This window comes from Nicotiana attenuata, unplaced genomic scaffold (genome assembly GCF_001879085.1).
Source record: "Nicotiana attenuata strain UT unplaced genomic scaffold, NIATTr2, whole genome shotgun sequence".
In the NCBI taxonomy this organism is placed as follows: Eukaryota; Viridiplantae; Streptophyta; class Magnoliopsida; order Solanales; family Solanaceae; genus Nicotiana; species Nicotiana attenuata.
Window position 1 is genome coordinate 1 of NW_017675531.1, and position 53,871 is coordinate 53,871.

Sequence of the window (53,871 nt, forward strand, 5' to 3'; positions counted from 1 at the left end):
ACCAAACGTCCCTCGGGCCCACGTCTCGGAATTGAGTGAAATTTATATTTTCCGAATCCTCACACTCTCACGAGTTCATACATACCAAGAACACTGAAATCGAATCCAAAATGCCCCCTCAAATTCTCATTTCAAAGTCTCTTAATCCCAAGCCCTAAATCCCACAATTACCACTGATTTTACTTAATTTTTCATGCTTAAATTGATAAAAATCATTCCAATAACGAGTTTAGGGACCAAAGACCTTACCCCAACGAACTCCTCTGAAAATCCCTCTTGAAAAGTGCTTCCCAAGCTTCATCCCATTTGAAAAAGATGAAAAATGGCTAAATTTCGCGAAGGCAAGGATTTATATGATCTGCCCAGCGATTACCGCATCTGCGTCCCTGGGACCTCTTCAGCGGTCCCGCATCTGCAAAACCCGGTCGCACCTGCGACATTTCATTAAAGGGGGACTTTCCGCACCTGCGACTACATCACCGCAGATGCGGTGCCGCTTCTGCGGTTACCTGACCGCATCTGCGCTCGATTCCCTTTTGCCTCAAAACCGCTTCTGCGACCACTGAACCGCTTCTGCGGCGCCTCACCTACGGAACCCAAACTGCAGGTGCGGTTATGACAGAACCAGCAGCTGAAGCTGCAACTTAAACTCCAAAATTTTCTCCGTCAACCACCCGAAATCATCCCGAGGCCCCCGGGACCTCAACCAAAGATACCAACAAGTCTAATACCACTGTCAAAACTTGTACCAATCCTTAAAACACCTAAAACAACATCGAAACCTCAAATTAACCATGAATTCAAGCCTATGAACTCCAAATTTTCCCAAAATACGCTTTCGATCAAAAAGTCTATCAAAACTCGTCCGAATGACCTAAAATTTTGCACACACGTCACATTCAACACTACGGAGCTACTCCAACTTCCGAAATTCCATTCCGACCCTCGGATCAAAATCTCACTATTGAACCAGAAACTTCAAAAATCCATCTTTCGGCATTTCAAGCATAAATTAGCTACGGGCCTCCAAAACACAATCCGACCACGCCCCTAAGCCCGAAATCACCCAACGGAGCTAACGGAACCATCGAATTTCCATTCCGAGGCCGTCTTCACACTTTTCCAACTACGGTCAACTTTCCAACACTTAAGCTCTCATTTAGGGACAATGTGTCCCAAAACTCTCCGAAATTCAAAACCGACCATCCCGACAATTCAAAATAGCAGAAATAAACACGGGGAAAGCAGTAAATAGGGGATCGGGGCATAAATTCTAAAGACGATCGGCCGGATCGTTACATCCTCCCACACTTAAACATTCATTCGTCCTCGAACGAGCACAAAGACATACCTGAAGTAGTGAAAAGATGAGGGTACTGGCTGCGCATATCCTGCTCGACCGGCTGACCCCGCCACTGAACTTTCACCGATGCAATGTTCTTTGACCTCAGCTTCCTAACCTGCCTGTCCAATATTGCCACTGGCTCCTCAACGTAAGATAGATCCTTGTCCAGCTGGACTGAACTGAAATCCAACACGTGCGACAGATCATCGTGATACCTCCGGAGCATCGAGACATGAAATACCGGATGAACCCCTGCCAAGCTGGGAGGTAAGGCAAGCTCGTAAGCAACCTCCCCTACACGTCTTAAAATCTCAAAAGGGCCAATAAACCTCAAACTCAGCTTCCCTTTCTTCCCAAATCTCATAATGCCCTTCATAGGCGAAACCCGAAGCAGAACCCGCTCTCTAACCATGTAGGAAACATCACGAACCTTCCGGTCCGCGTAGCTTTTTTGTTTGGACTGTGCTGTACAGAGTCTATCCTGAATCACTTTAGCCTTCTCCAAGGCATCCTGTACTAAGTCTCTGCTCAATAATCTGGCCTCACCCGGCTCGAACCAACCCACCGGAGATCTACATCGCCTACCATATAAAGCCTCGTACGCTGCCATCTGAATGCTGGACTGATAGCTGTTGTTGTAGGCAAACTCCGCCAATGGCAAGAACTGATCCCAAGAACCTCCAAACTCAATCACACACGCACGAAGCATATCCTCAAGAATTTGAATAGTGCGCTCGGACTGTCCGTCCGTCTGAGGGTGAAATGCTGTGCTCAACTCTACCCGAGTACCTAACTCTTACTGTACGGCTCTCCAGAATCGTGATGTAAACTGAGTACCTCTGTCTGAAATGATGGAAACCGGAATACCATGCAGACGGACAATCTCCCGGATATAAATCTCTGCCAACCGCTCCGAAGAATAGGTAGTACATACAGGGATGAAATGCGAGGACTTGGTCAGCCGATCCACTATAACCCAAATGGCATCGAACTTCGTCAAAGTCCGTGAGAGCCCAGATACGAAGTCCATGGTGATCCGCTCCCACTTCCACTCCGGAATCTCTATCTGCTGAAGCAATCCACTCGGTCTCTGGTGCTCATACTTCACCTGCTGACAATTAAGGCACCAAGCTGCAAACCCAACTATATCCTTCTTCATCCGCCTCCACCAGTAGTGCTGCCTCAAGTCCTGATACATCTTCGCGGCACCCGGGTGAATGGAATACCGCGAACTGTAGGCCTCCTCTAGAATCAACTCCCGAAGCCCATCAACATTGGGTACACAAACTCGACCCTGCATCCTCAATACTCAGTCATCACCTAAAGTCACATCTCGAGCATCGCCATGCATCACTTTGTCCTTGAGGACAAGCAAATGAGGGTCATCAAACTGAGCTCCTAGATACGATCAAACAAGGAAGACCGAGAGACCACACAAGCTAGAACCCGACTGGGCTCCGAAAGATCCAATCTCACAAACTGGATGGCTAAGGCCTGAACATCCATCGCCATAGGCCTCTCTGCTGCTGGTAAATAAGCCAAATTCCCCAAACTCTCTGCCCGGCGGCTCAAAGCATCGGCCACCACATTGGCCTTGCCCGGGTGATACAAGATAGTGATGTCATAATCCTTCAGCAGCTCTAGCCATCTCCTCTGACGCAAATTAAGGTCCTTCTGCTTGAACAGATGCTGCAAACTTCGGTGACCAGTATATATCTCACAAGGCATGTCGTACAAGTAATGACGCCAGATCTTCAAGGCATGAACAATGGTGGCTAACTCAAGATCATGGACAGGATAATTCTTCTCATGTATCTTCAACTGTCTAGACACGTAGGAAATCACCCTACCGTCCTGCATCAATACCGCTCCAAGGCCAACTCTCGAGGCATCACAATAGACAGTATAAGACCCCGAACCGGTAGGCAATATCAAAACTGGGGCTGTAGTCAAAGCTGTCTTGAGCTTCTGCAAGCTCTCCTCGCACTCTTCCGTCCACTGGAACGGAGCACCCTTCTGGGTCAGTCTGGTCATAGGTGCTGCAATAGATGAAAACCCTGAACAAATCGACGGTAATAACCTACCAAGCCAAGAAAACTGCGGATCTCTGTAGCTGAGGATGGTCTAGGCCAACTCTGCACGGCCTCTACTTTCTTCGGATCCACCTGAATACCCTCTCTCGAGACCACGTGACCCAAGAACGCCACAGAATCCAACCAAAAGTCACATTTCAAGAACTTAGCATACAGTTTCTTTTCTCTCAAGGTCTGGAGCACTGTCCTCAGGTGCTGCTCATGATCCTCCCCACTACGGGAGTATACCAGGATGTCATCAATAAAAACAATCACGAATGAATCAAGATATGGCCGGAAAACACTGTGCATCAGATGCATGAAGGCTGCTGGGGCATTGGTCAGCCCAAATGACATAACAAGGAACTCGTAATGACCATACCGAGTCCTGAAGGCAGTCTTCGGGATGTCTGGCTCCCGAATCTTCAACTGATGATAGCCCGAACGCAAGTCAATCTTAGAAAACACACAAGCACCCTGCAACTGATCAAACAGGTCATCAATACGAGGCAAAGGATAACGGTTCTTCACTGTTACCTTGTTCAACTGGCTATAATCAATACACATACGCATAGAACCATCCTTCTTCTTCACAAATAAGACAGGAGCACCCCAAGGTGATACACTGGGCCGAATGAAACCCTTATTAAATAATTCCTGCAACTGCTTCTTCAACTCCTTCAACTCAGGAGGAGCCATACGATACGGAGGGATAGAAATGGGTTGAGTTCCTGGCAACAGATCAATGCCAAAATCAATGTCTCTATCGGGCTGCATGCCCGAAAGTTCAGCTGGAAACACATCAGGGAAATGCCATACTAGTGGGACTGAATCAACAGAAGGAGTATCCATACTGACATCTCTCACATATGCTAGATACGCATCACAACCTTTCTCAACCATACGCTGAGCCTTAAGGAGAGAAATAACTCTACTGGGAGTGTGACCTAAAGCACCCCTCCACTCAATACGCGGTATACCTGGCATGGCCAGTGTCTCACGTTTTTGGCGTGACAATCAAGAATAGCATAATGGGGCGACAACCAGTCCATGCCCAAGATAATATTAAAATCAACCATGCTGAGCAATAATAAATCAGCTCTGGTCTCAAAACCACCAAGAACAACCAAACATGACCGATAAACGCGGTCCACAACAAGAGAATCTCCCACATGAGTAGAAACATAAACTGGGGAACTCAAAGAATCCCGTGATACACCCAAATGCGGAGCAAAATAAGAAGACACATAGGAATAAGTGGAGCTTGGATCGAATATAACCGATGCATCTCTGTGACATACCAAGATAGTACCTGTGATGACAGAATCGGAGGCGACAACCTCAGTACGGGCGGGAAGAGCATAGTATCTGGCCTGGCCTCCCCCTCGAGGGCGACCTCTACCTCCCCGACCTCCAGCTCTAGCTGGCTGGGCTGGTGGGGTAGCAACTGGGGTTGGGACCATAGCCTGAAAACTCTGCGGGGCATGCTGTGGCTAAGAAGTCTGTGGAGGTGCACCCCTCCTATGTCTGGGGCAATCCCTCACCATATGGCGTGTGTCACCACACTCAAAACAAGCTCTGGGAGGACGTGGCGGCCGTGACTGGCTCGGGCCAGGTCTGCTGGACTGACCACTAGAAGCACCCCGTGCAGGAGGTGCACTAGATACTAGAGGTGCATAATAAGGCTCTTGAGGCCTAGGTAGGGCTGGAATACCACTGGCTGCTGGAAGAGCTAAATGAACGGGGCGACTCATATGACCCCTACCATGACGACCTGCAGCTGGGGCACGGGCACCAGAATAATAGCCCGACTCTCGAGACCTCTTGGCCTCCCTCTCCTCTCTGTCCCTAGCATGCATACTCAATCCTCCTAACAATGCTCACCACCTGCTGGTAAGATATATCCATCTCTAACTCACGAGCCATACTAGATCTGATGTTGGGAATAAGCCCCTCAATAAACCGGCAGACCTTCTCGCGAACCGTAGAGACTAAAGCTGGTGCATGTCTAGCCAAATCGGTGTAACGGATAGCATACTCTGAGACAGTCATAGTACCCTGGCGCAAATGCTCAAACTCCGCACGCCAGGAATCCCTAAGACTCTGGGGGACATACTCCCTCATGAACATATCTGAAAACTGGGCCCAAGTCAGGGAAGCTGCCTCATCCGGACTATCTAACTCATAAGCACGCCACCACTGATAGGCGGCTCCTCGAAGCTGGAAGGTAGTGAAAGAAACCCCGCTCGATCCTGATATGCCCATAGTACGGAGGATACGGTAGAACTCCTCAAGAAATCCAAGGGCATCCTCTGAGGCTAGTCCGCTAAAAGTCGGAGGCTGATACTTCTTGAACCTCTCAATCCTCTTCTGCTCCTCCTCTAAAGCTACTGCCCTCTCCTCGGGCTGAGCTGGGGCTACCTGCTATACAGGAATAGCCTCTGGAATCTGATCAATATGCACTCGCTGCTCAGGAGTGCGGGCAGCGGGAGTCTGTGCTCCTCCCCCGGCCTGGGATGTAGCTGCAGCAAGGGGAAGCAGCCCTGCCTGAGCTAGAGTGGTGTACATAGTCATAAAATGTGCCAAAGTCTCCTGGAGTGTTGGGGTAGTAGTAGAAGATGCATCAGGTGTCTGGACTCTGGCTGGTACTGCTGGTGGTACCTCGGTGGTAGCTCGCGCAGGTGCTCTGGCCGCACCACGAGCGCGTCCTCGGCCTCTACCCCGACCCCGGCCTCTGACGGCTCAAGTTGGGGGCGCGGGTGCCTGGTCATCTCGAGTAGCACGTGTCCTCACCATCTGTGAGAGAATAGAAGACAGAAGTTTAGAATTGTGATATCAAAAATCTCGCACGACAAGGAAATCAAACGAAACAAAATTTTTCCTAACAGTTATAGCCTCTCATAGATAAGTACAGACGTCTCCGTACCGATCAGCGAGACTTTAGTAAACCGACTTGTGATTCATGACTCCTATGAACCTAGAGCTCTGATACCAACTTGTCACGACCCCGGTTCGCCCTCCGTGAACCATCGTTACGACACCTAGTCTCTACGACTAGGTAAGCCTAAATTGCGGAAAAAAACCAAAATTTTGCGGAAGTAAAGCAATTTAAAACAGAAATAAAGGAAATAAACAGCTTTTAAAGGTGCCGCTCGGCATACACAATATTTAACTCTCAAAACTAACACATAAATCCAAGACCCGGAAACCCATGAATCACAAGCTAAGAAATACTAAATAGCTCTAACTCCGGAATATCTAACAAAAACTGAAATACAGAAGGGCTAATACTAAACAGCAAGAATAGAAAGAGACTCCTCGGTCTACGGACGCGGCAGATGTACCTCGAAGTCGCTATAGCAGTCGCCTCGCCTCAGGGGTGGTAGGAATGAGTCGAAGTACCTGGATCTGCACATGAAAAACATGTGCAGGAAGAGCATGAGTACACCACAGCGGTACTCAGTAAGTGCCAAGCCTAACCTCGGTTGGGTAGTGACGAGGAAGGTCAGGGCCCTACTGAGGTTAAATAAGATATAAGGTTTAACAGTGTGAAATAAACAGTGTAAATAAGTAACACTGGACGTGAAGGACAGCAAACTATTACAATGGCAAGTAAAACACAGAAAGAGAGTACAGCTCAGCTCCGAGATAATAACCGGGGATCTCCCAGGATACCGTCCTATAGTCCCCAAATATAAATACCATATCCATTGGATCTCCCGGGTGCAGTCCCGTAGTCCAACTCATAAATGCGCGGGGATCTACCGGAATACCACATCCGTAGTCCCAAATATAAATACTCAGTACTAGGGAATCTACCGGGTGCAATCCGTAGTTCCAATGTAAAAGTGCAGGGGGATCTCCCGGAATGCAATTCCGTAGTCCCAAAGTAAACATACAGGGGAGCTCCCGGGATACCGTCCCGTAGTCCCAAAGTAAATACACAGCAGCAACAAGAACTCAATTCAATCAATTTCATATCAAAGTCAGACAGATAATTCTAACCTAGCATGCTTCATGTAATACAAATAAGGCATTTAAGTCAAATAGAACAATTTAATCAAGTAGACATGCTTCTCTAGACTAACAACAGGCTAAATTTCCAAGTAGTGTAAGCAAGAAAAGAAGAACACAATTCAAGGCTATTTTTAATGAAATAAAAACCGGATTTCCAACAATTAGCACAAGTACGCGCTCGTCACCTCACGTACAAGGCATTTCAATTATCACAATATCAATCCTAAGGGGAGAGGTCCCCTACACAATGTTAGACAAGCCACTTACCTCGAACCGGCTCAAATGTCAACCCGAAACCACGTTCTTGCCACGAGTATCCGACTCCAAATGGCCCAAGTCTATTCAATTATATTTCATAATGTAATAACACTTCAAGTAACTGATTCTACAATTAAATTTTAAGCTAATACGCAAAATTAGGTAAAATAACCAAAACGCCCCTCAGGCCCACATCTCGGAATTGAGTGAAATTTATATTTTCCGAATCCTCACACTCTCACGAGTTCATACATACCAAAAACACTGAAATCGAATCCAAAATGCCCCCTCAAATTCTCATTTCAAAGTCTCTTAATCCCAAGCCCTAAATCCCATAATTACCACTGATTTTGCTTAATTTTTCATGCTTAAATTGATAAAAATCATTCCAATAACGAGTTTAGGGACCAAAGACCTTACTCCAACGAACTCCTCCGAAAATCTCTCTTGAAAAGTGCTTTCCAAGCTTCTTCCCGTTTGAAAAAGATGAAAAATGGCTAAATTTCGCGAAGGCAAGGATTTATATGATCTGCCCAGCGATTACCGCATCTGCGTCATTGGGACCGCTTCTGCGGTCCCGCATCTGCGAAACCCGGTCGCACCCGCGACATTTCATTAAAGGGGGACTTTTCGCACCTACGACTACATCACCACAGATGTGGTGCCGCTTCTGCGGTTACCTGACCGCATTTGCGGCCGATTCCCTTTTGCCTCAAAACCTCTTCTGCGACCACTGAGCCGCTTCTGCGGCGCTGCACCTGCGGAACCCAAACCGCAGGTGCGGTTATGACAGAACCAGCAGCTGAAGCTGCAACTTGAACTCCAAAATTTCCTCCGTCAACCACCCGAAATCATCCCGAGGCCCCCGGGACCTCAACCAAAGGCACCAACAAGTCTAATACCACTGTCCAAACTTGTACCAATCCTTAAAACACCTAAAACAACATCGAACCTCAAACTCCAAATTTTCCCAAAATACGCTTTCGATCAAAAAGTCTATCAAACCTCGTCCGAATGACCTGAAATTTTGCACACACGTCACATTCAACACTACGGAGCTACTCCAACTTTCGAAATTCCATTCCGACCCTCGGATCAAAATCTCACTATCGAACCAGAAACTTCAAAAATCCATCTTTCGGCATTTCAAGCCTAAATTAGCTACGGGCCTCTAAAACACAATCCAATTACGCCCCTAAGCCCGAAATTACCCAACGGAGCTAACGGAACCATCGGATTTCCATTCCAATTCCGTCTTCACACTGTTCCGACTACGGTCAACTTTCCAACACATAAGCTCTCATTTAGGGACTAAGTGTCCCAAAACTCTCCGAAATTCTAAACCAACCATCCCGGCAATTCAAAATAGCAGAAATAAACACGGGGAAAGCAATAAATAGGGGATCGGGGCGTACATTCTAAAAACGACCGGCCGAGTCGTTACACTAATGAATCCCTATTCTCACACATTTAGGGCTGCCATTAATTCCATCATTCCCGCTTCACTCAGCTCTTCGAGACCTTTCACCACTTTTCCTCCAATTAGCGGGCCCATACCACTACATCTTTTCGGTCATCTAGTCCCACATACGAGAAAAGGTCACAAATAGAGTTGAACCAAGTAACATTGCAAAGGCATAATGATAGTAGGGTCGGGATATCCCCACCCTCCGAACCGGTGTCATCCTCTAACTTTTGGCACCTATATTCCTTTCTCTACAACCGAAACACAAACACCTAGTGTAACCCATATACCCTCATTTCACATTTCAATCCACCAGCCCTCTTATATGAGCATATTTCCCTCTCACATACCAGCTACCTCCCAAATTCCCATCTATACTTCACAAGCCCATGATTCGTATTCCCAGGTTGCCCTGCTACACTAACCACACCGTTCCTACTTTATTTTCCCAACAAGACCTCATTCTTCACATTTTTCGCTTCCTTAAGGCCAAGAAGGATTTTCCCCAATTTGATGAAAAAAATGTTAGGGGATGGATTCGCCGCTGTGAATACTATTTCGATTATTACTAGGTGCCTGAGGCTGCTAAAATAACATGCGTGGCAATCAGTGTAAAAGATAAGTTTGATAGTTGGTTTGAATCCTATGTAATTGACCATGGTGGAATGATTTATTGTAAACAATTTTGTTTGGATATCTGTTAAAGGTATGACGGAACGTGACCTCTTGATGTTGTTATAATTTTTTATCGGCTTCAACGATGGGCGGTTGTAAGAGCTATCAAAAGAGGTTTGATGAATTGTATTTTGTGACCTGTTTCGTTGGGGGTCTCAAGGATGAGATTAGACCATTGGCTTAAGTGGCAAATCCCATGTCGTTAGTTGCAACATAAAATATGGCAAAATTGTATGAACAATCCTTGTACGCTCGGGTGAAAAATCACACGCCCAAGTTTTCTAAGTCCAATCACTACACCACCGCCTTTAAAGCCTATCCCACACCTAATTTCACGCCAAATAAAATGCCAAACGCCCTTACTAAAACTCTTGGCTCAACATCGACCATTGATCAATTGCGAGAGATGAACCTTTGTTATAAGTGCCATGATAAGTACCATCCAGGTCATCAATGTAAGCCAAAAACGTTGAATGCAATGGAAGGGTTAGAGGGGACCACTGGCAAAGAAATAAAAGCAACAGGTGAGGTGATTGAAGAGGTTGAAGAGCCGAAACAAGCCGAGGTGTCACTAAATGCTATCTTGGGCCTAATCCAACTACCATCCAAATTGTTGTCTCATTAAGAAACAATCAATCGTGGTCCTAATTGATATTTGGTCTTCCCACAGCTTTGTAGACCCAAATTTAGTGAAACAATTGATGGTGAAGACTGAGCGCATGTCCGGCCCATGCAAGTAAAAGTGGCAAATGGACAACTAATGAGTTGTAGCCATGTGTGTCCTATTTTCAAATGGACAATTAAAATGAAACATTTTCATTCAATTTAAGAGTGTTAAAAGCTGGTGGTGCTGACATTATACTTGGAATAGATTGGATTGATACCATGGCTCCTATTGTTTTGCACACACGGCCTCACAACAACTCTTTTTTCATAGGAGACAAGCTCATCACCTTAGTAGGATGCGATGTTATAGGCCCATATGAATTATGTAATATTAAGCAAATACAAAAGTTGCTCAAAATGGGCCAATGCAATGATTCAGCCCAGCTAACAAGATTAGAGGCCACTTCAAACAATAATGGTCCACCCTGCCAAGTCCGAAAATTATTGACTGAATACTCAGACATTTTCCAAGATCCCAAAGGTCTACCCCCTGATAGACCTAGTGATCATGATATTGAGCTCGCCCCGGGGTCAAAACCAGTCAACCAAAGACCCTACAGATATTCTTTTGAGCAGGAAAATACCATTGAAAAGATGGTCAAGGAAATGATGGAATCCCAGATCATTGTTGCTAGTACATCCCCTTTTGCGTCTCCAGTTAACTTGGTTAAAAGAAGGATTCAACTTGGCATTTTTGTGCGGATTATAGGAGATTAAATGATATAACCATAAAAAATAAATACCCAATTCCAGTCGTGGAATACCTTTTAGATGAATTAAATGGAGCCCAAGTTTTCTCAAAAATTAGATTTAAGGTCCGGATATCATCAAATTTGCATGAGGCCGGGAGATGAATACAAGACTGCATTCCGCACTCACCATTCAAGGTAATGCCATTTGGACTTACGAATGCCCCAGCCATGTTCCAGGCCTCAATGCATGAAGTTTTTGGGCCTTGTTTAAGAGGTTTGTTCCTGTATTTTTCGATGATATCCTTGTTTACAGTGTCAGCTTGGCAGACCATTTACAGCATTTAGAATAAGTGTTTAAGGTCCTAAGAGCTAATCAGTTGTTTGTAAAGTTGTCAAAGTGTAATTTTGCAGAAGCCCAAGTAAAGTACTTGGGCCATATTATCTCTGGAAAGGGTGTGAGCACAGATCCAGCTAAGGTCGCGACGATGCTGAATTGGCCTTATCCCACAATAGTCAAGGAATTACGCGGGTTCCTTGGGCTTACGAGATATTATAGAAGGTTCATTGAAAGGTTTGAAATCATAAGCAAACCCTTAACTAACCTTCTTAAAAAGGGTGGATTTTACTGGAATGAGCAAGCAGCAGCTGCATTCGATGAGCTCAAGAATGCCGTGGTTCGAGCCTTAGTATTAGCTCTACCGGATTTTTCAATTCCCTTTGTTGTGGAGTAGACTCTAGTGGTACGAGTGTGGGTGATGTGCTCATGCAAAAGAACAAAGCTATTGCTTTCCTCAGTCAAGCGTTAAGCCCAAAACTGCCCTCTACTTATGAGAAAGAACTGATTGTCTTGCTATTACCAGTGGAGAAGTGGAGTCACTACTTGCAGCCCAATCATTTTATCATTCGCACCGATCACTTCAGTCTCAAATTTTTGAGATATCAAAGGATTACCACTGGCCTTCAACACAAAGGTGCTTCTAAACTCATGAAATTAAGTTATGAGATTCAATACAGAAAAGGGGTCGAAAATGTGGTGGTGGATACATTATCTCAGAGGTTTGATGCCAAAGATTCAGTGGTGGAATGCAATGGGTTGACTACTATACAACCAAAGTGCGCCAATGATATAATCGACAATTATGAGAATCATCAAGAAGCTCAACAAATTTTATCTCAGTTATTGGTAGATGCAAATACAACTGTGCAAAATGGATTGATTCGAGTTAACGGAAAAATCTTTGTATGATGTAAGGGTCAACTAAGATACAAACTTATTAATCAAATGAATTCTTCTCCTTGGGGTGGACATTCAGGCATTCTGGGAACTCAACAGAGGTTAAGAGCTGTCTTCTTTTGCCTAGGATGCTAACTGATGTTAAAGAAAAGGTCCAAAGTTGTGAAATTTATCAAAGGAATAAGGGAGAGCATGTTCCTTACCCAGGGCTTCTACAACCATTGCATATTCCAATAGGGCATGGGAACACTTAACCATGGATTTCATCGAAAGGCTGCCAAGATCACACGGGAAGGATACTATTTTAGTTGTAATTGACACATACATTAAATATGGTCACTTGTACTCATTGACTCACCCTTACAATGCTTCCCAGGTGACACAAGTTTTCTAGGACCACATTTGTAAACTCCACGGAGTTTAGAGCTTGATCTTGTTTGACAGAGACCCCATATTCACGAGTTTATTTTGGAGAGAACTTTTCAAGGGCCTACAAGTGGAACAAAGACTCAGTTCAGCTTACCACCCACAGTCCGATGGACAATCAGAAAGATTGAATCAATGCATAGAAGCTTACCTACGATGTATGACAGGGCATAAGCCTAAGGACTGGAGTAAATGGCATCCTATGGCTGAATATTAGTATAACGCTAACTATCAGTCAACCATAGGGATGACCTTTTTCAAAGCATTGTATGGCCATGATCCACCCTTGCCATCCTTTGAGCTCGTTTTACGATCCAAGTTAGAATCTGTTGATTAGTGGTTGAAGGAGAGACAATTAATCAACAAAATCCTCAAGGACAACTTAACAAAGGCACATAATCGAATGAAACAGTATGCCGACGCCAAAAGAATTGAAAGGGACTTTGCAGTTGGGCATATGGTGTTCCGAAAGTTGCAACCTTATAGACAAATGTCAGTCGCATTGAGGAGGAATCTGAAGCTATCAGCCATATATTTTGGTCCTTATGAGGTGATTCAAAAATTGGGCCCCGTGGCCTATGAGCTCAAATTTGTCGGTGACTTTAAAGATTCATAATGTATTTCATGTCTTACAGCTGAAGAAAAAGGTCGACGACAAGATTATACCTTCTAAAGAGCCTCCATTTTGCTCTAATGATGGACAAATATTAGCTGACCCTATTGCAATACTGGAAAGGAAATTGGTCGAGAAAGGTAATAAGGCTGTGGTGCAAGTACTGGTCCAATGGGCAAATTTGTCGAAGGAGGAAGCTACTTGGGAAGATTATGCTTTCCTGAAATCTCAGTTCCCTGAGATGGATCTGTAAGGGCAGGGACGGTGGCTCGTTCTGGAAGGAGAGTGGGATGTTACGAATTGTAATTGTGACATTTGATTCTCGGCATTGGGTCGGGTCATTTCTATTCGCTTGGGCCGAGTAGACATCTCATTAGTCTAGTTTCTTTAGTCCATTAATGTTAAGTCCATAAACTAGTTCTTTATCCTATTCCCTAACGGCTAAGGCCACAACTGAGGACATGTGTCCTCACTAGTATTAGGTTGTTATATGGACAGTTGTATCCAAGCTTGTCCTTTAGGGGTCGTTTGGTTGGAAAGCAGTTATCCCGAGACTAATTATTCCGGGATTAGTTATCCCGAGATTAGTTATTTCATCCTCCTATGGGGATAAAAAAATACTAAAATTTTCGGATAACTAATCCCGGGATTAATTATACTGCACTTTTCTACCAACCAAACACGGGATAAACTCTTCTTACATTTAGTCCCGTGATTATTTATTCCGTATCCCTCATACTAAATGAGCCCTTAGTATTTAGGTAGTGCATCTTCATTGTAAATTCTCATCTGATGAATTAATAATTTTATCGTTTGTTTTCATTTTCTTTTCTTTTCTTAGTTCTTAGCTCCCATATTCTAAATTAGTAGCTTAAACGCTGCACTTTAGGCCACCAATATTGTTGAGTCGCCCCGTTCATAGCATCTGCCAATAGGATACATCAGTTGCCAAGATTGAATTTCAGAAGTCTACATCAAATACTGCATTCTAAGAATTTGGAAATATAATACATCTATATAATATAGTCGGTAGGTGAAAAAGACTTCTTTTTTTTTTTCTTTTTTTTTTTGTGAAAAAGACTTCTCAGATAAGGATCATAAGATTATTCATCAATATTGTCAAATTTACTTCCCTCTCCATGCGATAAGTTCAAGTTTTCTTTGCTTTTGACTTTTTGGATTTGATTCTTATTTGTCTTTTTTGAGTTTTTTTCCTTACCAAGACGTCACCAAGACCAAGTCTCGAATGAGTTTTGTTTTTATATAATAATAAGACTGTTTCTGTTAAAAAGAATTACTCAGCTTCCAATATTAATTTAATATAAACTAATTAATTTGACCCAATATAGGAAGTTACATATGAGTAAAATATTGTAAAGTTCATTTTATTTTTATGGTTTAACATTCGATTTTATGATTTATGATTTAATATTCGTTTGTTTTTTTAATAATATAATTTGCCATTTTTGAAATTTTAATATATATATATATATATATATACTAATATTTGAGATTCTCTCACATTTTTGTTTGACTTAAACATTGTTATACGCTAAAAATATATGTTACACGTCGTCGAACTAAGGTAAAAGAACCCTGGTATGTATAGGAATTTACATTTTGCCTTTCAACGTCCTAAAATAATACTAGTAGTGTACCATTGGGAGTGTAAAAATTTCCCATCTAACTATAAAATTTAAAGTAGTTTTTATTAAGATAAGTTATCCGCTGAAGATCTTTTAATCTAGTGTCTAAATGAATAATTAAAAGTCAACATCATATCCACCTAAACTTATAGGTGACCATTTGCGATATTAGAGATTTGAACTTTTGAATATTGGTCCCATACTTTTGACTTTACACAATAAAACTCTCTTCTCATTTAGTAGTACTTCCTATCTCTCCTATTTGAGCATTGATATCTCTAGCAGAAAAAAAAGAAAATGGTTGTCACAGGTGAACATAGCTATGATAGGACAAGTGAATTAATAGCTTTTGATAGTACAAAAGCTGGTGTTAAAGGGCTAGTAGATGCAGGAGTTGAAAAGGTTCCAAGAATTTTCTATACACCAGAAGATGCATATACTGTGGCATCTAATGATCCTGAAAAATCTCAAATCAATATTCCTGTTATAGACTTAGATGGCATCAATAAAGATCCAATTAAACGTAGCGCGATAGTTGAAAAAATCCGTGATGCATCTCAAGTGTGGGGTTTCTTTCAAATAGTCAATCATGGAATTCCAGAAAGTGTGTTGGAAGAAATGTTGAATGGTGTTAGGAGGTTTTATGAGCAAGATACTGAGGTGAAGAAACGATGGTATACGCGGGACACCTCGAAAAGAGTGGTGTATAATAGCAATTTTGATCTGTTTGGAGCTGCATCAGCTAATTGGAGGGATACTACTTACTGCAGTATGGCTCCAGACCCTCCTACTGCTGATGAATTGCCTGAGGCGTGCAGGTATTTACTGGTTGAACTTTCACTTCCACTCATACTTTCGTGTAATTTATTTGAAAAATCAAAAGACGAATATAGTCAAATATAATCGCGCATCTAGAGAAATCATTAATTGAAGCAGCATATGGATCACTTTGAGTCAAAAATTCTTGTACCTTTTTTCTCATAGCATTTGTTATGTTTCTGTTCTCATACTTCTATCACGAAAATTGGAACCTCTATTGAGATAGAGTAACGCGTAATAGTCCCAAGTATACGGGAATCATGATAATACTCTATACTGAAATCTGCCCTCGAGGCTATAGGAGATTATCAGCAACAAGTTAACATACCCAGTGTGATCCCACAACTAGGGTCTCGGGATGGTGCAGACGCAGACCTTACCCCTACCTTTGTTGGGTAGAGAGACTGTCTCTGATGAACCCTCAACTCAAGAAAAGCATATTTCAATATAAATTTGAAAACTACAAGAGTAAAAAAGCTATGATGAAAAGAAGTTATGACAAGAAATTGTATAGGAGATTGTCAATTTAGCATTTTCGATATCTAAGAAAAATTTTATGAGCTTTTACATTATATTTCCTGCAGGGATATTCTGATTGAGTACTCGGAGCACATAAAGAAGCTAGGTTGTTCTTTATTCGAATTACTCTCTGAGGCGCTTGGCCTCAACCCGAGCTATCTGAATGACACTGGCTGTTCAGAAGGGCTTGCTGTTTTGTACCACTACTACCCAGCTTGCCCTGAGCCAGAACTAACTCTTGGAACTAGCAAGCATTCAGATAGCGACTTCTTCACAGTGCTGCTACAAGATAATAGTGGAGGCCTTCAGGTTCTTCATGACAATTACTGGGTTGATGTTCTTCCTCTCTCTGGAGCTCTTGTAGTAAATTTTGGTGAACTTTTACAGGTAAGCGATTTTATATATGAGTTTATTCTATTTACGAAGGAGAACCTTGGCGTAACTGGTAAAGTTGTTGCTAGGTTCGAGCTGGCAACAGTCTATTGTAGAAATGCAAGGTACGCTACGTACAATAGACTCTTGTAGTCCGGCCCTTCCCCGGACCATGCGCATAGCAAGAGCTTAGCGCACCTGGCTGCCTTTTATTCTATTTGTAACAGGGTTATAAGAAATGATTCATGAATTGACATATATTATGTTGTGCTAACTTCGTTTTGATGGAAAATTTTCCAGCTGATATCAAATGACAAGTTCAAGAGCATTGCACACAGAGTACTAGCAAGTCGGGTTGGTCCAAGAGTATCAGTAGCCTGTTTCTTTACCACTGGTCACTCTTTATCATCAAGAGTTTATGGACCAATTAAGGAGTTGTTATCAGAAGATAATCCCGCGAGGTATCGGGAAACTACTGTGAAGGATTTCTCAGTTCAGTATAATGCAACAGGCCTTGGAGGCAAATCTGCCTTAGTAGACTTCAGGATCTGAATTCATTTGTTAGTCAGTAACCATTAATTAGATCCTAAAATCAGTTATATGTAACAGTTCTGCTGGAGTAAAGCCATCTGATTGAGTTTTGTACTCTACACTTTGTGGCCTTGTTATTCCTAAAATTATGCTTCTTACGTCCATTCCGCGTTCTGAATATCTCAGTATGGATGCAACTGTGGTTTTTTTAAAGTATTTTACTAAAGGAGATTGAATGTTTATTTTTCTGCTTAGTTTGGATTTGCACCTACTGAATATGTCACTACCCAAACTGATGGGCCGCGACGGGTGCCCGAGTCCTGCCTGTCGAACACCCTGAGCATGCGTCTAAGATATAGAACTGAATAACATCTGGTAAATTACGAGAATAACATACATGAGGGGAACCTGCCCAAAATATGTACATATACGTGCGGAATACGTAGGGCGAGCCAACAAGGCTGCTATAGACAACTACATATCCAAAACTAGAAGCCGGCAAGGCCACATACTATCCAACTATACATACTGTCTACAGACCTCTAACAGAATATACAACTGTACAAGGACGGGCCTGGGCCCCGTCATACCCAAAAATATCGTACCAAAATCCAAAGCAGCTCCTGATCAAATGGAGCACGCCAACTCTCGCTGATCAAGGATCCTAAGAAGGGGGACCGTCAGCTTGTCTACCTGCACCTGCGGGCATGAAACGCAGACCCCGAGAAATAGGGCGTCAGTACGAATAATGTCTGAGTATGTAAGGCAAAAAACTCAGTATATACCAGACATAGATGAAACATGGAATAAAGAATTCCGACTGTAAGTCTAAATCACTTTGTAAATCCTGAAACAATATAATGTCATGCACGTGCATGTAAATGTCGTTTCATGCATAGGTATGGTGTTCATAACATCATCAAGCCTCTAAGGGCATCCCATCATATCATCTCAGCCACTGTGGGCAAAATTATCAACATGTACCAGCTGATCAGGTGGTGGTGCGTATATAACGTCGTAACCTTTTTCCATATCCCACATACATATATATACATATATACGCGTATATAACGCCATATGGTCATGGGTCAATGTAAATGAATGCAATGTATGAGAAGTACGTCAATAAAATCTTTCGGAGTGTCATAAGACCATTATGCATTTGATTAATATCATGAAGTAAACTTTATTAACTTACGTATTTTCTGAGACCCATGAATAGATGATAGAATAATAGGACACATGGGGAGTCAAGAACACAAGCATCTCTAGTATTTTTATGAATAGAGTCATTTATGGAAGTTGTGCATTTGCTCGTTTCGTCTGTATCGTATGGATCATGCCAAAAGGGAAGAAGGAATAGCCTTAACATACCTGAGTCGATTCTCTTGACAATCCCTCTAACACACGTTAATTGTGATGAAACACGTAACTGCGAGATCGAAATAGGGAACAATCCGTATGAAATGCTCAAAGCAATAACGTTGCTATTGCAAAATCATTTTTGTTGAAACTCTTTCTCAAGAGATTTAGAATCAATGTTATGTAATGGAAAGCTTGCTGAAACTCTTCTTAGGAGTTTAGGATTAACGTTACATGAAAATGGAAAGCTTGGTTGAAATGTTCCTTAAGAGATTAGAATATATTATTGAATTATAAATGTTATCTCTAATATTTGGGTAGGCCCCACACTCCAAGCTTGGTGTCACTTTTCTTTGTCAAAGTGTGACACCTTTCCACCTTATTTAGTAGTCATTAGATAGATAAGGAATGCTTGCCACGTTGGGGAGGGGTAAGTCTTATCCCACTCTTTAATTAATTACTCACATAATTAAGAATTATCTCAAATTACTTATGTACCCTACTATCATGGTCATGGGGGTACCTTGTATGGCACTAGTCTATAAACACCAGGTATTATGGCTCGGATCGTATTATATCCCAAATTGACCACCTTCGACGAAACTCATTTTCTTTGATTCGTTTACCCTTTAACCTTCATGGCACTTATTTTTCGCTTATTATAAATGGAATAAATGCTTATAATCTCAAGATAATCTCATTCCCGAGTCTATGTTGATTATCTGAAAACGGAACTTTAACGTATGAAAACGCTAACATCCTTCCCCCCTTAGAAACATTCGTCGTGGAATGTTTAACTCCCTGGGATCTATACAAACTTTGGCAGAATCGCCTTTGTAACAATATTACTACCAACTCTTCCCGTAGAAACTCAATAATTCAACGCCACATAGAACCACAATTATCAATAATGACAATAGCCTCAGACGACCAATGACAATGACTAACACAAGAATCCATACACATACCTTAAGGTTGTGATGTCTCAGTCAGATCCTGCTTTGGAAGAGGAAATAAGTGAGGATATCTAGACTTCATGTCTTCCTCGGCCTCCCAAGTCATTTCTTCCACATTGTTGTTTCTCCAAAGTACTTTCACCGAAGCTACGTCTTTAGTTCTCAATCTCTGAACCTGTCTGTCTAATATAGCAATGGGAGTTTCTTCATATGATAGTTGTTCTGTGACCTGAACGTCGTCAACTGACACGATTCTGGAAGGATCTCCGATACATTTACGGATCATAGACACATGAAAGAATGGATGTATAGACTCCAAGTCCGAAGGCAAGTCTAACTCATACGCTACCTGGCCTACATTGTGTATGATCCTATATGGTCCAATGTACCAAGGCCTAAGTTTTCCTTTCTTACCGAACCTCATAACGCCTTTCATCGGTGATACCTTTAGGAATACCTAATCGTCAACCTGAAACTCCAAGTCTCGCCGTCGATTATCCGCATAAGACTTCTGACGGCTTTGAGCTGCTAATAGCCTTTCCTGTATAAGCTAAATTTTCTCGATTGCCTGTTGTACCAATTGTTGTCCTACTAAAGTAGTTTCCCCAACATCGAACCACCCTATAGGCGACCTACACTTCCGTCCGTAAAGAGCTTTGTATGGAGCCATCTGAATACCGGAATGGTAGCTATTATTATATGCAAACTCAATAAGCGGCAGATGATCATCCCAGCTACCTGTGAAGTCTATCACACAAGCTCGTAACATATGCTCAAGTGTCTGAATAGTTCGCTCAGCATGTCCGTCTGTCTGGGGATGAAATGCTGTACTAAGACTTACCTGAGTCCCCAATCCTTTTTGGAAGGACCTCCAGAAGTTAGTTGTAAATTGAAATAATAGATACAGAGACACCATGCGTCGTACTATCTCCTTAATATAAAGCCTTGCATAATCCTCTACAGAATATGTAGTCCTAACGTGCAGAAAATGGGCTGATTTTGTAAGCCTATCAACAATCACCCATATAGAATCGAACTTACGCTGGGTACAAGGTAAACCTATGATGAAATCCATATTGATTACTTCCCACTTCCAAGACGGAATTGCAATAATCCACCGGGTTTTTGATGCTCAATTTTAACCTGCTAACAGTTAGGATACTAAGCATCAAACTCCGCTATATCCTTTTTCATTCCGCCCCACCAATATACTTCCCTGATATCATGATACATCTTTGTCGCTCCTGGATGGATAAAATAACGAGAATAGTGAGCTTCTCCCATAACCTGTCGACGCAGCCCTCCTACATTAGGGACATATAATCGTCCTCGATATTTGAGGACCCCATCTTGTGTAATTTCAAATGGTGTCTTCTCCTTCTGAGGGGTGGTATCCCTATAATGAACTAACACAGGATCCTCGTACTGCGTTCCTTTACTTCAGTTACTAAAGAGGATGTTGTCGTATCCTGAATAGTAATTCCAATATCACCTGAGTCCAGTAACCGAACTCCAAGACTAGCTAGCTGATGAATCTCATAGGCTATTCCCCTCTTTTCTGGCTGTTAATATGACAGGCTACCCATAGATCTACGGCTGAGGGCGGCTACCACGTTCGCCTTTCCCGGATGGTATAAAATATTAATGCCATAATCTTTAAGTAGCTCCAACCATCTCCTTTGACGTAAATTCAATTCCTTTTGCTTGAAGATATACGGGAGGCTCTTATGATCCGTACAAATATCAACATGAATGCCATACAAGTAGTGTCTCCACATCTTTAGTGCATGAATCACTGCGGCTAACTCTAAATCGTGGGTCGGATAATTCTTCTCGTGCTTTCTTAGTTGTCTAGAAGCATAAGCTACAACCTTACCCTGCTGCATCAGCACACAACCCAATCATTTAACTTATGCATTGTCAAATGATAAATTATGTTAGAAAACCCTAATATGCATAGGTATTTACCTTTTCCCTTTCCACGTCCTAAAATAACAGTAGTGTATCATTTGGAGTAACAATTTCCCATTTAACTGTAAAATATAAATTAATAGTAATTATTATGATAAACTATTATCTAAAGAACTTTAAATGTACTTTCATAATGAATTACGTATTAAAAGAAGTAGTAGTAGATTGATTATGGTGTACCATTTCCGATATGAGAGATTTGAACCTCACAATATTGGTCCCGTATTTCCACTTGATAGAATAAAACACCGGAGAAAGTCTTTTCTCATTTAGTAGTACAATTCCTATCTGATCTTCCGTTGGAACTTTGATTTCCCTAGCAAAAAAATGAAAATTGGTGAAAACGGCTATGACAGGACAAGTGAATTAATAGCTTTTGATAACACAAAAGCTGGTGTTAAAGGACTAGTTGATGCAGGAGTTACAAAAGTCCCAAGAATTTTCTATACACCAGAAGATGCATATTTTGTGGCATCCAATGATCCTGAGAAATCCCAATTCAACATTCCTGTTATAGACTTAGATGACATCAGTAAAGATCCAATTAAACGTAGCGCGATAGTTGAAAAAATCCGCGATGCATCTCAAGTGTGGGGTTTCTTTCAAGTGGTTAATCATGGAATCCCAAAAAGTGTTTTAGAAGAAATGTTGAATGGTGTTAGGAGGTTTTATGAGCAAGATACTGAAGTGAAGAAACGATGGTATACTCGTGACAACTCGAAAAGAGTGGTGCATAATAGTAATTTTGATCTGTTTGGAGCTGCATCAGCTAATTGGAGGGACACTACTAATTGCAGCATGGCTCCAAACCCTCCTACTGCTGATGAATTGCCAGAGGCTTGCAGGTAGGTATTTACTGGTCTAACTTTTACTTCCACTCATACTTTCTTGAATTTTTTTTTGAAAAGTCAAAACGCATAGTCACCGAGGATACCCATATATTGTGGTTAGAAAAAACAGTTATCCACTCATATTATAAACTAAAATATGAGTTGGATAATGAACTTTTTAAAAATGGATCAAATATGGATAAGATCCATATTATCCACTTAAAAAATAGATAATCATTGAGTGTAACATTTACATTTGCAAAGACTCAAATTAGGGGTTGCTCAAGTTTGAGAGATTAGGAATTCTTCCAAAAGTAATCATATGATTATCCGTTGGTTAACACTTTTTCTATCCCTATTAAATATGGGTCGAGTCAGATAATTTATCCGTTTTTACGTTACCCATTTTCGATCAAACTCATATCCAACCTGTTTGCTACCCCTACTTATATGCATCTCCTTGAAGCGGCAGACAGAACTTTGAATCTCATAATTATATCATTTCTGTACATCAGTACTGGAGTATGATTGCCCAGAAAATTTTGTCCGCTAGAAAATCATTTGTTACCTAATCTCTAGAATAAGTGTAAAGGAAATTGTCAATTTAGCATCTTGGATATCTAAGTAAAATTAATGAACTGATACATTATTTTCCTGCAGGGACATTCTGATTGAGTACTCGGAGCAAGTAAAGAAGTTGGGTCGTTCTTTATTTGAATTACTCTCTGAGGCGCTTGGCCTCAAGCCGAGCTATATGAATGACATTGGCTGTTCAGAAGGGCTTGCTGTTTTGTACCATTATTACCCGGCTTGCCCCGAGCCAGAACTAACTCTTGGAACTAGCAAGCATGAAGACAGTGACTTCCTCACATTACTGCTACAGGATCACATTGGAGGCCTTCAGGTTCTTCATGACAATTACTGGGTTGATGTTCCTCCTGTTTCTGGTGCTCTAGTAGTAAATATTGGTGATCTTTTACAGGTAAGTTACCTATGACGAATTATTCTCGTAATTGTATTCTTGAATAATATATATGGATAGAAGATGAAATGTGCTAACTTCGTTTTGTTGAAAAATTTCTAGCTCATATCAAATGACAAGTTCACGAGCGTTGCACACAGAGTTCTGGCAAGTCGTGTTGGTCCAAGAGTATCAGTGGCCTGTTTTTTCACCACCGGTCACTCATTATCATCGAGAGTTTATGGACCAATTAAGGAGTTGTTATCAGAAGATAATCCTGCGAGGTATAGGGAAACTACTGTGAAGGACTACACAGTTCACTATTATGCAACAGGGATTGGAGGCAAATCTGCCTTGTCAGATTTTAGGATCTGAACAAGGCAGAAACCATTTGTTAGTCTGTAACTGTCAGATCCTACAATCAGTTAAATGTAACACTTCTGCTGGACTTAGCTATAGAAATGGATCTGCAATGACTTTGATTTTTATTCTACAGTTAAAACTTCCATGCTAGATAATATGAGCAACAAAAACCAAAGATCAAATTGTGCTCAAACAAAAAATCCAATGTTGATCTAGTTTTGACCATTTGATCATACATGTAGTTGTGCTCAAACAAAAAAATCAAGATAATGGTGAAAATAGAACAAGGAGTAAGAAGGTGAAATAAGATTAGCAAGTTAGCCATATTTAAAGAATGAAATGGAAAATGCCAAAGATTAAGCAACAGGAGGCATGAATTCATGATCTTGAGATGTATCCTGGGAAGCTGGAGGTAGATACTGCCACATAGGCACAAAGCCATAACTAGGGAAAACTGCCATTTTATTTTGCGCCATCTGATATCCTGTTATATGGGTTGGGATAAAACTCGGTGGGAAATCAATTAAAGCTTTCAAATGCTGCTCTATCCTCCCCTTGTCTGCCTTCAACGAGAGTTTCTCTTCCCCAAGTTCAATCTTCTCTGCCTGTTCATGGGCGAAATAAAGATTGCGTACAATGCACTATCCAGCATAGATATGAATTGAAGTGTTCAAGATGCATTACTAGTTTTCATAAGATAGATTAGGGGTGTCCAGAGTTACTAGCAAGAATATAAGTGGCAAACTTTACCAGTTAAATTAACCTAGTTTTAACATCTTAGCATCACTAACATAGAAAACATCATATCTAACCTTTAGAGTTCTGATCTCTTCCAAAAGCTTTTGGTTCATCTCTTGGTATTCGTCGGATTCAGTCTTCAGTTGGTTTAGCATTCGAATGGCGTCGTCAAGTATGGCAATTTTGTCTGTTTTCACAGGTCTCCCAGGTTCCAACACGGAGCATAGCTCCGAGAACCTACATGAAGCATTAGTCGAGTTTCAAATAAATTTATTTAAATTCTAAAAAGGTTCACTTGAGTCGAACTCATTCTAAACCTAAAAAAACACATTCTGAAACTAATCAGCTAAGTAATTGATATGCCAAGAGAAGTTCCCTCTACATTTCACATTCACAGGTATAACCTAATAAAAATGAAATAGTCTTCAATTTTCTTTTGCACTCCTTCAGCCACATGTAGAAGAGGGCGGGAAGCATCAAGACTGACAAACCCCGTAAAAGTAATAATCTACTCAAAATTTATCAATAAACTATATTCCTGCTTTATAATATGTGGTATCAATGTGTAGAGGCAATCTATAAAAGAAACCATCTCTGAAGAAACATAAAAATAATAATCATCTAAGCATGACGGTACCTGTCATTCAATTTTTCTCTTCTTAGTCTCTCTCGGCAAGCTTTACTCCCCTGTTTGCTGCACGGATTGCTACGAGCCCTGTTTAAGAACCAAATAATCAGGGGCGGATGCACGCTTACCGAAGCGGTGTCACGCGACACCGCTTCGTCGGATTTTTTTTTACTAAATATATGTATTAATATTGTACGGAAACGGATAACTAGGAGAAAATAACACTACTTGATATAAGTTGTGTCTTGGCGTGTCGGTTATGTGTTTTATTTTTCTCTGAGGTCTGTTAGAATAGTCATGTAAATAGGAGTAAATAAATAACCCTAATCCAATATATATTAGGAGTAGGACATGTTATGTGTGTATATATATAGGGCTCATTGTAACATATGTTAATACATCAATAATATAATTTCTCCTGTGCTTTCTCACATGGTATCAGAGCTATCGTGAGATATTTATCGCTGTGCATAAATTCCAGCGACTCCGGGAAAGAAAAAAAAAAAACCCTTTTTTTCCGGACAAAACAGCAATGTCCGCAAGAAAAAACTCAATATCCGTCGGTGTTGTGCAAAAACCAACACCACCACGAGATAGATCAGCTTCCGGCGACCAAACCACAAAAATTTCTCCGGCAGAACCTCTCCCACGCGCCCTCACGCGCCGCCGGAAAATACTTTTCCGGCGAGTCTCCGTCGTCACGCGCCGGCGCGTGAGGCCTCTTCCGGCCATTTTTTGGCCGAGCTTCTTCAGGACAGCCTGGTCGCACAGCAATTCCGACCCTACCCATCCTGTTTTCGTTTGATTCCGACCACTTTGAGTTTTTCCGGCGACTACACTGATTTTTCCGGCAGCTACAGTACTTTTCCGGCAAACACAGTGTTTTCTTCATCTGTTTCAGAGAATTTTCAGTTGATTCTTTTTGTTATTTGGTGATAATCCAACCATGTCTTTGGGAGTCGATGCTTTCGGGTCTAGAAACCCGGGTTCTGGCAGTTCCGGTGTTATGATTACCTCAGAACCTTTAATGGGAGGTTCAAACTACTTAGATTGGGCTTCATCTGTCGAGTTGTGGTGTAAAGGTCAAGGAGTTCAAGATCATTTAACAAAAAAGGCTAGCGAAGGTGATGAAAAGGCCAAAACACAGTGGGAAAAGGTCGATGCTCCGTTATGTAGTATCCTGTGGCGATCTATTGATTCCAAGTTGATGCCCTTGTTCCGTCCATTCCAGACATGTTATTTAGTTTGGGAAAAGGCTCGTAATCTATACACTAATGACATATCTCGTTTCTATGATGTAATATCGCGAATGACAAGCTTGAAGAAACAGGAATTAGATATGTCTACTTACTTGGGACAAGTTCAGGCAGTCATGGAAGAATTTGAGACGTTGATGCCAGTTTCTGCTAGTATTGAAAAACAACAAGAGCAACGACAGAAGATGTTTCTAGTTCTTACACTCGCTGGACTCCCTAATGACCTTGATTCAGTACGTGACCAGATTTTGGCTAGTCCAACCGTCCCCACAGTTGATGAATTATTCTCTCGATTACTTCGCCTTGCTGCAGCACCTAGTCACCCAGTGAGCTCATCACAGACACTTGACTCATCTGTCCTCGTATCCCAATCAGTGGACAATCGGGCATCTCATACTATGGAGAATAGACGAGGAGGAGGTCGTTTTGGAAGATCTAGACCCAAGTGCTCCTATTGTCATAAACTTGGACACACTCGTGATGTATGCTATTCTTTACATGGCCGCCCAACCAAAAATGCTTATGTTGCTCAGACTGAGACTACAGGTAACCAGGGATTTTCTTTATCTGAAGGGGAGTATAATGAGTTCCTTCAGTATCGAGCAAGTAAGCAGACATCTCCACAAGTAGCTTCTGTTGCTCAGACTAATACTTCTGTTGCTGGTAATTCTTTTGCTTGTGTTTCCCAGTCTAGTCCTCCTGGACAATGGGTTGTGGACTCAGCCGCTTCTGATCATATCTCTGGTAATAAATCACTTTTGTCAAATATTGCGTATTCACAGTCTCTTCCCACTGTTACTTTAGCCAATGGGTCTCAAACCAAAGCAAAAGGAGTTGGACAAGCGAATCCCCTACCCTCTGTCACTCTAGATTCCGTTCTCTATGTCCCTGGCTGTCCTTTTAATCTTGCATCTGTTAGTCGTTTGACTCGTGCCCTCCATTGTGGTATATATTTTATTGATGATTCTTTTATTATGCAGGACCGCAGTACAGGGCAGACGATTGGAACAGGACTTGAATCAGAAGGGCTTTACTACCTTAACTCCCTAAAATCCTCCAAGGCATGTCTAGTTACAGATCCTCCGGACCTAATTCACAAACGTTTAGGACATCCAAGCTTATCCAAGCTTCAGAAGATGGTGCCTGGTTTGTCTAGTTTATCCACATTAGAGTGTGAGTCATGTCAGCTCGGGAAACATACCCGAGCCTCCTATCCTCGTAGTATTGAGAGTCACGCAGAGTCTATTTTTTCTTTAGTTCACTCTGATATATGGGGTCCTAGTAGAGTCAGTTCAACCTTGGGATTTCGTTATTTTGTTAGTTTTATTGATGATCATTCAAGATGTACTTGGATTTTCTTAATGAAAGATCGTTCTGAGTTGTTTTCTATATTCCAGAATTTTTGTGCTGAAATTAAAAATCAATTTGGTGTTTCCATTCGCACTTTTCGCAGTGATAATGCCTTAGAATATTTATCCTCTCAATTTCAGCAGTTTATGACTTCTCAAGGAATTATTCATCAGACCTCTTGTCCTTATACCCCTCAGCAAAATGGGGTTGCAGAGAGAAAGAATAGGCACATCATTGAGACTGCTCGCACACTTCTCATTGAATCTCATGTTCCGCTGCGTTTTTGGGGCGATGCAGTTCTCACAGCTTGTTATTTAGTTAATCGGATGCCTTCCTCTCCCATCCAGAATCAGATACCGTATGCAGTATTGTTTCCCCAATCACCCGTATACTCTGTTCCCCCTCGTGTTTTTGGGAGCACTTGTTTCGTTCATAACCTAGCCCCTGGGAAAGATAAGTTAGCTCCTCGTGCTCTCAAGTGTGTCTTCCTTGGTTATTCTCGTGTTCAGAAGGGATATCGTTGTTACTCACTTGATCTTCGTAGGTACTTTATGTCCTCTGACGTCACATTTTTTGAGTCTAAACCTTTCTTTACCTCTTCTGACCTTTCTGACCCCCTTGATATATCTGAGGTCTTACCTATACCGACCTTTAAGGAGTCTACTATAGCTCCTCCTTCACCTTCCGCCACAGAAGTCTTACCCGAGTCTCCTATAGCTCCTCCTTCACCTTCCGCTATAGAAGTCTTATCCATTCCAACCGTTGAGGAGTCTAGTGTGGCTCCTCCTAGACTCCCTGCCACAGGAACACCACTTTTGACATATCATCGTCGTCCGCGCCCAGCATCAGGTCCAGCTGATTCACGTCCTGCACCTGACCCTGCTAATACTGCGGACTTGTCTCCTCTTAATCAACCGATTGCACTTCGGAAAGGTATACGGGCCACCCTTAATCCTAATCCCCATTATGTCGGTTTGAGTTATCATCGTTTGTCATCACCCTATTATGCTTTTCTATCTTCTTTGTCCTCTGTTTCCATCCCTAAGTCTACAGGTGAAGCATTGTCTCATCCAGGATGGCGACAGGCTATGATTGACGAGATGTCTGCTTTACATACGAGTGGTACTTGGGAGCTCGTCCCTCTTCCTTCAGGTAAATCTACTGTTGGTTGTCGTTGGGTGTATGCAGTCAAGGTTGGTCCGGATGGTAAGGTTGATCGTCTTAAGGCTCGTCTTGTTGCCAAAGGATATACTCAGATATTTGGGCTCGATTACAGTGATACCTTCTCTCCTGTGGCTAAGATAGCATCAGTCCGCCTTTTTCTATCCATGGCTGCTGTTCGCCATTGGCCCCTCTATCAGCTGGACATTAAGAATGCTTTTTTACACGGTGACCTTGAGGATGAAGTTTATATGGAGCAACCACCTGGGTTTGTTGCTCAGGGGGAGTCTCGTGGCCTTGTATGTCGCTTGCGTCGGTCACTTTATGGTCTAAAGCAGTCTCCTCGAGCCTGGTTTGGTAAGTTCAGCACAGTTATTCGAGAATTTGGCATGATTCAGAGTGAAGCTGATCACTCTGTATTCTATCGGCATTCTGCCTCGAGTCTCTGTATTTATCTGGTGGTCTATGTTGACGACATTGTTATTACCGGCAATGACCAGGATGGTATTACTAAATTGAAGCAACATCTCTTGCAACACTTTCAGACTAAGGATCTGGGCAAACTAAAGTATTTTCTGGGTATTGAGGTCGCTCAGTCTAGCTCAGGTGTTGTGATCTCACAACGAAAGTATGCCTTAGATATTCTTGAAGAGACAGGAATGACAGGTTGTAGACCGGTTGACACTCCGATGGATCCGAATTCTAAACTTATGCCAGGACAGGGGGAGCCTCTTAGCGATCCTGCAAGATATAGACGGTTGGTTGGTAAATTAAATTACCTTACAGTGACAAGACCTGACATTTCCTTTTCTGTGAGTGTTGTGAGTCAGTTTATGGATTCTCCGTGTGATAGTCATTGGGATGCAGTTGTTCGCATTCTTCGGTATATAAAATCAGCTCCAGGCAAAGGTTTATTGTTTGAGGGTCGAGGCCATGAGCAGATCGTTGGATACTCAGATGCTGATTGGGCAGGATCACCTTCTGATAGACGTTCTACGTCTGGATATTGTGTCTTGGTAAGAGGAAATTTGGTGTCCTGGAAGAGCAAGAAACAGAATGTGGTTGCTCGGTCTAGTGCAGAAGCAGAATATCGAGCGATGGCTATGGCGACATGTGAGCTAATTTGGATCAAACAGTTGCTCAAGGAGTTGAAATTTGGTGAGATTGGTCAGATGGGACTTGTGTGTGATAATCAAGCTGCTCTTCATATTGCGTCAAATCCAGTGTTCCATGAGAGAACTAAACACATTGAGATTGACTGTCACTTTGTTAGAGAAAAGATACTCTCGGGAGATATTGCTACAAAGTTTGTGAAGTCGAATGATCAGCTTGCAGATATTTTCACCAAGTCCCTCACTGGTCCTCGTATTAACTACATATGTAACAAGCTCGGTACATATGATTTATATGCACCAGCTTGAGGGGGAGTGTTAGAATAGTCATGTAAATAGGAGTAAATAAATAACCTTAATCCAATATATATTAGGAGTAGGACATGTTATGTGTGTGTATATATAGGGCTCATTGTAACATATGTTAATACATCAATAATATCATTTCTCCTGTGCTTTCTCACAAGGTCAAAGGTTCAAACCTCAACTAGCACATTTTTCTTTTGCAAATATTTGAGAGAGCCTTTGTGGTTAAAAATTGTGATGAAGTAGAATTGAACTCAGGACCTTTTCTCATTGACTATTTAGATAAGCAAATTCTCTCTTCCTTTGCATATTTATATCTATGTGATTGTGTATTAATATTTGAATTGTATGTAATAAATGAGGACATATCAAATTTTTGGTGTATTGCTTTCTAAGTGTTGTGGTGATGAAAGACATTGTTTGTGTCTCTTCAAATATTTTGTCCTATTTAGGTTTATTTTCACTGAGGAATTTTTGTCAATTTATTAATTATTATAACTTATGATTATATGCTTATCATAAAATAAATTATATTTATCATAAAGATTATCTTATCTAAGCACAGTTGTATTTAAAATAAAATGACAAATAGAATATTTTGAATTTGAATTGATCTGGAATCTAAAATTTTAAAGAAATTACGCCCTTATAAGTATAAACAGTTCTAAGGTTATTCAAGTCATTTTAACAGAAAAAGAGCTTATCAGCACTTTTTATCAAATACTGCAATAACTTATTATCAATTTCAGCACTTGTACCCAAACACGTAACTGCTTATTTATTAAGAGGGTGTTTGGCTAAGCTTATAAGCTAGTCAAACTAGCTTATAAACATTTTTCGGCTTATCTATGCGTTTGGTAAAGTTAAAAGTGCTTATAAGTAAAAAATAAGCCAAAAGCCATAAGCTGGTCACCCCCAGCTTATGAATTTTTAGCTTATAAGCATTTTAAGTTTGACCAAGATTTTTACTATTTTATCCTTAAAATATTCTGTTTTAGAACAAAACTCCTACATCGATACTCACTGTCTCAAGTATTTTTTTCAACCTAATCCCTACCCCCCCCCCCCCCCCCTTCAATTCTGCAATTCTCGTTGACTATTTAAGATAAGCAAATTCTCTATTCCTTTGCATATTTATATCTATATGATTGTGTATTAATCTTTGAACTGTATGTAATAAATAAGGACATATCAATTTTTTTGTGAATTGCTTTCTAAGTGTTGTGACGATGAAGATAGTGTTTGTTTCTCTTCAAATATTTTGTCCTATTTAGGTTTATTTTTTACTGAGAACTTTTGTCAATTTATTAATTATTATAAGCTATGATTATATGCTTATCATAAAATAAATTACGTTAATCGTAAAAATTATCTTATCTAAGCACAATTGTATTTAAAATAGAATGACAAATAGAATATTTTGTATTTGAATCGATCTGGAATCTAAAATTTTAAAGAAATTACGCCCTTATAAGTGTAAAAAGTTCTAAGGTTATTTAAGTCAATTTGATAGAAAAATAGCTTATCAGCACTTTTTTATCAAATATTGCAGCAACTTATTATCAATACTTATCAGCTACTTCAAATCAGCTAATCCAAACGGGCTCTAAATCCTTTTACAGGTCAACTAACATCCACTTTGTGGAGAAGAAATATCAAGCATAAATAAGAGATAAAGTTCCTTTACATAGAGTGCTCATATATAAGGAGTAATATTTACTGAAAGGCAGTTCTCACAAGAGAGAGGCACTATACTAGTATACAGTTAGCTTTTAGTGCTAATTCAGATATCAGAATTGATTCCTATAGTAAAACTGCATATTCAGTGAGACTTTCTTTACAAGCGTCTACGCGGAGGGTAGCAATTGACCAAATGCAGAAGAGACTATCCACTTGTTGCAAATTGGCCCTTCAGCTTATTAACTTTAAGAAACTGAACAGTAAATGTTACCCAAGTACACGTTTACTCAAGTGTAACTACTTTGGCCACTGAATAAGATTCAACTACTTAACTTTTTTTCATTAAAATAGGTGCGGAAGGTGGAAAAGGTTGGTTTTTAATCAATCTATAACTCCAATCAGTTATATAGCGGCATGATATAAGTCATAACTATCAAAAGCCAAAGCTAAAAGGACAACTGATAGAGTTCATTCAGGGTAATACGGAGAATTCCTATCGAATTAGACTGCATTATCATAATTGACTAAGTGAAAGAAATTACTAATAAAAAGTATGCTTTTGCTTATTATATACTGAAGCTCTTAAACTAAGTCAACTCAACTTCACGGTTTTACTCTGAACTTACACCCTCAAGATCATCACACCAAAGCTTGACCATCTCAAGAACAAAAGAAGGTAAATAGAAAGAAACAAGAAATACTGCAGTCAGATAAGTTGAATAAATACCTCTTCCTAGAGCATTCTGTTTCAAGTTCTGTGACATTCCTGCAACCAACAATCAACAAGATAAGGAAAGCATTTTTTTTGTTGATATAAGTAACAAATAATGAAACTCAAAAGGATATATATATATATCTATTCGATATGCCTTTGTTACAAATGGTTTTTGCAAAAAAAAAAAAAAAAAGAAACACTTCCTCAAAAAATTGAAGCAAACGGCACATACTTTGTTAGAAACAGACATACCAAGTCTTTAATGGTGAAAATAATGAATTTACAGAACTAATTCAGGTCTTCCCTATCAAAAGAAAAATAAGTCATAAACTTTCTTCGCTCTAACAAAAAAAAAATTCAGTGTAATTTCAAGAGTGGGGACGTTACCCCTACCATCAAGATGTTACCCAGTATCCTAGACAACTTTACTTCTCAAAAATATCTAAGTAACAGTCAATTAACACGGTTCAGTTAATGATTAACGGTATAAATCAAAATACCTCTGGTTCAGCGTATGATCGTTCCAGTAGAAATCAAAAGGAGGTTCATCTAAGAAACTGTTAATATCGATTAGGTCCCAATTGTCATCTCGAAATGAATCCAATTGATCCATCTCGAAAACAAGTCGAATACTAAAAAGTCCAAATTATATAAATAACTAGGTACATAGAAGATAAGGTAAACTATTAAAAGCGTATCTTTCTGTAATGAACATGACAATGAGTGACGATACTACAGCAAAAAACGAGGAGTTAGTTTAGAAGAGGAGTCATTAGAGTAACAATTCTTGTTGACACGTGTAATACTGACTTGACTAAATTATCGGTGTCGCCGCAATTTCCACTGTGATTTTGATATGATGATGACAGTCCCTGGTAGGGGTGGCGGGTGGCAAATGGGAAGGTTGGGTTGAATTTGGGCAGGTCAAGATGGGTTACGTCAATAAATGGGTTATTGCCCAACCCAGCCCAAAGTGTATTTGGGTTAAGATGGGCTGGGTCAAGATGGGCTAAACAATGGGTCATAACCCAACCCGCTCAACTTGACCCATGTTTTAGAATCATGCTTATATTGCATAAAAAAAAGCTTTTACCTTAAAATATGTATGTTGACAAATATTTCATGGGTGGAGTTGGGAGGGGGGGGGGGGGAATTTGGGGTGGGTGGATGGTGCAGAAAAACGAAAAAAATATAAAACAGAAAATTAAAATTATAAAAAAAAAGTAAAACAAAAAAATAGAGTTGGTTTTGCGGGGTGGGCGGTGCAGAAAAATAAAAAATTGAATATACAAAAAAAAAAGNAGACTAAATTGTGCACTGCCGAAGGTCGAGCAGCACGAACCATAGATGCATCTATTACCCCGCTCGCGAATCAACCATGCGACGCGGTCACATGTATTTAAACATATCAACAGACAGACAATGACATATAACTGGAGAGAAATTACTCAATGCATTATCATCTTCCCTTTTTAAACACCAAGAATGGTCATGTTACTCTTAATTAATCTCATTTATCATAATCACCCCGGTTAAACAATATAAATTAATCATAGAGTTGCAACGATACCACATAAAGCATGCTTTTGGGTCCTAAACTACCCGAACTTAGCACAATAATAGCTACGCACGGACTCTCGTCACCTAGTGCGTACGTATCCCCCGCATTTAATAACAAATTATTAGATTACATCACCTATGGGGACAATTCCCTCTTACAAGGTTAGATAGGAGACTCACCTCGCTCCAATGTGCACTTCCAATACCAAGAATGAGCTCGAACCCTCAAATTGGAGCCGAACGATTCAAAACTAGATAAACGAGGTAGGAACTAGTCAATATAAGCTTACAATATCATATTCTAACTATTTAAGCAATTTCCCACCCCTAAACACAATTTTCCTAAAATCCGACCCCGGGCCCACGTGCCCGGATTCCTAAATTTTTCAAGGGAAGTTGTTCTTCATAACCCAAGGATCAATAATATATGATTTCTAATTCATTTCATAACAAATTTCGTGGTCAAATTCAACTCTTGTCAAAACCCTAGGTTTTTGCTCTAACCTCATGATTTCACCTTAATACTAGTGTTTAATCTACCTAAGACATAAGTATTAAACTAGAAATAGGTAGAACAAACTTACCTCAAGATGCTAGGTGAAGGTCTTCTCCCAAAAGCCCTAAAACCACCCAACGGAGGAGTGAAAAATGGCAAAAATGGACTTAGAACCCGTAATAAATGAACTCACTGCTTCAGCGATTTCCGCATCTGCGGTCCCGCATCTGCGAGGAAATGGCCGTATCAGCGATCAGTGGCCAAAAGGGTTGGGGCCGCTTCTGCGGCCTTGGAGCCACTTCTGCAGAGCCGCTTCTGCGGTTTGGCCTAGCCTTTCCTGGGCCGCATCTGTGATAGATGGACCGTATCTGCGGTCTCGCACCTGCGGTCCACCAACCGCAGGTGCGGTTATGACAGAAGCAGCAGCTTCAGCACTTCTCAAAATTTTCCACTTCACTCGAGCCTCGTCCGATTGACGCTCGGGGTTCCCGGGCCCCGCCTGAACATACCGACAAGTCTGAAATCACAAAACGGACCTACTCGAACCTTCGGAACGCCCGAAACAACGCTAAATCTAAGAATCACCCCCTAAAACCAATTGAATCAAACTTATGAACTTCAAGTTCTTAATTTTTTCTCTAATGGGCCAAAACGCCCTTAACTACGCGGATTGACACCAAATTTTGCGGGCAAGTCTTAAATGTTATATTGGACCTGTACTGGGTTTCGGAACCAACATACGAGCCCGATACCAACGTGATCAATCATTAATTAGTTTCTTTAAATCCATAGAATTTCAGTTTAACAATTTCTAATAAAAATTCATTACTCGGGCTAGGAACCTCGAAATTCGATTCTGGGCATACGCTCAGGTCCCATATTTTCCTACAAACCCTCCGGAACCGTCAAAGTACGAATCTGGGCCCGTTTCCTCTGATATTGAGTCTTCGAGAGCCAGACTTTGCTCAAAATGTTGACCAAAGTCAAACTTAGCCTTTTAAGAAAATCCTAAGGAGTCAAATGTGCATATTTGAATCCAAACTCTTCCAAATCCCGAACCAACCATCCCCGCAGGTCATAAATTAGTTAAAACAAGCACGGAGAGTTTATTTGGAGGGAACGGGGTTCTAAAAAGGCAAACGACCGATCAGGTCGTTACATCCTCCACCTCTTAAACAAACGTTCGTCCTCGAACGGATATAGAAAAGTACCTGAAGTGCTGAATAAATGGGGGTATCTGCTCCGCATGTCCTCCTCGGACTCCCAGGTCGCCTCCTCGACTGGTTGGCCCCTCCACTGGACCCTCACTGCAGAAATCCTCTTGGACCTCAACTGGCGTTCCTGTCTATCAATGATGGCAACTGGCTCCTCCTCATTACACAAACTCTCATCCAGCTGAATAGTACTGAAGTCTAACCCATGAGATAGGTCGGGATGATACTTCCGAAGCATCGATACATGAAAACCCGGATGAACTCCCGATAAGCTGGGGGGTAAAGCAAGCTCATAGGCAACCTCCCCAACTCGTCTCAACACTTCAAAGGGGCCAATAAACCTTGGGCTCAACTTGCCCTTCTTCCTGAACCTCATAATACCCTTCATTGGCGAGACTTTCAAGAGAACCTTCTCGCCAACCATGAATGATACATCACACGCCTTCTGATCCGCATAACTCTTCTGTCTGGAATGAGCCACGTGAAGCCTTTCCTGAATCAACTTCACCTTGTCCAAGGCATCTTGCACCAAATCTGTACCGTATAACTTAGCCTCACCCGGCTCAAACCACCCGATAAGAGAACGACACCGCCGACCGTACAAAGCCTCAAATGGGGCCATCTCAATGCTGGACTGATAGCTGTTGTTGTACGCAAACTCCGCCAAGGGCAAGAACTGGTCCCACTGCCCCCCAAAGTCAATCACACAGGCTCTAAGCATATCCTCCAGAATCTAAATCGTCCGGTCGGACTGTCCGTAGGTCTGAGGATGGAATGCTGTGCTAAGCTCTACGCGGGTCCCCAACTCACTCTGAACAGCTCTCCAGAAATGGGAAGTGAACTGAGGGCATCTGTCTGATATAATGGAGACAGGCACACCGTGCAACCGGATTATCTCCGAATGTAAATCTAAGCATACCTCTCTGCTGTATAAGTAGTCGCCACTGGAATAAAGTGGGCCGACTTGGTCAACCTATCAACAATGACCCATACTGAGTCAAACTTCTGCAAGGTCCGCGGCAACCCAACTACGAAATCCATGGTAATGCGCTCCCACTTCCACTCTGGTATAGGCATCTGCTGAAGTAGGCCACTCGGCCTCTGATGTTCATACTTGACCTGCTGGCAATTCAAACACCTAGCCACATACTCCACTATATCTTTCTTCTTCCTCCTCCACCAATAATGCTGCCTCAAGTAACGATACATCTTCGTAGCTCCCAGGCGGATGGAATATCGCGAACTGTGTGCCTCCTCTAGTATCCTCTCCCTCAAACCATCAACATTAGGAACACATAAACGACCCTAGAGCCGCAAAACATCATCCTCGCCAATAGAAACCTCCTTGGCACCTCCCTGAAGCACTGTCTCTCTAAGAACCGCCAAATGTGGATCATCAAACTGCCGAGCCTTTATCTCCCCCAATAATGAAGACTGAGCAACCATACACGCAAGAACCCGGCTGGGCTCCGAAATGTCCAACCTCACTAGTCTGTTAGCCAAGGACTGAATGTCCTAAGCTAGTGGCCTCTCCTCTGCTGGAATGAATGCCAAGCTACCCATACTGTCTGCCTTTCTGCTTAAGGCATCCGCGACCACGTTCGCCTTGCCCGGATGATAAAGAATGGTGATGTCATAATCCTTCAGTAACTCAAGCCACCTGCGTTGCCTCAAATTAAGATCCCTTTGCTTAAACAAATGCTGCAAGCTGGGATGATCAGTATAAACCTCGCATGACGCCCCATACAGGTAGTGCCTCCATATCATAAGAGCATGAACAATCGCCGCCAACTCCAGATCGTGCACAGGATAATTTTTCTCATGAATCTTCAGCTGACGGGAGGCATAATTTTCATGACCCTAAACCCGGACCAGGTTGTGATGGCGCCTCTCGTGAAGACGAGGCCAGCCAATTAATCCAACTTATCTTTTTAGAATAGTTAACATCAATAAGCAGCTTTAATATGATTAAGTGACCACAGTCTATTAAAAGATCTCTTTAATAAGTGCAGAATAAAACCCAAACACAGCCCAAACCGGGGAGTCACAAGTCACGAGCATCTATCAGAGTATAAATACAACTACAAGACCTAAAATATACAAAGCCGGAATAATGAACCAAAAGAGAGAAAAATGGTGCTGTCGGAACGCAGGCAGTCACCTCGCTACTCCTATAGCTCTACTTCTGATCAGCCAAAACCTGCTACCGGGTGAACAAATACCTGCATCTTCACGCGAGGTGCAGGGAGTAAAGCGAGTACTCCAANTCCATTGATCCCATCTAGAAGAAAAATCATTACACATTCCATGTCTCTCATATTCGTAGAAAATGCACCTCTTCAACCACGGTAGAAATAAACAAGAACACTCTCAATTCCATTTGCATAAATTAAACTGCCAAGACTGAATCCTTCTAACTAGACCAAGCTAAGCAAGCCATCAAAACCCAAGAGCAGTGCTGCAGAATACTTGTAAGGGCTCATTACCTCGAACACATACGAAGAATTAATCATATCCTTACCATACCGATTCGGTCTACTATCAAGCTATTCCATCTATCTAATTTCCCTTCTGATTCATCATCAACTTGATATTCCCCTTGCTGTAGCACCACAGTTCCTCAACCCAGGCTCACTACACGAGACTCAAGCACAAGACCATACTGTCTAAGACCCATAAGCCACTGAATCCTCTCTCAAATATTCCCAGGAACACCACATTCCAAAATACTTTACTCTGAAGAACTTCCTGTGAATCTAAATCCGTTACCTTTACTTTCCAAATACTGATACATAGAATCCCATAATTAACATAAAATACCACAAGTCTTGACCTTTTCTAATGAAAACACAGTCTCTAACCACATACACAACCTTAAGACACCTGATTGTTACATGTAGAATCTTGAACACATTAAAATCATTCTCGAGAGTCATTTACTTCTTATTCAAACTGCAATTCACCTGATCAAACGAACATAACCACCCGTGCCTCATTAGCACTCTGACACCGCAGGATATGACCTCATCACAATACAAACAAACATCTTCCTGCTCCATGCACCGAGTATTCTTTACCAACAACAGCTTAAGACATCCTGTGATTCTCATACATCTACGAAGCACCATGTAACCTTTATCAAAATTTTCCTTCACTCGTGCTATCCTTGGCTCAATTTCCGCAACCAGAACTGATTCGCCAGCATGCCTCAAACCGGAACCAACATAGCACATAACCGTACAATTAGCTAATCAATATCGAACTCCCCAACTTGGCTCGAAGCCATGGATCAAAACACTCCCAACAACTCATAACGCATATACTCTATTGCTGCCTTAATACCATAGTGAGATTAAACTCAATCCTTCATAGTGAAATTAACTCTTCTGCAACTCGCATTCAACCCCGCAATAGTGAAGCCCACTCTCTTAAGCAATCCGAAATCTCAAATTTCAACACGTACCCTTCAATTACACATGAGACCTTCTAACATACACATAAGGATCATACCACTTAATAACACCCCGCAGGAGATAACCCACCTGCTTCGCCTCAATGTAACATTTTCGTATACCTTCCATCGTCATACACATTACACAGCCACTTAGTGTTCCTGAGTCTGGACTCATACCGCCATATGAAATGCACTTCACTCCCCAACTAGGAGACACGAAACGATTCTTCACGCGCCCATAACTCGGGCTACACATCAAATCACAATAGGAATCGAACACTTAACAGTTCATCTATCATCTAGCAGACTTCTTCGTCACTACCAAGTCATATTGATACATCTCGCAGTATTAACATACTCATCACATGGATATCTAACCGCCATTCCCGCTAATAGGGACAATACCAAACATATAAGTTCAAAACACTTGCTCACACAATCAGCACCTCGGTGCTCAAGCCATAGGCAAAGATCCGGCCTCAAGTCCTCCAGACTGGCCCAACATCAAACTCACAGAGATCACATCTCGCTCCTTGATCGGGGAATCACAAGCCATCAAGGCACATCTGATACTGAGCGCTCATGCGCGCATACAAATGCGTGGAAGGAACTTCAAGAGTTTCTTTTCAAGCTGAATCAAGAACGCACGATAAGAATTCAAGAATGTGAAGTTTTTCCTAAAGGTTCTGCAGCCTCTCGAGGATAAATACAGACGTCTCCGTACCGATCCACGAGACTCTACTAAACCTGCTCATGACTCGTGAGACCTAGTAACCTAGGCTCTGATACCAACTTGTCACGACCCTAAACCCTGACCCGATCGTGATGGCGCCTCTCGTGAAGACGAGGCCAGCCAACTAATCCAAATTATCTTTTTAGAATAGTTAACATCAACAAGCAGCTTTAATATGATTAAGTGACCACAGTCTATTAAAAGATCTCTTTAATAGGTGCAGAATAAAACCCAAACACACCCCAAATCGGGGTGTCACAAGTCACGAGCATCTATCAGAGTATAAATACAACTACAAGACCTAAAATATACAAAGCCGCAATAATGAACCAAAAGAGAGAAAAATGGTGCTGCGAACGCAGGCAGTCACCTCGCTACTCCTATAGCTCTACTTCTGATCAGCCAAAACCCGCTACCGGGTGAACAAATACCTGCATCTGCACGCGAGGTGCAGGGAGTAAAGTGAGTACTCCAACTCAGTGAGTAATAAAGGTAAATAACAACTGAGCAGTAAGAAATCACGTAAAGCAAACCATCATGCTATATAGGAGCAGTGAAAAGCCCTTTTAGAGAAAGCAGTGAAGCTGTAAAAACTTTAGAAATAACTTAGCTCAGTTTAAAACCTCTTTTGAAAATGACTTTTTCAACAGTTATGCAATTGAATGCAAAAACAATTAGTGCAGATAAGCACAGAAGTCCGCCTCTCGGGCACCACACTCGGTTATCAGATAATACCAGAACAACAGGTGAATTTGCAAGAAAAAGCACAAACAGCATATAATGACAGACAAATGAAATAAGGTAAACACATCAAAAAGTCCGGTACCACTGCGGCGTGCATTCCGATCCATATATCGCTGCGGCGTGCAGCCCGCTCCGTTTATCGTCGACGCGCTCACTGGGGGTGTGCAGACTCCAGGAGGGGCCCCTTACGGCCCAAGCGCAATATCAAGCCATCTCGTGGCATCAAACTAGGCCCTCAGCCTCATATCAATAACAGTATAACACTGCTGCGGCGCGCAGCCCCATCCATAAGTATCCTCACAATACAGGCCCTCGGCCTTACTCAGTCAACAAAATCACATAAGCCACTCGGGCAACAATAAAACAGTGTTTCTCAGCCCAAAACATCATTTAAATATCATTTGAGTATTAAAACTGAGTGAACATGGCTGAGTTTTGAAAACAGTAGGAAATAACATGACTGAGTTCAAATATAGATAATTAAATAAGTGAGAAATTATCAACAACAACCCCCGAAAGGTTCAAATAGTTGGCACGAAGCCCAAATATGGCATTCAGCCCAAATAATGATGATAGCAAACTGATTTCAATCAAATACGTGGTAAAATCATTAATCGGGATGGACTAAGTCATAATCCCCAACGGTGCTCTACCCCACGCTCGCTATCTGGCGTGCAAGTCACCTCAACATAGCACTATGATGTGCAATCCGGGGTTTCAAACCCTCAGAATATCATTTACAATTATTACTCACCTCGAACCGGCGAAATCTCTAGCTCGCGATGCCTTTGCCCCACAAATCGGCCTCCACGCGCGTTGAATCTGACCAAAACCACAACGAATACGTCACAATATGCCAAAGGAACAATACCCAATCGAAAACAATCAAAAAATATTAAAAATCCCGAAATTGGCAAAACCCGAGCCCCCGACCCACTCCTCGAAACTCAAAAATTCTTACACCAACGGGTTCCTTATCTCGCCACGAGTTTATACATATCAAAATTACAAGAATCGGAGTCCATTTGACCCCTCAAATCCCTAGTTTAATCTCTCTTAGGTTCAAGCCCTAAACCACCACTTTTGACCTTTAATTTCTTAAGTTTTCAGCTCTAATCCATGTATTTACACCATAGAATCATGTTTTTAAGTCCAAGAGTTCATACCTGATCAAAGCCCTTGAAACCCTCTTCAAAATCGCCCAAAAACTCTCCAAGTCCGAGTTAAAAAATGTGAAACCCTTCAAAAATTCGCGAAGATGAAATTAAATAAATCTGCCCAGTCATCTCGCTTCTGCGGTCCCGTTTCCGCTTATGCGGGACCGCTTCTGCGGTCACTACACCACTTCTGCAGTTTCCTCTATAAAATCCCCGGCCGCTTCAGCGGCTCCAATTTCGCACCAGCGGAACCGCTTCTGCGGTCCACACTTCCGCTTCTGCGGAAACTGCCTAAGTCCCTTTTCGCTTCTTCGAGTTCCACCTCCGCTTCTGCGTGACTGCACCTGCGGTCCCATAACCGCAGGTGCGAAAATACCAGATACCAGCAGACTTAGCAACATGCAAAAATCCAAAACTCTCCGTTTAACCGTCCGAACTCACCCCGAGGCCCCCGGGACCTCAACCAAAAATACCAATGCATCCTACAACGTTATTCAAACTTGTTCCAATCATAGAAACACATCCAACAACACTAAAATTATCAATTCTCATCGAATTCAAGCCTAAGTTCTTCCAAAAACTTCCGAAACACGCATTCGATCAAAAACCCAACCAAATCACCTCCGAATCATCTGAAATTTTGCACACACATCCCAAATCACCTAACGAAGCTACTGCAACTCTCGGAATTCCATTCCGACCCTCGGATCAAAATCTCACCTATCAACCGGAAATCACCAAAATACTAACTTCGCCAATTCAAGCCTAATTCTACACCGGACGTCCAAAATCACTTCCGATCACACTCCTAAGTCACAAATCACTCGCCGAAGCTAACCGAATCACCGGAAATCACATCCGAGCCCTCGAAATCATAAGTCAACATCTGGTTGACTTTTCCAAACCAAACCTTCCTTAAAGAGACTAAGTGCCTCATTTCCTACCAAAACAAACCCAAATCAACTCTAACACACCAAATACCGATAATGAAACATGAAGAAGCATAAAATGGGTGAAACGCGGCGGTAACTCATGAGACGACGGGTCGGGTCGTCACACATATGCAATAACTCTCCCCTCCTGCATCAGTACACAACCCAAGCCAACGCGCGAAGCGTCACAATATACCGTATACATCCCTGAACCGGAAGGCAACACAAGAACTGGTGCTGTAGTCAAGGCTGTCTTGAGCTTCTGGAAGCTCGTCTCACAATCATCGGACCAATAGAAAGGAGCACCCTTCTGGGTCAATCTAGTCAGAGGTGATGCAATAGATGAAAAGCCCTGCACGAATCGCCTGTAATAACCTGCTAACCCCAGGAAACTCCTGATCTCGGTCACTGAAGTAGGGCGTGGCCAACTCTGAACTGCCTCAATCTTCTTGGGATCCACCTTAATACCCTCTCCTGACACAATATGTCCCAAGAATGCCATTGACTCTAGCCAAAACTCACACTTGGAGAACTTAGCATATAGCTTCTGCTCTCACAAGGTCTGAAGCCCTACTCTCAGATGCTGCTCGTGCTCCCCTAGGCTACGTGAGTATATCAACATGTCGTCAATGAAGACGATGACGGAGGAATCAATATAAGGCCTGAACACCCTGTTCATCAAGTCCATGAATGTCGCCTGTGCATTAGTCAAGCCGAAGGACATCACCAGAAACTCATAATGGCCATATCTAGTCTGGAATGCAGTCTTCGGGACATCCGAGTCCCGAATCTTCAACTGATGGTAACCCGACCTCAAGTCGATCTTAGAGAATACCCTAGCACTCTGCAAATGTTCAAATAAATTATGGATACGAGGCAACGGATACTTGTTCTTGATGGTGACTTTGTTCAATTGGCAGTAATCAGTGCACATCCGCATAGTCCCATCCTTCTTCTTCACAAATAACACTGGTGCACCCCAAGGCGGTACACTGGGTCTAGCAAACCTTTTTGCTAACAACTCCTCAAGCTTCTCCTTCAACTCCTTCAACTCCTTCGGGGCCATGCGGTACGGTGGGATAGATATGGGCTGGGTGCCTGGAGCCAAATCAATACAAAAATCAATATCACGATCCGATGGCATGCCAGGAAGATCAGAAGGAAACACATCGGCGAATACCTGAACCACTGGAACTGAACCAATCGCCGGAGACTCTGTGATGGTGTCCCGAACATAAGCCAAGTACGCCAAACACCCCTTCTCGACCATTTGAGCCTTCAGGAAAGAGATAACCCGGCTAGGTGTATTAACTGTGGAACCCTTCCACTCCAACCCTTACAACCTGGCATCGCTAAAGTAACAGTCTTGGCATGGCAATCTAGAACGGCGTGATATGGAGATAACCACCCATGCCCAGGATGATCTCAAAGTCGATCATGTCAAGCAACAGGAGATCTGCTCTAGTCTCAAAACCATAGAATGTAACCACACAGGACCGGTAGATCCGGTCTACAACCACGGAATCGCCCACAAGAGTGGACACATGAATAGGAGTGCCCAAAGGTGCAGGAGGAATAACCAGGAAACGAGCAAACGGAGATGATACATATGAATAGGTGGACCCTGGGTCAAACAAAACCGAAGCATCTCTACCGCAGACGGAAATAATACCTGTGATGACGGCATCTGAGGCCAATGCATCTGGCCTGGCTGGAAGAGCATAGAATCTGGCTGGAGCGCCGGCTGGCTGGCCTCCGCCTGACTGAGCAGTAGCTGGCTGACCTCTCCCTGTCTGGCCTCCACCTCTAGGACGACCCCTATCGATCTACCCTCCACCTCTAGGTGGCGGGGCAGCCGGTGCTGAAACCATAGGCTGCTGACCCTGCTGTACTGCCTTGCCCCTAAGTTTGGGGTAGGTCCTCTTTATGTGACCCGGATCTCCACACTCGTAGCAGCCCCTCGGCGCCATAGCCCGCTGCCCTGAAGTCTGAGCCTGCTGACCCGAATATCCACCAGAAGGATCCTGAATGGCTAGTGGGCGATAAGAACTCTCTGGCATGGCACTGAAGTAAGCACGGGGAGAACCTTGATGATCAAAATACCCGCCGGAAGAACCCTGACTAGGTGGTGGACGGTAAGAACCCCTCGGTATCACACTGAAATAAGGTCTCACTGGAGCACCTCGGGGAGGTGGTGGTGCTGAATACAGGGGCCTGCTGGACTGACCCCTCCCCGTCTGCCCCCTACCCCGGGCCCTCTTGTCCTGCTAAAACTGCTCTCTACTCCTCTGGCGATAACCCTCAATCCTGCAAGCGATCTCCACTACCAACTGATACTCAGTACCCATCTCTAGCTCTCGGGCCATGCTAGCTCAAATACCGGGGTGCAACCCTGCAACAAACCTCCGCACTCTCTCTACATCTGTGGGAAGTATCATGAGTGCATGGCGAGACAACTTAGAAAATCTCGCCTAGTAGTCGGTCACAGACATCTGACCCTGCTCAAGATGCTCAAACTGATACCGTAGTTCTTCCCTCTCAGAGGGAGGGATATACCTGTCTAAGAATAGCTGTGTGAACTGACCCCAAGTGAGGGGAGGAGAACCTGCTGGCCTGCCAAGAGTATAGGACTGCCACCATCTGCGGGCCCTACCCTCCAACTGAAAAGTAGTAAAGTCGACTCCATGCAACTGCAATATCCTTATGTTATGCAGTCTGTCCCTGCACCTATCAATAAAATCCTGAGCATCCTCTGACGCTCACCCCCGAAGATAGGAGGGTGAAGTCTATTCCATCTTTCCAATAACTTCTGCGGGTCACCATCCGCAGCTGGCCTGGGCTCGGGCACCACTGCAGCGACTGGCTGAGCCCCATCTATGGGTAGAGCGCCCGGAGTCTGATACACTGCATCTGCGTGCCCAGGAGCCTGAGCAGTAGGGGTCTATGCTCCCCCTCCTGCCTGTGATGTGGCTGGATCTGCTGGAAATAGACTAGCTTGAGTCATTGTGTCCATGAACCGCAGCACACGGCCCATCGACCTCCGTGGAACGCCCGGTGCGTGTCATAAAACGTCCGGTCGGGTAGGCGTTGGCGTCGCGGGCCGACCGTCCGCCCGTACCTCCTACANAGATGGAAATAATACCTGTGATGACGGCATCTGAGGCCAATGCATCTGGCCTGGCTGGAAGAGCATAGAATCTGGCTGGAGCGCCGGCTGGCTGGCCTTCGCCTGACTGAGCAGTTGCTGGCTGACCTCTTCCTGTCTGGCCTCCACCTCTAGGACAGCCCCTACCGGTCTGCCCTCCACCTCTAGGTGGCGGGGCAGCCGATGCTGAAACCATAGGCTGCTGACCCTGCTGTACTGCCTTGCCCCTAAGTCTGGGACAAGTCCTCTTTATGTGACCCGGATCTCCACACTCGTAGCAGCCCCTAAAGTCTGAGCCTGCTGACCCGAATATCCACCAGAAGGACCCTGAATGGCTGGTGGGCGATAAGAACTCTCTGGCATGGCACTGAAGTAAGCACCGAGAGAACCCTAATGACCAGAATACCCGCTAAAAGAACCCTGACTAGGTGGTGGATGGTAAGACCCCTCCGGCATCGCACTGAAATAAGGTCTCACTGGAGCACCTCGGGGAGGTGGTGGTACTGAATAACCCCTCCCGTGTGCCCCCTACCCCTGGCTAGGGCACCTCTGAACTCTCCAAAAAATCGGGCCCTCTTGTCCTAATGAAACTGCTCTCTACTCCTCTAGCGATAACCCTCAATCCTGCGAGCAATCTCCACTATTAACTGATACTCAGTACCCATCTCTACCTCTCGGGCCATGCTAGCTCGAATACCGGGGTGCAACCCTGCAACAAACCTCCGCACTCTCTCTGTATCTGTGGGAAGTATCATGAGTGCATGGCGAGACAACTCAGAAAATCTTGCCTCATAGTCGGTCACGGACATCTGACCCTGCTCAAGATGCTCAAACTGATACCGCAGCTCTTCCCTCTTAGAGGGTGGGATATACCTGTCCAAGAATAGCTGTGTGAACTGACCCCAAGTGAGGGGAGGAGAACCTGCTGGCCTGCCAAGTGTATAGGACTGCCACCATCTGCGGGCCCTGCCCTCCAGCTGAAAAGTAGTGAAGTCAACTCCATGCGACTCCAATATCCTCATGTTGTGCAGTGTGTCCCTTCATCTATCAATAAAATCCTTAGCATCCTCATGACGCTCACCCCCGAAGATAGGAGGGTGAAGGCTAGTCCATCTGTCCAATAACTTCTGTGGGTCACCATCCGCAGCTAGCTTGGGCTCGGCCACCACTGTAGCGACTGGCTGAGCCCCATCTGTGGGTAGAGCGCCCGGAGTCTGATACACTGCAGCTGCGTTCCCAGGAGCATGAGCAGTTGGGGTCTGTGCTCCCCCTCCTGCCTGTGATGTAGCTGGATCTGCTGGAAATAGACCAGCCTGAGTCATAGTGTCCATGAACCGCAGCATACGACCCATGACCTCCTGGAAGCCCGGTGCTGTCATAAAATCCGCCGGGGTAGGCTCGGCTGCGGGCACCTCGCCCTGCTCATCAATAATAGGGTCTCCCGCAGGATCTGCTGGTGGTGCTACTGGGACAGCTCTGGGACGCCCTCATCCCCTACCTCGGGCCGGTGCCCTCCCCCGGCCTCTGCCTCGGCCTCTAGTAGCGGGGGAAGCAGCCCCTCCCGGTGTTCGGAACATCAGCCGTGCGTGTCTTCACCATCTGTGAGAGAGTAAAGAAGGAAACTTAGTATACCGACCACTGCACGAGAGGAAATGAATAAAGAGTAGTTTTCCTAAAAACCCTATAGCCTCTCAAAGATAAATACAGACGTCTCCGTACCGATCCGCAAGACTCTATTAGGTTTGCCCATGACTTGTGAGACCTACGTGAACCTAGTGCTCTGATACCATATTGTCACGACCCATTTCCACAATAGGTTGTGATGGCGCCCAACACCATTGCCGGGCAAGCCAACGCGGAATTTTAAATAAGTTCATCTTTTACCTTTTTTTTGCCAATTAGTTTCAGAAATCTCTTAAATTAAGGTTAAAAACAAGTAATGACCATTAAGGTACCCAAAATAATTATACAATTCCCAAGAGAATAATCTACTAAAGTATGTGCCAAGACCTGGTGTCACAAGTTACGGCCAACTAGTAGAAGATAAAAAAATACAATCCTATCCTACTGTCCGAAATGGAATAGACAGCAAAAATAAATAAGAGGAACTCCATCAAGCTGCTGAACAGCACAGGAGGGGAGCAGCTCACCGTGGAAGTCTCGGGATAGACTCAGTGATACGCACCAGACTGATAGCCAGATGTACCTGCCTCAGACCCTGTACAATTAAGTACAGAAGCGTAGTATGAGTACATAAACAATATGTACCCAGTAAGTATCCTGTCTAATCTCGAAGAAATTGAGACGAGAAGTCGACTTGACACTTACTAAGGTCAAAATAATATGAGATATAAATTACATTGTGCATGGATAACAGTAATCAAATAGCAGTGTGTAGCAAGAACTAATAGGTTCTCTCCTAAGTAACGTCACCACTGGCAACTTCATTTCAGGGCAATTAATAATCTAAATAATAGAAATTCTGTATAAAACAGGCGCAAATAGTGCCGAGGTCGTACACCCCGATCCAACATAAAGTAAATTGTGCACTGCCGAGGGTCGAGCGGCACGAACCATAGATGCATCTATTACCCCGCTCGCGAATCAACCATGCGACGTAGTCACATGTATTTAAACATATCAACAGACAGACAATGATATATAACTGGAGAGAAATTACTCAATGCATTATCATCTTCCCCTTTTTAAACACCAAGAATGGTCATGTTCCTCTTAATTAATCTCATTTATCATAATCACCCTGGTTAAACAATCTAATTTAAGCATAGAGTTGCAACGATACCACATAAAGCATGTTTTTGGGTCCTAAACTACCCGGACTTAGCACAATAGTAGCTACGCACGGACTCTCGTCACCTAGTGCGTACGTAGCCCCCGCATTTAATAACAAATTATTAGATTATATCACATATGGGGACAATTCCCTCTTACAAGGTTAGATAGGAGACTCACCTCGCTCCAATGTGCACTTCCAATACCAAGAATGAGCCCGAACCCTCAAATTGGAGCCGAACGATTCAAAACTAGATAAACGAGGTAGGAACTAGTCAATATAAGCTTACAAGATTATATTCTAACTATTTAAGCAATTTCCCACCCTTAAACACAATGTTTCTAAAATCCGACCCCGGGCACACGTGCCCGGATTCCTAAATTTTTCAAGGGAAGTTGTTCTTCATAACCCAAGGATCAATAATATATGATTTCTAATTCATTTCATAACAAATTTCGTGGTCAAATTCAACTCTTGTCAAAACCCTAGATTTTTGCTCTAACCTCATGACTTCACCTTAATACTAGTGTTTAATCTACCTAAGACATAAGTATTAAACTAGAAATAGGTAGAACAAACTTACCTCAAGATGCTAGGTGAAGGTCTTCTCCCAAAAGCTCTAAAATCGGCCAACGGAGAAGTGAAAAATGGCAAAAATGGACTTAGAACCCGTAATAAATGAACTCACTGCTTCAGCAATTTCCGCATCTGCGGTCAGGGGACCGCATCTGCGAGGAAATGGCCGCATCTGCGGTCGTTGGCCAAAAGGGCTGGGGCCGCTTCTGCGGCCTTGGAGCCGCTTCTGCGATTTGGCCCGGCCTTCCTGGGCCGCATCTGCGATAGATGGACCGCATCTGCGGTCTCGCACCTGCGGTCCACCAACTGCAGGTGCGGTTATGACAGAAGCAGCATCTTCAGCACTTCTCAAAATTTTCCACTTCACTCGAGCCTCGTCTGATTGATGCTCGCGGCTCCCGGGCCCTGTCCGAACATACCGACAAGTCTGAAATCACGAAACGGACCTATTCGAACCTTCGGAACGCCCGAAACAACGCTAAATATAAGAATCACCCCCTAAAACCAATTGAATCAAACTTATGAACTTCAAGTTCTTAATTTTTCCTCTAACAGGCCAAAACGCCCTTAAACTACGCGGATTGACACCAATTTTTGCGGGCAAGTCTTAAATGTTATATTGGACCTGTACTGGGCTTCGGAACCAACATACGAGCCCGATACCAACGTGATCAATCATTAATTAGTTTCTTTAAATCCATAGAATTTCAGTTTAACAATTTCTAATAAAAGTTCATTACTCGGGCTAGGGACCTCGGAATTCGATTCCGGGCATACGCCTAGGTCCCATATTTTCCGCGGACCCTCCGGAACCGTCAAAATACGAATCCGGGCCCGTTTGCTCAAAATGTTGACCAAAGTCAAACTTAGCCTTTTAAGAAAATCCTAAGGAGTCAAATGTGCATATTTCAATCCAAACTCTTCCACATCCCGAAACAACCATCCCCGCAGGTCATAAATTAGATAAAGCAAGCACGGAGAGTTTATTTGGGGGGAACGGGGTTCTAAAAAGGCAAACGACCGGTCGGGTCGTTACAGATAGAAATATTTTTCTTATTTCTGCAGCACGTGTATGTCGAGTTATGTCATATAATTTTGTAAAGTAATAGTATTAATATTGTTAAAATATATTTTAAAGGGATAAATATACATGAAAAAATTTAGTACAAGTTTCTGTAAATGACTGGTGTAGATGGTCGTATGGTCGCTTGATCAGTATTGATTTATAGTTCATAACACCGACCATGAAAATCACATTAAATAGCTATACATAATAGTTATTTTATAATAAAATTATATAAAATAAATAAAAAGTTGCATGTCTTTTCTCTCACAAATAATTCTGTCCTTTAAATAAAATAAGTAACCTTTTGAAAAGTTCCCTTTTTAACAGCTAAATATTTTTTTAAAAAAATAAGTTACTAATAAAAGAACATAATTATTTAGAAACACAATATAAACAATTTTTTCAATTTTTTATTTTATTATTGTTATTATTATTATTATTATTGTGAAACATAAATTAAAAGGTTATTTGGATTTTCGCTTATAGAGATATCAAATTCATGATAAAAGGTCAGCAACATTTAAATAATATTTATGTGTAAATATCATTTGTTCTCAAAAATTTATTCAAGTTAGTAAGCCTAATTCAGGTATTACAACCCTAAGACTATAATCATTCACATTATTTTATGCATGCTACTAAATTATGTACCAACAAATCAATCTCATTTGTCAATGGGAATAACTAATAATATTTTTTGTTCTTAATCGTAACATGCATACAAGACACAATATATATTAAGTGCCCTAACATTTAAAGAATTACATTTATATATAAATAACTAATTAAGTATAAAAACCAACATATAACCATAAGTTGATGTGACGACCCAACCCGTCGTCTCATGTATTACTGCCTCGTTTCCCCAATTTATTGCTCTTTCATGTTTTATTATCAGCAACGGGTGAGTTAGAGTTGAATTGAATTAGTTTGGATAGGAAATGAGACACTTAGTTTCTTTAAGGAAGGTTTGGTTTGGAAAAGTCAACCGAACGTTGACTTATTAGTTAGAAGGCTCGGATGTGAATTCCGGTGATTCGGTTAGCTTCGGGAGGTGATTTGTGACTTAGGAGTGCGATCGGAAGTGATTTTGGAGGTCCGGAGTAGAATTAGGCTTGAATTGGCAAAGTTGGCACTTTGGCGAATTCCGGTGGATAGGTGAGATTTTGATCCGAGGGTCGGAATGGAATTCCGAGAGTTGCAGTAGCTCCATCAGGTAATTTTGGATATGTGTGCAAAATTTCAGGTCATTCGGAGGTGTTTTGGTCGGGTTTTTGATCGAATGAATAATTCGGAAGTTTTTAAGAACCTTAGGCTTGAATTCGATGTGATTTGATGGCTTTAGCGTTGTTTGATGTGGTTTGATGATGGGAACAAGTTTGAATGAGGTTTTAGGATGTATTGGTGTTTTTGGTTGAGGTCCCGGGGGCCTCGGGGTGAATTCGGATGGTTAAACGGAGAATTCGGAGTTTGTTGCAGGTTTGAAGTTGCTGGTCCTGTCATTTCCGCATCTGCGGAAAAGGGACCGCATAAGCGGTTCCGCAGATGCGGCGTATTGGTCGCAGAAGCGGTCCTTGAGGGACCAGGGCTTTCCGCAGAAGCGGACGAAGTTCCGCAAAAGCGGTCACCGGAGAAGCAGTTTTGGGACCGCAGAAGCGGTCCTGGGCGACTTGAAGGAAAACCGCAGATGCGGTGAGTAGGCCGCAGAAGCGGAAAAAAAAAGAAGGAGATGGAACCGCAAAGAGCGGTAAATTTGGAGAAAGGAGCCGGAAGACAAGAATATGGATGTGAATGTCGAAGGGTTTTTTTATGTTTTCAATCTGCGAACAAGAAGTTGGTTTCCATCAACATTTTATACAAGTGGTTTGAGAGCTTTGAGCTGAAGAATTTTCGAGGGATTTGACTGAAGAATCAATTGGCAGGTAATTCCATGGTCTAAATATTCGAGTTATGGATACGATAGATAACATGTGAAGTATTGTGGAAAATTCATAAAAACGGGTAATTTAGGGCTTGGAAAGCTGTGATCGTAAAAATGGATTTTGAAAGGGCATTTGAACTCCGATTTGGTAAAATTGGTATGTGTTAGACTGTGGCGAAGACGGGAATCCAGTGATGTAAATTTGTAATTTTTCGAGAAGTGGGCCCGGGGCTCGGGTTTTGCCAATTTAGTGATTTTTGGTATTTTTCGAGCCTTTAGTTGGGGTTATGTATTCTTTAGCCTATTGTAATGTATTCGTTGTGGTTTATCAGATTTCGGCGTGCGAAGAGGTGGTTCGATAGAAAGGGCATTGCGAACTAGTCTTCGCAGCTCGGCTTAGAGAGCTGTTATGGTAAGTAGAATGTGATGGAATGATTAGAGGTTTGAGATACCCTGGTGGTGCTACTACTGGTGAACGCTATTTGAAGGCGACAGGCCACGCACTCCATGAGAGTGGAGGTCGATTGCTGGAGTGGGATTGGTGCGATAGATCAGGCCGAACGGTGCCTAGCGTGTCTTTGGAGACGTATTAGATTGAATTTGTAAACATCCATTGGATTGTTCAAGTGGATATCTATTGGGCTGCCTGTGTCGACATATTTATGAATCCCCTTGAGGATTATTATCATTGCTTCATGATATTTAGCAATGCTATCATGATTTATTTTAGTACCTGACTAGTTTAGAACGTTGTTCGAAATAACTTAGTCATGTTCTAAAGGTTTTGAAGAGACTTAAAAACGAATAAATTTTCTTAATCATTGGAATGAGATATTAAAAATAATAATTACTTTCGTGTTATAATAGCATGCAATATTCTAGGACTGAGTGTTTGGGAGTGGGCTGCACGCGGCAGGACAGATGTTCCGATGATATTCGCGCTGGGCTGTAGGCTCCGGAGATACGCCACACAAGTGAGCGGAGGTACCAAAATGGAATCGGCTTGTTACAGCCGCAAAGCGGTCATATGTGCATATGCTTGACATTCAATGCTTTGAATGTTATCTGATTTAATTATGCATTCTGTTTAGTTGCCATTACGGTTAATTGCTATAATTGATATTGTTATATTAGCATTTTGTGGATTTTCGAGATTTCTTAACTCTTAAGCCATTTTATATTGTTCATATACCACTGAGTTGGAAGTACTATTTATACTCCCATGCACTCGCGCGTCAGTTGCAGGTATCGCTATCATCGGTAGCGGGGTTTCATTAGAGCAAGATTGTAAAAGTGATTGTTATTGTAACTGAGTATGGTGAACGTAGGTTCCGGTTCCG

At 42.5% G+C, this 53,871-nt stretch overlaps 4 protein-coding genes across 4 annotated transcripts; 3 read left to right on the forward strand and 1 right to left on the reverse strand.

The window, feature by feature from the left end:
• Nucleotides 1–11,388: 11,388 nt before the first annotated feature.
• Nucleotides 11,389–11,921, forward strand: LOC109220168 (uncharacterized mitochondrial protein AtMg00860-like). The gene is made up of 2 exons (XM_019384631.1): nt 11,389–11,464; nt 11,602–11,921. Exons 1-2 carry the CDS (start codon nt 11,389–11,391, stop codon nt 11,919–11,921), a joined length of 396 nt encoding a protein of 131 aa, XP_019240176.1.
• A 3,370-nt stretch (nt 11,922–15,291) lies between these two features.
• On the forward strand, nt 15,292–17,579 carry LOC109220169 (1-aminocyclopropane-1-carboxylate oxidase homolog 1-like). Its single transcript, XM_019384632.1, has 3 exons — nt 15,292–15,927; nt 16,513–16,834; nt 17,120–17,579. Exons 1-3 carry the CDS (start codon nt 15,407–15,409, stop codon nt 17,369–17,371), a joined length of 1,095 nt encoding a protein of 364 aa, XP_019240177.1. The 5' UTR covers nt 15,292–15,406; the 3' UTR covers nt 17,372–17,579.
• A 4,279-nt stretch (nt 17,580–21,858) lies between these two features.
• On the forward strand, nt 21,859–23,918 carry LOC109220170 (1-aminocyclopropane-1-carboxylate oxidase homolog 1-like). Its single transcript, XM_019384633.1, has 3 exons — nt 21,859–22,484; nt 23,130–23,451; nt 23,554–23,918. The coding sequence occupies exons 1-3, from the start codon at nt 21,967–21,969 to the stop codon at nt 23,803–23,805; spliced, it is 1,092 nt and encodes a 363-aa protein (XP_019240178.1). The 5' UTR covers nt 21,859–21,966; the 3' UTR covers nt 23,806–23,918.
• Nucleotides 23,919–24,084: 166 nt separating this feature from the next.
• LOC109220171 (transcription factor bHLH104-like) lies at nt 24,085–33,446 on the reverse strand. Its single transcript, XM_019384634.1, has 5 exons — nt 33,240–33,446; nt 32,752–32,790; nt 25,169–25,246; nt 24,606–24,768; nt 24,085–24,398 (listed from the first exon to the last, which is right to left on the reverse strand). The coding sequence occupies exons 1-5, from the start codon at nt 33,350–33,352 to the stop codon at nt 24,150–24,152; spliced, it is 642 nt and encodes a 213-aa protein (XP_019240179.1). The 5' UTR covers nt 33,353–33,446; the 3' UTR covers nt 24,085–24,149.
• Between the last annotated feature and the right edge of the window lie 20,425 nt (nt 33,447–53,871).

What these genes read in the sequence shown, in the direction of transcription:
- LOC109220168 (XM_019384631.1), top strand. Translation starts at nt 11,389, where the DNA reads ATGCCATTTGGACTTACGAATGCCCCAGCCATGTTCCAGGCCTCAATG. An exon ending in TTTTGGGCCTTGTTTAAGAG is followed by an intron (nt 11,465 to 11,601) that starts GTTTGTTCCTGT and finishes GTAATTTTGCAG; the next exon opens with AAGCCCAAGTAAAGTACTTG.
- LOC109220169 (XM_019384632.1), top strand. Translation starts at nt 15,407, where the DNA reads ATGGTTGTCACAGGTGAACATAGCTATGATAGGACAAGTGAATTAATA. An exon ending in GAATTGCCTGAGGCGTGCAG is followed by an intron (nt 15,928 to 16,512) that starts GTATTTACTGGT and finishes TATTTCCTGCAG; the next exon opens with GGATATTCTGATTGAGTACT. An exon ending in ATTTTGGTGAACTTTTACAG is followed by an intron (nt 16,835 to 17,119) that starts GTAAGCGATTTT and finishes AAAATTTTCCAG; the next exon opens with CTGATATCAAATGACAAGTT.
- LOC109220170 (XM_019384633.1), top strand. Translation starts at nt 21,967, where the DNA reads ATGAAAATTGGTGAAAACGGCTATGACAGGACAAGTGAATTAATAGCT. An exon ending in GAATTGCCAGAGGCTTGCAG is followed by an intron (nt 22,485 to 23,129) that starts GTAGGTATTTAC and finishes ATTTTCCTGCAG; the next exon opens with GGACATTCTGATTGAGTACT. An exon ending in ATATTGGTGATCTTTTACAG is followed by an intron (nt 23,452 to 23,553) that starts GTAAGTTACCTA and finishes AAAAATTTCTAG; the next exon opens with CTCATATCAAATGACAAGTT.
- LOC109220171 (XM_019384634.1), bottom strand. Translation starts at nt 33,352, where the DNA reads ATGGATCAATTGGATTCATTTCGAGATGACAATTGGGACCTAATCGAT. An exon ending in AGAGAAAAATTGAATGACAG is followed by an intron (nt 24,769 to 25,168) that starts GTACCGTCATGC and finishes TGCTTCATGTAG; the next exon opens with GTTCTCGGAGCTATGCTCCG. An exon ending in AAGAGATCAGAACTCTAAAG is followed by an intron (nt 24,399 to 24,605) that starts GTTAGATATGAT and finishes GCCCATGAACAG; the next exon opens with GCAGAGAAGATTGAACTTGG.